This window comes from Saccostrea echinata, unplaced genomic scaffold, assembly GCF_033153115.1.
Source record: "Saccostrea echinata isolate AGI-Se365-2 ecotype Australia unplaced genomic scaffold, CSIRO_AGI_Sech_v1 ptg000009l, whole genome shotgun sequence".
Taxonomy (NCBI): Eukaryota; Metazoa; Mollusca; class Bivalvia; order Ostreida; family Ostreidae; genus Saccostrea; species Saccostrea echinata.
In genome coordinates, this window is record NW_026889758.1 from 46,434,246 (window position 1) to 46,506,334 (window position 72,089).

A 72,089-nucleotide genomic window follows, 5' to 3' on the forward strand; every position below is an offset into this window, starting at 1 on the left:
TATGCAAACATATACAATTCCCTCTATTACTATATAATCAATATAACAAAATTAAAATGTTATGCTTAGGTCACATTTAAGCCGATGGTCGGGCGACCAAATTATTTTTGTATCGTCGGCTAAAAAACATGATCTGGCGACGCAGAGTAGTCATATTAATTCCCAGGAACACCGATACCTTTAAAAGTAAAAATATTTATAAGTTGGTCAACCGTCACCAGATCATCGTTCGCTAGGCCGCAGTTTGATTTTCATCTTCGGCCGACAGTTGTACGAAAACCCAATTCCTAAATGTCGACCGACTGACGACCGACTTTAAAAACTGTATGCCGATGGTCGGCCTATGATCGAAGGTTGGTGGACGGACTATTCAATCAATGAGTGCTTCAATTGAATGGGCCACAGACGCAAAAAAAATAATAACTTGAACCGACTGACAAGCATAAAATTGGTCGCCCGACGAAAAAAAAGAGATAAAATTCGGGCAAGACAACGGCCAATAATATGAAACTTATGTGGAAGCATCCTCAGGTAATCCCCCCCCCCCTTTAATATTTTTAACTTTTAACTTTTGAATACCTAACTGATTTGTGCTATTTCCGAACCAAAGTGCTCAGGTGAGCGATGTGGCCCATGGGCCTCTTGTTTTTGGCGTATTTGTGAATGTAATTGGTGTGTAAATCACATTGACGTATCTCGTATGCTATTTCATGCAGCGTGATTGTGACGGTACATTTTGTCGTCCTGTTCATATTGTCGCCGGCGACAATGTGTACATACACTCACTGAGCATATTGTCGTCCATCAGTACATGTCGCATGACAATGCATGGCAATGTTTCCATATAGATATGACTAATCATTGCTTTGCCGTTGTTGAGAAGAAAAAGTTTAAAGAATTTTCCTATATATTCCTGTGTAAAACTTTGATCGCCCTTAAAAATGTGGCCCCAACCTAGGCCTGGGGTCATGATTAAAAGAAACTTGAATCTACACTACCTGAGGATGCTTCCATATAAACGAGCGGCCTACTTCTTTTCTCAATATTTGATCCAAAAATTTCAGAACGGGGAAAGGGGAGGTGTGGTTCAAATTTTTTTTTTTGACAAACAAAAATTTTTTTTTTTTTTTTTTTTTTTTTTTGACAAACAAAAAAAAAATCGTTTGTGTGTGAAGGAGTGTTACTGTATAAGTTAAATATATTTTATCATGAAATTTTACCTGTGGACAAAATTGAGAGTATATACAGGTTAAAAAAACAGAATTTACAAAAGCAAAGAAAAATGAAAAAAATCAAACGGAGGGGGCAGGGTGGGATAGGGATGGGGGAGGGGGTGGGGTACGCCGGTGCTAGATCCGCCTTTGGTTCTTGAGAAGATTTTTAAAGAGTTTTTGTACACCGTAGATTCTAACGGAAAACTTTTATCACCAATTGTGGTCCCACCATACCTATGGGGGTCATGATTTGAACAAAATTGTTTTTGTTTTTGTTTGTTTGTTTGTTGTTTTAATATTCCTAAAGAGAATTTTTCACTCATAAGGAGACATCACCACTTGCCGGTGGAGGGCCAAAAATTTAGATCTATTCTCGGAACTCAGGGCCATTGAAAAGTGTGGGATCTGATCTTTTTCGTGCCAGAATCTAAAAAAGTAAAAGTACACTTCAAGTATGTACTTTCACGTAAGTATCATCTCTTCTGATCCAGAAGTTCTTGAGAAGAAAATTTTGAAAGAATTATTCTTAAATATTGTATTAAAACTTTGATCGCCTATTGTAGCCCCACCCTTTCCCAAACATGATCTGAATAAAAATGATTCTACACTTTATAATAAAGCTTTCACATAAGTTTTAACTTTTCTGACACAATGGTTCTTGAGAAGATTATTTAAAGATGTCACTAAATTTTCACTAATTCTTAACTATACACGTACTTTCTCGAAAGAGGGCATGACCATTTGATTCCCTTTATCCACGTTTGCTTTCTGGCAATTAACTTTGGTTGAAATTGAAATTGGCCAGTAGTTCCTGAGAAGAAGCTGATAATGTGAAAAGTTTACAGACAGACAGACGGACGACACAAGAAATGTGATCAGAAAAGCTCACTAGAGCTCACTAGAGCTGTCAGCTCAGGTGAGCTAAAAATATGTCAACCCCTATACCAATTATATCGGCACTCGTATGAGAATTAAGCAAAAAAATGAATTCCAGATAACATTTCTACTGAACAAATAACTTTCAATCTCATATCCATGTATATATAACGAGAAAAAAGAATAGACTGATTTTTCAGATATCTCAAGAATTACGGTATTTTGACATATCAAAGTCATGTAAACCAATGCTGGACACAATTTTCTGAGCAACACCATTTCTCCCTACAGTATTGCGAGTAATGCTAAATAAATACAACTTGTTTACTTATTTATCAGCCAAACACTTTGTCTGTCCTTTTGTCTGTCTAGCTCTCTCACTCTCTCTCTCTCTAAATATTCAATACAATACATCGGCGACAAAATGTGCCGATGCTTGACTGTACATTTTGTCTTCCATTACGCAGGAGGAAGAAAAAGGCTTATCTCGGTACAAATTGTCGCCGGCGACAATATGCATGGCCGTAGGAACAGGGGGGGGGGGGGGGGGGCTGCCCCCAATAATTTTGCCGATATATAGATTACTATAGTAAACATAGATACTATATAGATACTATATGTTTGTACCCCCTCAATAAAAACGTCTGATGACCTTTATTTTTTATTTTGCTTGTCGGGAAATTTTTGGTAGTGCTCCTCAACTGTCAACTGAAAAATGTATGGCTGTGCCCCCCCCCCCCCCCCCCACCCCCTAATGAAATTGCTTCCTACAGGCCTGATATGTATCGATGGACGATGATACGTGCAGTCAGGGTACCGGGTAGGTACATTTTGTCGCCGACGACAGTATGTACAAAACGACAGTATGTACCATCACACCTCTAATGGCATGCTTAACGATACCAAAAACAACATAAGATCGTCAGTGTGTACAATACAGTAGTGACAACGGACCGATGACAACGGACTGAATTTTCGTATCTTGTCATGACAACAGACAAAAATTGAAATTAATCAAAATTTTCAGTTTTAATTTGTTCTCAATTTTTCTGTAAAGGCTTACAACATGTCTTGATACTGTCTGCACCAATTAGTGTGTATATTATATTCTATTTACGAAAAATAAAACATCTCAGAAGGAAAATGAATGAAATCCACATGTGTTTTCAACAGGGTTTAATATCACCAACGCAAACTCCTCTTTATACCCGCACTTTCTAAAGAAAGTAAGGGTATATTGTTGTTACTCATGTCTGTCCGTCCGTCCGTCCGTCTGTCACACTCTTATTTCTCAAACTCCTCTTACATTTTACACAGTAGCCTAATCATCTTTTGGGAGGTGTTTGGTGGTGTCATGTAGATGTGCAGTAAAGTTTCGGAATTTTCATGTTCACCCTGGGGGTCAAATGGGGGTCGAAAAATGACGTTTTTTATGCAAAAAGCCCCTGGTTCCCTGAACTCCTCTTACATTTTACACAGTAGCCTAATCATCTTTTGGGAGATGGTTGGTGGTGTCCTGTAGATGTGCAGTAAGGTTTCGGAATTTTCATTTTCACCCTGGGGGTCAAATGGGGGTTGAAAAATGACGTTTTTTATGCAAAAAGCCCCTGGTTCCCTGAACTCCTCTTACATTTTACACAGTAGCCTAATCATCTTTTGGGGGATGGTTAGTGGTGTCCTGCAGATGTGCAGTAAGGTTTCGGAATTTTCATTTTCACCCTGGGGGTCAAATGAGGGTCGAAATATGACGTTTTTTATGCAAAAAACCCCTGGTTCCCAGAACTCCTCTTACATTTTACACAGTAGCCTAATTGTCTTTTGGGAGATGGTTGGTGGTGTCATGTTGATGTGCAGTAAGGTTTCGGAATTTTCATTTTCAAGTTTTTGATGCAGTGGAAGAGCTCTCACTAATTCATATCAGCATATTAGGTTTGATAAAAATATCTTGAATGATTTATTTAAAACTGAGCTTAACACTTATTTGAGAAAAGAGAGGTCAAGGTCAACGGAAAGGTTGAGGTCAAAATGTTGATGCAGTTGAAAAACTTATATCAGTATGTATTTACTATTAGCATAGAAGTTCAACAAAAATATCAGAAATGGTTTATTTAAAATGTAGATAAGGCCAAATAAAAAAAATATGTGTGGTTCGGGTTACCCGACCTTCCCTATTTTATACCCCCTACCCTAAACTTTTTTTTGGCAATTTTCATATTTTTCCGGAATTTCCCCCAATTTCCATCAATGGCTCCAGTTTAAGTTTTAGTTTCAGCAATGACGGCCTCCTTGCAAAACATAGTGCAAGTGTTTAATAGTGTTAAATCCAAAGCAAGCTAGCATGTAGGTGTCCCCTACCAATATTGACTAGTATATTATCACACCACATCTAAATGCCATTTGCAAAGCAGTGATAGGTACTATTTAGAAAAAAAATTAAGAAAATCATTTTGTTAAAAAAAAAAGAAATAAAAAAAAAAAAAATAAAAAATAAAAATCCCTACCTACCTACCCTAATTTTTTTGGAAGTGTAACCGGAACCACACATATTTTTTTGTTTGGCCTAAACACTAATTTAAAAAAGTGAGGTCAAGGTCAAAGGAAAAGTCAAGGTCAAAAAAGTTGATGCAATTGATATCTCTCAGCAGTATAATTATATCAGCATATGAAGTTTGATAAATATATCTTGAATTGTTTATTCAAAACTGATCTAGACACTAATTTAAGAAAAGTAAGGTCAAGGTCAAAGGAAAATTCAAGGTCAAAAATTTTGATGCAGTTGAAAAGCTTACATCACAGGGCTAGACAAATAGCATTGCCCGACGCCCGGGACAACCAATTTTGTTTGGCGGGCAAGTTATTTGATAAGTGGTACCTGCCCGCGGACAAGTGCTTCTCCAGTTAGCAAAAAATCAAATGTTGTTTGTTTTATCGCTGTTGAAATGTAATGAATCACAGTAGAGCACCTGTTTTTCGCTGCTGTTCATCACTACATTGAATACTCGGTCGGAACTCCTCTAGAATTTACCCATTTATGTGTAGTTAAAATACACACAGGACGTAAAACATAGCAGCTATCGATTCCATGTCAAAAAAGTTGAAGAGGATTTTAGACCTTTTTAGGTATTGTAAAAAATAATGTAAAAATTCATGCCGTGAGTACAAACGTGTTATACTGATATTAAAATTGGAGCTGTTGACTGGCGATCACTGAAAGTCACAATCGACATGCAGTGGTGGTTTTCATAATCAAATACTTTATAATATTCAAAAAAAAAAATTTTTCTCTTTCAGTATTTTTGGGATGTTAAAGTAATACAGAGAAAAGTTTAAATTATGCGCACTGCACAAGCTAAGAAATCTCCCTGGAACAAGACTTACCCCTAAATTTTTCCGTGCAAAAAATTAAGCTATTTTATTTCTAGTTTCGTCCCCATGTAGTGTACGTATCAGTTGAGAAATAATTTAATGTTTAACGATAATGCTTTAATTTTATGTTAATTAAGAAAAAAGTAGGACAAGCATATTTTTTGGTAGGACAAGTAATTTTACGATGGTAACCTGTCCGAGGGCAAGTACTGAAAAATTCTATTTGTCTACCCCTGCATCAGTATGTATCAGCATATGACGTTTTATTGAAGTCGGACATGACAAACACTATATGCCTCGGCCATATTCATGGCAGGGCATAAAAAACTTGAATCTACACTATATGAGGATGTTTCCATATCAAAATGACTAACAAGCAAATTCAAAGAATTGTGGTCCCCTGCTTTCCGTGTCCTAGTGGATGGGATGCCATTATTTATGACATATTGTTTCAAATATGCACGCCCTATCATATGTCATTCAAAAGTAATCACCAAAGTTAAAATTTTTGAAAATTAGGTAAAACATCAAGGTCAAGGGGTAAAAAATCATAGCATGCTTGGAAACATCTTGTTACAGGTAATGTACATGTCAAATATAAAAGTCCTATCTCTTCTCAATCAAAAGTTATAAGGAAATATAACATTTTTGAAAAGTAGGTTAAACTTCAAGGTCAATGTCACAGAGTCAAAAGTCATGATATATTTAGAAAGGTCTTGTCACAGGTAATATACATGTATAATATGAACGCCCTATCTTTTCTCTTTCAAAATGATCATTTGAAATAATGTTAAATTTTTTGAAAAGTAGGTCAAACTTCAAGGTCAAGGTCATGGGTTCAAAAATCATGGTATGTTTAGAAAGTTCTTGTAGGTAATGTACATGTGAAATATGAAATCCCTATCTCTTATTATTCAGAAGTTATGACCAAGGTTAAATTTATTGTGACAGACGGACAGACTGACAAACGGACAGACTGACAGACAAATGAGATTTAATGTCCCCTAGGTCCCTTTTGTGAAAACGGACGACAATAATGCCCTTGCTATTCATGAGAAGAAGATTTATGATGGAAAAAATCCCCTGCATTTTTCTATGGATCCCCATATGTGGCCCCATCCTACCCCAATGGGTCATAATTTTAACAAATTTGAAGCTACACTGTCTATGTAAAGAAAGTTTCAACTTTTTGGGCCCAGTCAGTGGTTCTTGATAAGACTTTTTTAAAATGATACCACCAAATTTTCACTAATTCTTGATTATCCCCCCTTGAAAGAGGGTGTGACCCTTCACTTGAACAAACTTGAATCCCCTTTACCCAAAGATGCTTTGTGGCTGGGTTGGTTGAAATTGGCCCGGCGGTTCTAGTGAAGAAGACAAAAATGTGAAAAGTTTACAGACGGACAGATGAATGACAAACAAAATGTGATCAGAAAACCAGAAAAACTCAAGTGAGCTAAAAACTGATGATCACAAGTACTTGGAAAGAGTTACAGTATTTGAAAAGCAGTTTTTTTTTTCATGCATTAATTGTTTTCAGAAGCTGAAAAGGTATTACTTGTATCCATGTTGAAAAAACTTCACATTTCAGAAAACAGTATGATTAAAAAAAGTTAATCAAGGTGCTTTGAGTAGCAAAATAAGCTAAACTGGTATAGCTAATTCAACCACAGAGCTTAGTGAATTTTAAAATGCACAACCTTTTCAACTCTTAATCATTCTTAAAATATTTATATCATCATTTCTGATTCAAGGGAGAACTACCCATGGCAAAGTGGAAGGCAGTTCTTTGGCAGTTTCTAAGCCTTAACAGTTTGAACTTTTTAGCAGTTCTGGAGCAGTTACTTAACCTTCCCTAGACTGCTAATGGATAAATAAATTGCTTTCAATCCTTTTGTAATCTGTAAGCAGTTTTCTTAGCCTTAACAGTTCGTAACCAGTTCGCAAGCAGTTCACAGGCAGTTTCTTAGCAGTTCACAGGCAGTTTCTTAGCAGTTCATAGGCAGTTATTTAGGCAGTTTTTGCTAACTGCTAGTGGACTTCCAGTAAACTATTATATACTGCTTATCCATTTCCCTTTTACAACATATTTAAATATTAATTAGTCAAGAGGACATTTCCTATTATCCAGCCTGAAATAATATGCAATTATAATAGATCTACCTATATCAGAAATGCTTGTTACATTTTAGTTTATTGTATGTTGTACAATTGTCTAACACAGTCAAACAATTAGAGATTGCTAAGATGAATGTTTAAAAAGTATCAAACAATGTTTTAGGCATCTGTTATTATAATCAGTGTAACTAATAATTAATACATGTACCTTATTTACATACAAATGTACAACCATGCAATTATACTCACTGACTAGTAAGAAATCTTATATATCCCAGGGCATATAAATAATGTTCAACAAGATTCAACACTGAAGGAAAAAGTCAAAAGTACAGCAAATATTCACTTCATCCAAAAACCACAAGGCCACAAATTAATAAATATATTGTACTTACCAATTGTTAAATGTCTATATCATTATTTCAATAAATCTAAAGCTTTGTGGCCAGCAGGCTCCCTCTTCATGATGCTTTATAGCCTTTGTCCAACAATACAACATGGCAGCCAAAATTGAATTTTGGCGGTCTGTTGTTCAGGGTTCCTGTTGTTTATATTTGTTGATCATTGAGCCCAACATTAAAATTTCTCTTGAACCCAATCAAATTGTACAAGGAAACTGCTTACGAAACTGCTTAAAAAACTGTCTTCTCCTCAAGCATAGGCGACCAAGATATAACTGCTAGGGAAACTGATTACTGCTTAAAAACTGCTAAGGAAAACTGTTTACTCCAAAGGCACTAGCAGTCACAAAAGAACAGAAAAAGCCAAACTGCCTGAAACTGTTTGAAAACTGCTTAAAATTTGGAAAACTGCTAAAGAACTGCCTAATAACTGCCTATATAGGCAGTTCACTTTTCCATGGGTAGAGATATGATCAGAAGTATATCCATTGACTAATAAACATGTACATGTATATTGTGTTTTTTAAGTCATTAATGTTTGTTTGTTGTTAAATGTCCCTCTTGGGAATTTTTCACTCATACGGAGACACCACCACTTAAAAATAATGAAGACGTACAAGTCGGATTTAAGGTTAACATTCATTTTAGGAATTTTCAACAATTAATTAAGACGTAAAGAGATAACTCCTTTCCCTTGCCCCTTCCCCTTCCCAGACCCCAGTTTGTTCATGTATGCAAACTAGTCTAATACTTTGGTTTGACATAAAAAAAATGTGAATACATACAAATAGTTTAATGGTCCATCTCTTTGAATGATTTTCATTCCTAATTCTAGGTTGACCCAAATTCATGAATGAAATGTCAAGTAATCTTATCATTGATGCACTTCTATTTAATTTGATGTAGTCATATTATGAACAAGAGAGTGGGGATGACCTCAAGGGTTCATAACCTTAAACCATTAGATGTACATAACATAATAACACAAGAAACAAAATTATGTCTAGTCAAATGGAAAAATTTTCTACTATTTAGGAGTCGCATGATCATTTGTCATTTCAGGGACAGGGAGCGGCTAGGGAGATTGGAACCCCCCCCCCCCCCTGGAATTTGCAGAGTTATTTAAATAGGACTATATACTGATTTACAGAAGCAAATAAAAAATGACTTTGGATGCCCTCCCCCTTTAAAAACATGGACCCCACCATCATTGTTTTTATTTTGTTTGTTTGTTTGTTTTTTTTTTATTTTGCTCCTCAGGAAATTCTGGGCTGGAATTTTTTTGGACCGAGGTGTGGACCCCCCTCCCTCCCCCCCCCCCCCGGAAAAAAAATTCCCGGATCTATGCCTGTAACTGAATGTAATGTCGACAACGGGAGATAACTCTTCAGAATGTGAAATTCGTCGATGATCCACTCTCTACGATCGGCTCATACATTCAGTGTCTGAGAGAGAAACGAACGACAACTCTGCATAGGAGATTGCCGATGATCTTTGATCCTTTTTAAACTTTAACCTAACCATTTGCATTTTGGTTTATTTTACCCCAATCTATACTTAAACTTGTACTTACCGACTGTCATAGGTCCTGTCAACTTCATGAAATATAATCCAATTAAAACACAAAATGAATTAATTTCCACTGATATACATGTAACACTGCACCATGTCACATGGCATGTGCAATCTAAAAATGATAATGGTAAAACTAGTACTAGTACTGGTAGGGTGACGCAAGCCCAATGTGATGTAGAAATTTTCAAAAAGGTGTTCACATACATGTACAGTACAAGAACAAATTTTAAATTATCATAACAAACGATGTTTTAACATAACTTCGCCATCTAGGCCTATTTCCAAAAACAGGCAAATTGTGTGTGTGTGTATTGGGGGGGGGGGGGGGGGAACACATATAAATTGATTGGGTATGGCTTTTCAAGGAGGTTTTTGCCTAATCAAATAAAAAAGTTTGCACATTTTGATAAATTCATCAAAAACGCTTTGTACTAAAATAATATTATTTGTTGTTGAGAAGATAAATTTAATTTAAAAAGTTCCAATTATGGGCCAAAAATTTATATCCCCCCCCTTTTTTATTAAAACCTAATTTACAACATTAATTAAATTCTGATATTTCAGACTGGTAATGAATTAAGTATATGAAATGCGTATAAGAGGTTCATGGGTCACATGGTCACCTGAGCATTTTATGCTCGATTTGACGAATACATGTACTGTGTAAATTATAGAATTATTTGGACTTTTTCCTTGGTAAGCCCAATATGAAGGAGTGTGCATTTAGAGGCAAACACCTTAGTGCGGGTATTACTGTCTCATGACAGCATCTAGTTTATTACTTGTTTTTAACGGCTGAAATTCATACAGCACCAAATAGGGTGTCAGCCCGGTTTCCCATTGCAATTTCAGACATTGTTGTAGATAATTTAACTTGAAAAGTGAAAAACTTCTCACAGCCTGACTTCTCAAGTCATGACAACGGACGGATTTTATCATAACCTCACCTGTATGTTCATGACAACGAACCAGTTTTAGTGCTTAACTTTAAAGGTTTCTGACAACGGTACTGTCTAGGAACTTAACATGTTCCTGGCCATGATCTTGTTTTATGTCCCATTCGAGAATTTTTCACTCATATAGAGACATCTATTAATAAAGAACTTAAATATTCTATTTTTTAGGCAATAGTTTTATTTTTTGTTTTATCTATAAGTATTTCTACCAATATCAACAAGTCCTTAAAAAATCATTTGTATGCATGTTTTATGTCTATAATGAGCAAAACACTTCCATTTCTCACCAGAGATTTTCCCAATCCTGTTAAAAGAAATTAAGAAATTAAACGTGGGCTTTAAAATTCAGATATACTTGTAGTTAAATAAATTTTAATTGATATAAAGCACAAGGAATTTCACTTTTATAAGGATACCTACTTCCGCCCCAACCTGGGGTTGAACTCTCGACCTACGGAATCTGTCACCTAGCAGTAAAGGAACAGCGCGCTAAACCGCTCGGCCATCTATAGGCAAGTTAAAAAACGATGGAATTCTCGCGCCGCTGTCCTACACTACACGGTCATTGAGAATGGAAGTGAGGTACAGTTATTTGGACATTAGTTTTATTAGAGGATCGTTACCGATACACATTGTAATGAACTAATTTTAAATATATATATAATAATATATTTTTAAAAACATGTTTTTTTTATATTAGAATCAAGATATTCAAAATCATAATTTTGATTCAAGTCTATTCCCACTTTATGATCTTGGGGCATGGTATATATTTTACATTTTCTCAGCGCTGCAAGAGTATTATCAATGATACGTATTCCTTCATCAGTAAAGTTTTGATCGTATTCTTTGATGATTTGGATGAAAATTACGAAAAATTTCCAGTTTACAATGAATTTTACATACATGTGCATTGCAGTTTCGCTGTCATCTTATTCATAAACAGGGCAAGGATATGAAGATACTCCATTGTATCAGTGGCATATAATACTGACAGTTTAATGATGTGTGATATGGAACGCCATAGCTGCCTTATGTGGTTATTTCATGAGAAGATGGTGCTTTATCATGTTATGCTGTGGTTATTTCATGTGAAGATGGTGCTTTATTATGTTATGCTGTGGATATTTCATGTGAAGGTGGTGCTTTACTATGTTATGCTGTGGATATTTCATGTGAAGGTGGTGCTTTATTATGTTATGCTGTGGTTATTTCATGTGAAGGTGGTGCTTTATTATGTTATGCTGTGGTTATTTCATGTGAAGGTGGTGCTTTATTATGTTATGCTGTGGTTATTTCATGTGAAGATGGTGCTTTATTATGTTATGCTGTGGTTATTTCATGTGAAGGTGGTTTTTTATGTGAAGGTGGTTTTTCATGTGAAGGTGGTTTTTTATGTGATGGTGGTTTTTCATGTGAAGGTGGTTTTTCATGTGAAGGTGGTTTTTTATGTGAAGGTGGTTTTTCATGTGATGGTGAATTTTCATGTGAAGGTGGTTTTTCATGTGAAGACGGTTTTTCAAGTGTTGGTGTTTTTTTTTTTTAATGTGATGGTGGTTTTTTATATTTAATGTGATGGTGGTCACTCGGAACTCTAAATACTTTTGAAGACTGAGTTTAACACTGAGTTTAACTGCTATTATCTTGAAATTTTGAAAGTGAAACAAATAGTCAATGTAATTAAAATCATTTTAATGCACCATTGCTAGTTCCTCTTTTTTCCATCTAGGCACTTGGGTTCAAAATGGTGTATTTTGTGTATTATGAATTTTTTGTAGGTGTGTCTGAATACACTCAAAAACATAAAAATAAAAAAAAAATCACTGAAATTAGCACGTTTAAAAAGTGTCATATTAGTCTATATAGAAAGAGTGTAGGTACAACAGTTGCCATCTTCGGAAAATCTAGGGAAGTCAGAAACCGCGCCAAACTTGTTCTCGTTATTCCGGGACGCCTCTACATTTTACTTGGTTAAAATCGTCACTTCCATTGCTTTCACTTTCAGTTCTAGGTATCAGGACGTTTTTGTTAACTGCATATTTTATACGGCAAGTTCGAACTGGCAGACGATTGAAAGGCGTTATTCAATCATTTTTAAATATAGATTTCATCCGAATTCCTGCCCGAAACTGGTAGGAAAAGTGTAGATATTGATAAATTAAAATCAAGTATGAACTGAGCCGGGCACGACGTAAAATCGAAGATTGCAACATTACCTCCACTCTTTTTTATATAAAGTAATATGACATTTTTAAAACTTGCTAATTTCAGTGATTTTTTTATTCTTAGGTTATCGAGTTAATGCAGACAAAGCTAGGAAAAAACATAATACACAAAATACACCATCCTGAAACCAAGCGCCTATGGAAAAAAGAGGAACTAGCAATGGCGTATTAAAATGATTTAAATTATATTGACTATTTGTTTCACTTTCAAAATTTCAAGATAATAGCAGTTAAACTCAGTGTTAAACTCAGTCTTCAAAAGTATTTAGAGTTCCGAGTGACCACCATCACATTAAATATAAAAAAAAAAACCACCTTCACATAAAAAAACACCATCACATGAAAAACCACCTTCACATGAAAATTCACCATCACATAAAAAACCACTTTCACATGAAAAACCACCATCACATGAAAAACCACCTTCACATAAAAAACCACCATCACATAAAAAACCACCTTCACATGAAAAACCACCTTCACATGAAATAACCACAGCATAACATAATAAAGCACCATCTTCACATGAAATAAACACAGCATAACATAATAAAGCACCATCTTCACATAAAATAACCACAGCATAACATAATAAAGCACCATCTTCACATGAAATAACCACAGCATAACATAATAAAGCACCATCTTCTCATGAAATAACCACATAAAGCAGCTATGGCGTTCCATAGTGTGACATATAATACAGTTTAATGATGGTATCTCAATAAAGTTTCTTTGGGCTTTAGTCTACATTTTGTACTACCGTAAAATTCTGAGTATTATCAGTTGTTCTTGTATAGTTATCACTAATGAAGTTTTGTAAATGAGACTATGAAGGTACACAAAAACTCTCTTGTCAAGAAATAAGGACCATCTATCTGCTCATTTCAAGCAATGAAACCACATGATTCAATCTGTAGAAACGAATCTTTCATTAAGAAGTGTTCATTTTGCAAACTTTATTATATTGAATTATGTAAGTTAAACAAAATACAATTTATCATACATCAAAACGTCAATATATTTAATTTTTTTTATCATATGACAATTTAAAAGAGTATATAATTCAAGAAATTATCTTTCTATTCAATGTACTACAGTATATAAACGTACATTACTTTAGAAAAGAAATACATAACTGGTGGTAGGTAAAGAAGCCGATTGCATTTTTCAAGATATTTTTTAAATCAAAATTTAAAGTAAGAATCTGCAGAAAGAAAAATGTTGATAATCATGAAGATGACTTGTGTTTACGTTGAATGTTTACAAGATCTAAACCTTGATTGAGCTTCCTCTCTTCAGAATGTGGAGAAAAAAAAATTGGCTTTTTGATTGAAATTTTACATTGTCTCAATTCTGGTTTGAAAAGTTTTAATTTGAAAGAAATTTGATAAAATAAATCCCTCCAACATTACATTTTTGTCCACTTGAGTCAATATTTTAAATTTAAGCCAGAAAAGGAATTCGATTCACAAGTTTTCTTACAAAAATACTAGATTTTGAAGAGATCCTGTTTTACTTCATTTTGTTACACTCCTGACATCTGGTATGTTTTTGTTTTAACATCATTTTAAATTATCACACAGAATAACTCATTCATAGTTGGTAAAGTGCTTTGTCGTTGTGATATTTTTTAACATTTACGGCTAGTTTTTCTTATTTTCTTGGCTTCAAAATATGATTATTTGCTTACGTTATATATATATTTAAAATTTATGTTTAATAATGAAAACTTTTCTCTGAATTGACTGTAAAATGACTGTAATTTGTTGACAGACCTGATTTCAAATAAAAATAGTATCAAGCATTTTCTTCAATTTATTTTTTAGTAAAAATAGATGAACTTCACTGATTATTATCAAACAAATTTGCACTCCTCACTGCAGTAAAATTTAGAATTAACGAGGCCGAGTCTAATTCGAATGCGCGTGACTTTGCGCAGCTTTTGAATTTCATGCAGTCGTAGGTACGACAAACACGTTTCCTAGTTTTTGTGATTTTAATACAAAAATAACATTATCTATAACGTCTGTTGGTCTGAAAATGTGCTTTCAAGACTATAATTAGGAATATTTCCATTTCTATTTGTTTTCTCTGTGATAACTCTTTGAAAGTTAGTTGAGTTGATTTCTTGATCATTCTACCGGAATGCAAATTTCGCCAAGCGAAAGGTCAGGAGCTAAGGAGGCCTAATATGCGTAATTCTCGTGCGTCTGTCTTTGTGTTTGACGTCAGTGGGCGAGGACTTTTGAAATTGACATGTGAGGCCTCGTGTAATTTAAATCTATTAGTCTACATTTTTAAAATCTAAATTTACAATTTTATTTCACAATGAAATGGAAATATAAGGAATCACTGTCTAGTTAGTAGAGTATGCCAGGGACGTCAACGATAGTTGGAAACGTGGGATAATTTATGCTTCGCCCGTTATGCAGATTATCCCACGTTTCCAACTATCGTTGATGCCCTGGCATACTCCACTAACTAGACAGTGATTCCTTAAATAAACGCTGAAATGGCTCTAAGGACATCAAGAAAAGATAAAAACAAATCTGGATTCATCAAATTGAAAAAGAGACAAAGGATCATTCTCTATAAGGCCGTTTTGAGGCCCACAATGACTTCAAATTTTCAAATAGTATTTTTTCCCTTAAAAACTGCATGAGTCAGTAGGCTAATGTTCCAATTTAATGATAAATGTTGATTGGTTAATGATACAAAAGTATTTGTTATGATATAGGGTCACAAAGTAAGGTACTACCGGTCCGTATTAGCATTAGGGTAATGGGAAAACTCAAATGGGTTGGTGTGTTAGGTAACTCCTACACATGTCATAACCACCTTTAACCAACACCAAAATTTGCACGTAAACTTCTTATGAACATAAAAAGTGACTACCAAATTATCAACTTGGTTAAAGGTGGTTATGACATGTAAATAAAAACTTTTCGTTTCATTTTTACGATATTTGCAGGAAAAGCTAACTACTCACAATGAAGGATATCAACTTAATATGTAGATTATTTCTTATTATAAACTTTCACTTAGAGTACATGTTTCTATTGATTTACTAAGAATTAATATAAGCCATGCATGTTTACTCAAAAAAGGTAAACTTTTTACTTAAAAAATCTAAAATCAAAGGACTGAAATGACTGGTTGTTATGAAATTACGTGAAGACAAGTCTCATTGAACTATCTGCTAGAAATAAAGAAATTTTTTTATAGACTATAAGGCATGAATATAAGTTACTTATTATAATTATTATTATTTATAAGGATAGTTTAGTTTATCTATGCTAGTTCTTTGTATTTGTATTTCCTTAGGAGGACTGCATATTTGTTATTAGTTCTAGAAATGATAAAAGCTATTTTTGTTGTTGCGGGAAGATGCATTTGCTATTTGTGTTATAAACTTAATTTTTCTATGGGTACACATGTAACTTTTATAGATAGAGAATTATTGATGGGATGGTTTCATAATGGAAATTCTCGCCTCGACCTTTTAGAAGGACACTTTTCCGTATGAGTGACATAGGATCCATGTATTTTGTTAACTGGGTATTGAGAGGACTCAATCTATTCATCACACTTCTTTGGTAGCATCAATATAAGTTATGAGAACAGTAATTCTGTCTTAGAAAATAAAACGCCAAGGAGGTAAGGGGTTCCTAAATGTCACATGATTGATAATTGAATGTTGCTTTACGTCATTTTAGAATTTTTCACCCAGATAAAGAGATCATCCACTTAAGGTGAAGTGTCACAATTTTGATTTATGCATGGTTTCAGTATTGACCAACACCTACCGTGGGACAGGACCTCCTTTTTTAAGATAATATCCAAAAGACCCATGACTTTTACTTTCAATGCTGAGGACTTAGCAAAGGAACGTCACTACCCGTGTTAAACACCTTAGTTCTTGACGCAGCACGGAAAGAGAATTTAATCCTCAGGTTTCAACAGTGCGAAAGGAGTGTCATCTCTTACGGTCCATTCTGTACCTGGGATGTTGTAGAATTCTGTTAGTCCATGGATATACTAAAACTTCTGATATGCGTTGTGGAAGGAACTGTTGAAAATCTACTCCATTTTATGGAGTGCCGTGGGGGGGGGGGGGGACTCGACTGTTATACATACATTTGTGTATTATAGTTTAGATAGCATTTTAAATTAAATATATTGTTTTACTTATGCGTAATTAAATTGAATCAAAGCAACTCTTACGATGTTATTTCATTTTACGTCGATATATATATTTTTAATACAACCGTTCTTAGTTTTATGTACTGACTATAAACATGTACATGTACTTGCATTAATATTTTCATCCTGTAAATTAATGAATTCTTTATTTTTTTTGCAAATGTAGACTATATTTTATAAATTACAACTTAATTTTGATTTAATCACAAACAAAATTCATTCAATGCTTTAAACATTTGATACACAACTTTTATAGTTCTATAGAAACTTAGAAATCTCATTTCTTGCATGGGCATTTTATGCGTAAAATAGGTACCACGTCTATAGAAACAATACACAGTTACAATATAAACATATATGAAACAATACTTTTAATTAAATGCTAATTAAACATTTTTCAACATCATACGAGGTGCATTTTGTAAAGATTTACATTCAAAATATGAAAAATGTGAATGCATCAAAATTCTTGCCATAAAAAAAAATATATTTAGCCTTAAATTAAACAATCTTTGCACTTATTACTTAAGTCTGATATGTTTCCGACATAAATAAACAATGTTTGATCATTTACATCTAGAAACATGCATAGAAACTTGAGGTAAATAGACCTACCCTCAACTTTTCTTTACTTGATGGCCGTTTGTGATCTTTAAATCACGCGACTTAGGTGATCGATGTTGAAAAACAAACATCAAAATCATGAAATACAATGATTAAAGTTACATAAAATCACATTTTTAAGTGATTTTATCGTAGGCCGGAAAATGGCCTTATAGAGAATCATCCTTTCAATCATGAAACTGTCTATAATTCAGTATTAAAATATTCGAATAAATCTTTATTGCTCAAAAAATACTTATTAGTATGAATAGAAGTCATTTCATCATTGAACTTGGATTTTTTAAATAAAATGTGTCGAACTTCTTTATGTTGAAATATGGATCTGAAACACAGACAGATCCTGTAATTGATAGCTTTATTTTGTAAAAATGTTCTTTGTGTCTTTATTTTCCTAAATAGAAAACAAAGAATTATATACTGATAAAAGTGTTTTCCATGTTGGGGAGCAAAACATCAAATGTTGCACTCCTGACATAAAAGGGTATGCACACTTGCTTGACTCTCATTAATGCTTCTTGTGATCGATATATCATTTCTAACTTTTAAAGGGGATATCAGTTGTTTTACATCTTGAAAAATCTTTTTTCACTTAATTGTCATACAGACCTTTAAAATCAATGTTTTTGCATCATTATTTTTTTTCTGTTACACCCCTGACATGGTATAACATTTTTTTTTTCAGCATCAGCCATGACCATAACTTGGTCAAACAAAACTTACTATAGTTTTATAAATTTGAAGCTCAATACATTGAATTCTATCAAGAAAGTCCATTTCCATCACAAAACATTATTATTTTTCTAATAGATCTTCAAAATTATCAAATTTTCAAAAAGTCACAAAAAGGTGTTGCACTCCTGACATTTTTTGCATCATTTTTGGGCATAACTTCTTTTGTGACTTAAGCTGTTAAGATGTCAAAGAGTTAATAGCTTTACTCACATTGGTTGTATTTTTGGTACAGATGGATAAATATGCGTCCAGTCATTTTTTTTAAATTTCAGCCATATACTTTTAAAAGACCCAAGTGAATCAAAGGAATGACAAAGGATCATAGTTTTTTTTTAAATGGCTTGCTAAATATATGTACATGTAGCTCAACAGAGTACGTATACAGATTGGTCTACCGATCGAGTAGCACATACGTTAAGTTCTTAATCATGAGGTTACTCCCGTTTCTCTCTGAGAATATTATTTAACCTCATTTTTCAATTTGCTTTAAGGGAACTGTCGCCCCACCTTTTTCACCCATGCCCATTTCCTGCCATGCTCTTATTTGTGCCTTACAGTTGCCTTTCCAAATAAGTTTCAGTTCGTTAGCAGTTATTCCGTGACTGGTGATTACAATGCTAGACCTATAAAGACAAGGATGTGGGTAAACCTTATAGGAATGAAACGGCATCATGTTATGAACATTAAAACCTAATTGTTGCAAACAAAGAGCAATGTAGATATCCTCCAAGGGGAAAAAAGGAATGTTAGGTGACAGTTTTACGATATCTCTAATGAGATTCATGTGAGTTAGATACCCTGTTCCCGAACAATACGGTGGGTATGTGGACTCAGGGTACATTGAGTATGGCACATAGTATTTGTGGCTCGACTCTCTGAAAGGTCGAGCATTTTTTGAGCAACTTCCAAACAGTTTATTAGTTGATAAGCCCATCGGTGTTGTTACGAATTCCTGCAACGCTTCCAAATTCACCCACATGTCGTCATCTACTTTCATTACATAATTTACATGGCTGCAATAAGAAACTGCCCATTTAAATGCAGATATTGTCTTTAGAGTGAGATTTCTGTAATTTTCGGTAAAATTGATTAAAAGAATGTCATTATACAGTCTTTGTTCATCTGCGATGTTATAATTTAGTTCCGCCATCTCGCTCTTACCAAACACAAATATGTAGGTAATATTTCCCTTTGCTTTTGAAAGCCATGTCCTCCGTAAAGCTTTTCGCTGATTCACATTTTCATGCTTCGAGAAAACCAGCAATAGAATACTAACGTTTTCTTCTGTGTGGTTTCTGTTGCATACATCACTTTGTAAAATGTATTCAAAATCTGTATGAAAACAGTTATCACATATTTTAGGTCTTGTTGCATTTTCCACACGATTACTAGGTCCTGTAACATTTTCCTTACGAGTTGATGACTTTGTCATCTTCTGCGGTATATTTTCACGTCCAACCAAAATAATGTCTCCATCAACCTTAGCGAAGTAAACGTGAATTTGCTTCGGCGACCGCGCCTCCATTATCCAATAAAATGACAGCAGATTCCATATCACTGTAGCACAAATACTGAACAACAAAACACGCACCACTGCTTTCCTTGAAACAGCATACATGATTCACAATATCATAGTTTCAAATAAACCGACACTAAAATAATGTTGACATATTCCACAAACTTCCACTGTACTACCACTGTACAAAATCTCTGTATCAGTTATCAGTCTCTGGGCGTACTGAAAAAGACCATTATCTTTTTATCAAGAGATAAACATTGTTTACAAAGGCACATCCTAACTGAGGCAAATGTTGACCGATTCACAAATTTGAACTGGATCCTCACGTGTTGATACCGAGAGAAGAAAACATTTCACAACAGACTTAATTTTGTATACATTCAAGTTCTACCTCCTTTAAATATGGTACCAGTCAAGAGGAAAATCGAGTCTTTCCTTTTTTTATGCACATTCCATCTATTAAAAAAGTTGAACTTTTGTTCTTTTAGACTTTTTTATTTGACATTTTATACCTATAAGTGGATGTTATATAAAAAAGAAAACAATCACAATTTTTGCCATGGATGACGTCATAAATGTGGTGTTCCATCTCTACACTTTGCAATAAACATTTAAACAACACTCACAGAGCCTCTATGTTTGTCTTATGAAACAAAGACATAGGATAAATAAAACACAATATAACAGCAGACTGTTTAGTAAGAATTCTGTGCATGCAAAATCAAAATCACATGATACTATTGCTTTTATTTATTAAGAACATTTTTTTTTATTTTTTATGCTTTGCTGGAACATAGATAAGTTGCAAATCTGTATTAGTATATTGCCACAAACCAAAATTGTGAAAGTGATTTTTTAAAAACATTGTGGGAAGGGGACAGTGGTAATAGTGGTGGGGGAGGGGGGTTTAAGTAACATATTACTCCAAAACTTAAGAACAGAAGTGTAAAAGGATTAAAAATATGATGCAGCAGCATCCTGAATAATATAAAATTTCTAATTAAAATAGATATGCAACAAGCTACAGAACACTCTGTAAGAAACTTCGTAAAGGTCTCTCTATAACAAAACAATATCATAAATATGTACACACAGCACAAGTTAATGAACGTGTCAACTACTATAGTATCTCTGATGCACTTTTAAGTGTTTGAAACTGACAGACTTCCACACAAAACAAATATGTGTATATAACAATAAACATGAAACATATCACTTACATTTAACAAGTAGAACTCTACCTTTATTATCACTGATCATATGTTGAGGGGAGGGGCAGGGAAATGGAGAGAAATGAGAGAATTAAACTTAGAGAAGATAAATCTTACTCTTTCATCTTTCAAGCAAAATTGGTTTCATTCATTCAAGAGAGAGAGAAAACACCTCTTTAAATGGATAATTCTCTTTTTTTGACACAATTTCTCAATTCTCATGTTGATTCCAACACAATAAAAAAATTTAGTATTTTTTTTTTTTTTACTGACAATCAATAATTTATAAAATAAAGTTACCTTTTATCTTGACCCACTACCTAAACAAATGGTTTTTATAAAAGCACTGAGGCATAATACAGAAACATTTACAAACGTATGTCAAAAATGTGGCGGTCGATTAATAATTGTGTTAAATGTTAACACTTACTAAAAGGCAAGCAAGGTAAAAAATAAAATGGTATGAGGTATTCAGTAACTTATGTACAATTAAGCAAACAAAGCAAAAACAGGCTGCAAACACAGCTTGAAATAATGCCTTCACAAATACATAAATAAAAATGAACTGAAGGTTACTTGGACTTCAGTTATAGGGAGTGTGACCTTTCTGTTATCACCATAGGAAAATATTCCAAAGTACTGTGCAGGTCCATACCCTTGCAAAGTAAAATGTTTCTTAATTTTAAATTTTCAACTAAAAATTAAAACTTTCATAAAAGTAACTTTTTCAGATGTTGTAATGCAATGTCTTTTAGTTATAGTTTTTTTTTATGATGATCAACACATTTCCATTTTTTTTTAAAAAAAAAAAAAAGGAAAAGAAAGAGGAAAGAAATAAATTTTCACCTAGAGCTCAATAAAGTAAAGCTATTGCACAAGCTTCCATCAATTTTAAATCCAAACATGAAGATTTACAATACTTTCATTATTTCAAAAACAGAAAAATTCAAAGTTATGTAAATCATTAAACTTGACTCAAGTTATGAAATTTTAAAGGCCTTTTTTCCAACAAAAAAATTAATAAATCCAGAGATCTTAACACTCCCCCTTTTCCAAATATTCCAGTATATACTCCACATTGACATTATCAACTATACACGAAACTGGCCAGGAATAAGGTGGCATTCTTCTCTCTTTTTTCAAGATAAAACATAAATTTTTTTTTAAATATCCTACATAATGAACTCATAAAAAATAATCTACATGAGTTTTGTGTTATGAACTACTGAGCAAAAAGTAAGTTCAGTTGGTGGTGAATGCTGCATTAAACATGGAAGCACAGTCAGATCAGCTTGTTATGTCTTGATTCAAGGGACTTAAATCGTTCTGTAATCATATTGAAGTAAAAGCAAACAGCAGCAGCACCTTAGACACATTTGTTGAGCATACAAATTTCAGTTGTGGTTTTTTTAAAATCTTTTTTAAAACAATCTAGATATGACAAAACTGGCCTCAGATCATCTCAACCTTTCTCCATCATATGAATGATTTTTTTCCCCTTAACACTGGTACAATCATTGTTTTCCCTAATTATCCAAATCCTTGTTGAATAAAATGAAACTTTGATCATGTTATTAATTGGTGTAAATTAAATGTATATCTTGATTGGAAAAAATTGTCAAATTAAAGACATATAACTTGGTACAAGAAATGTATACAGTAACTGCAGGAATGAACCTTTTTATCACCTGCTGTGAAATGCAGGAATGAAACTTTATATCACCTGCTGTGAAAATATTGTAAATAAATTCAGTTAGAAACTTTGTAAATCTTGTATGATATTAGAGATTAATCTGTGGAGATTCACAACCAGTATATCTTACTTTTTAAGCTATCTAAAAAAAAATGCACAAATTTCAAGTCCAACAGACTGAAAAACCATCTTACTTGACAAGCAAAAAAGATATTTAAAAAAAAATGAACCCTGCTCAAAAAAAAATGCTTAAGACGAGCAGACAGTTTTTTAAACATATGTATCATTCTATTTTCTTCTTTGGTCACAGTCACTTCATAAATAAATAACAAATATATATATATTCAGGTGTGACATACATTGTACATATAGCACACACCACATTAGGAACAACATTGTGAGAGTTTTCACTGACGTGAGCTTTGGCCTCATTTTGGTGGATACAAACACTGACACAGATTTGACACAACTCAGTTGACCCGCAAGGTGTGCGTTTCCATAGGAGCAGCAGAATCATAGAGTGTGTCCGTATCCTGTGTGGGTTCTCCCTGTAACTGACAACAGTTGTTAAGAGTCCCCGCTCCACAGTCACAGAAGAATCTATCATGCCGAATGAATTCCACAACATGTCCAGCATGGCAGTTTTTGATACAGTTCACACAAATGGCATTTCTTTCTGTTGTGTTGCAAGTCTGACACCTGAAATGTATTGGTTTATTTAAATATTTTTATATAGTAGTTAATAATTCTGCAGATAAATTCATATACATTTTCTTTTTACATGTATGTTAGAATACAAGAAAATAATTTTTTATTAGTTTTCTCTAACAGACCCCCAAGGTTTTGTTACATTAATCCCAAATCATCAAATTTTGTAGTCATTAAGTGATTTTACACAAAGTTCCACAGCTATGGGGGGGGGGGGGGGGGTTAATACATACATGTGACATATTCATATATATTCACATTAACTCAATGGGAAAGTTTGGAAAAAATAACTTCTATTTACTAAGAAAAAAAAAACACCTTGTGCTTGGCAGCAATTTTATGAATGAAATCTCGGTAAGTAAACCCTTTACATTTCCAATTTCATTTGCACATTAGCATAACACTTACCTGTAGAAGTCATGCATGGGAAAGCTGGTGTAACTAGAGATTTTGTAGAGACACTGGCCTGTGGACACAGCCTTCTGTACCATGTTATGATTGCCCGTAATAATGTTTTCTACAAGCACAAGTTCCAAAATGCAGGTTATAAATAATTCTGTATTTAATTTGATACTTTATTATGTTATATGGAGAAAATTTAAGACATCAGAGATTTTTTCATAATACTTTAAGTTAATTAATCTTTGCTTTTTCACAGGGAAGTAGTAATAGCTTTCTACATTCCAGTGTACATATCAATCATTAACAATACTTTTCATTTAATATAAATTTTGAAAACACAAGTTATTCTATCAAAAACCTTATGTTTTATAGATTATCTCATATTTTTGGTAAATGCCCAAATATTTAGACTTATGTTCCCTGTAAGAAATCCTTGAAATACAAGGATGTACATGTATCTCCTGAAGCATAAAATGTGACCAGAAAATGTGACAAACTCTGCAATTTTTACATTTGATGTAAAAGAATGTGGTCATTTAAGCCGAAATTAAGGTAAGCAAAGAAAATAATATCTCCAAGCAATCATTACCATCCCAGATCAGACAGACATTACATTTAATCAAAAGCATGTTTTGTAATGCTGTGTGAACTGCACCAAACATTTATTTCTTGAATGCTAAACATCATATCAGGCATTCAAAACTTCAAATGTACCTTTTTGTTTGGGATGAACCCCACTTGCTAAACATAATCCACCAAACTTATTGTTGAAGATCTTGTTCCCCTCTAATGTTGCTGTAGCGTTGTTTGTGATTTCTACTCCTGCTGCGTTTCCATCAAAAATTCTATTGCGTCGTAACATGGGATGACTACTTGTGCTAATAAGTACACCTGCCTGGGCATTCCTGAATATATCATTCTCTTCTAAGATCCCTGTTATCAATACAATCGTGGCAAATTAATATCATTTAAAGATTCAAATGAAAAAAATTCAAAAAAGAACATTAACTATCCAGATAAAGTGTACAATGATGTCCACAAGCATTAACAGTCAGTGCACACCTTCAACAGAAATGTGATCAAAAATGTATTCATTTAAATGCAACAGCAAATTAAAATCTTAAATTTAACCATCAAGCTGAAGGCTAATGGACATTTTTCTGGAGACCTACCCTTTCCCCCACTAAAAATACAAACTCCACCATCACGGCCATCGTGAATTTTATTGCCTCTCAGCAAGGGATTGCTGTCTGTCTTGATCCAGACACCAGCCATTGCGTTGTCAAAGATTTCATTACGTTCAATCATTCCAAGGCCACTGTTGTAAACCAGAATTCCTCCATTCTGGCCTCCCCAGATCTTGTTCCTCCTTATCAAGGGATTACTGCCCGTTCTGGGAGGAAAACAGCATTATAAACTGACAATCACATACTAAGAAATTATGGTTTGATACAAAACAAATTCCAGCTCAGGATAATCATATCATATTATGACTCGAGATAAATTCTGGAAATGAACAGAAATTTCACACTGGTAGAAGGAAAAAAATATTTTAATTTTAATGATCTACTTGTAGTATGTATAATAATTTTTTGACAAAGAAACAGTAGTCAGGACTACTCTACTTACCTAATCTGCACTCCAGAGTACAAATGGTTAAAAATATCATTATCCTCTAGAACTCCATGTCCATTGTCATAAAAGTAAACCCCAACCTAAAACACAGGATGCTGAACTTATAAATATGTTAAAACTTAGCCTTCAACAACTTATGTATGTAGTATTTTATTTTCAAATCATATGCTGATTTTGCTTTAAATGCCCTCACTTCTATACAAACCTGTTTTCCGCTGTGAATGCGGTTTTTGCGTAGCACTGGTGTACTTCCTGTTGTGATCCATACTCCAGCTAATGTGTTTGAGTATACTTCATTCTCTTCTATTAAACCTTGGCCTTTTTCATGCTATTAATTAAATGATTTTGTTATTAGTAAACATCGAAAGATATCATGATAGGCTCAGTTTCCCTGATCTAACTACAATATTTCAGATATACAGTAAATAGGTGGTAAAAATATCATCAATTTCTATGGCATAAACTATGGAAGTATGGATAGAGTATAGAGTATTTTCTAGACTTCTCCCTAATTTGCTGTGAAGGAGAAGTGAGTCTCTTTAACTTTTGAATCTAAGTCAGTCCTGGTATAAAAAAAGATAACTCATAAAATGTGGGATTATTTTTTACTCACCACATATATTCCTCCATGTTGGCCATGGTGAATCTTATTATGTCTTACTATAGGGTTACTATTGGTACGGATCTGGATTCCAGCTAAGGCATTCCCTAAAAAAAATAATGCTCACCAGATTAAATATCAAGGGTAAGTGTTTAGGTGCACCTATTTTATATAAGGAGAAAAAAAGCTTCCATCTCATAATTTTACTTTAACAAAAACAATATTAACCAATATTGAAAATCACAGCCATATCAATTTTTAGACAACTTTAACAATTGATTTATAAATGCTTCTTAAAGAATTACCATATATATTATTATGCTCTATCAAGCCCCTCCCTTCACCAAAGATGTACACCCCTCCTTGATGTCCATTGAAAATTTCATTCTTCCTGAAAAATGAAATCAAGATATACACTGGTAATTAAGTTTTATATACAGGTAAGTTGTATGTATGATTACATTCATATGACATCTTGTTTTACATGTACATGTGAAACACTAACATGATTATGAAAGTATTACCTTATGGTGGGATCACTATTTGATGTTATCCATACTCCAGCAAAATTGTTAGAGTGGATTTTGTTCTCAATAAACTGGCCCCGCCCATTCTCATGGACATACACCCCTCCTGTCTGGCCATGGTGAATTTCACACCTCACAACGGTGGGGTTTGCTCCAGCTTTCACTTCAAATCCTGCTATTCTGTTGTTGTGGATGTCATTTTCCTCAAAGTAACCCTAAAAATAGTTCACATCTTTATAATTTGATCACCATTATTAATTTCAATGTATGTAAATTCTTTTATGAGTATATTTGTATGAAAATTTTGAATTTTTATAAGGATATTTATAATAAGTCTCTGAAAACTTTGCAACTTACAAGGCCATTATCAAATGTGAAGATTCCTACATCTCTACCATGGTGAATATGATTCCGCCTCATTATGGGGTTGGAGTGATTCTTGACCCAAATTCCAGCCAGGGCATTCCCACTTATCTCATTATCTTCATACTGTCCCTACAGAAAAATAGGAAAATAAGTATGATAAAAATGTCTCATTTTTGTTTACAATCATATGTACATTACCAAAAATATATATAGGCTAATAAGATTTTTCTGAATTTGACTTAGAAATTCTATGATTATTTATATCATCAAATACTTTCAGATATTTGCTAGACACTGATTATCATTTGAAAACAACATTATTTAAGAGAGCTTCAAGAGAGACAACTCCATTTAAACATTGATATGAAACAATGACAATCTCATGACAATTTTGGATCCTTTCAAATCTTTTTGTACAAGTTTAATAAACACAACTACAATTTTTCTTGCACATGTGACCTTACTGACCTGATGTTCCAAAAGGGAAACTCTCCAGTTAAATTAAACATGGAGTTTGCCATACTATAAATTTATTAAATATACTCTATTATGGTTAAATATATAATTTTACCCAGTTGAGGACCACTGACACAAAATACAGCTTAACATTCAGTATTTACAAAATCTAATTACCATCCATTGGTTAATATTATAGCTTAAAAACATTAAATTTTCACACTTAAGAGAACTAACACATTACATAATGATACCTAAATTGCACATAGGCTTTCAATAATTTTGATGTGAAGAGTGACTTTATCCATTTGAAGAGGCTGTTTTAGAATTATTTCCAATACTCACTGAGTTTGGAGTGATGAATTCTGATCATTGAAACTGTGATAAATCACATCCTGCCACCCTTACTGAAAACCTGTCATCAAATAATCATCCCAATATCCACTTGTTTGGCATACAATGTGCCATCAATATAACACACTAAAATTGTGTACTACAAACCTGTGCATAATCTGTCACAAAGAGTCCCACATTTTCACAGTCTTTGATCTTGCAGTGTTTTATGATGGGGTCTGCTCCTACTCCTGATACACAAACTGCAGATCCCACTGCAAGCAGAAAAGTCAATATCAAATGGTAAGATCATTTTGAAATGAAATGAATTTCCTATTCTAGATCCAGGGCCAAAAAAAGATGAATTTAAGAGGGAATAGAATGCAAATCTCTAATAAACCACTTTGAATTTAATTATGTCAATATAAATGTACATGTATGTCTTCATTGTAAAAAACAAATGGTAATTTTTTGTGATTTATTTTTTTATACACCCTAGTTTTTTCAGTGAAATGGAACTTATCTGATATAATGAAAACTAGAAATATGTCCATAGGACATGAATGCCCCGCCAAGGGTATATTAGTAATGCAACATGAAAATTTGTATAAGTGTATGAAATTTGATGAGAATATCTTGAATAGTTTCTTTAAAATTGAAATTGAAATCTAAAAAGTTGGATAGAGATGATAAATTCTCACCAAATTATGTATAAGGGCATAAACTTGCATAAATATATCTTAAATGGTTTCTTTAAAATTAAGCAAAATGCAAATCTAAGAAAAGTGAGGTGAAGGTCACAAGAAAGTTCAAGGTCAAATCTTTTTGATGCAGTTGAATACTTCTCACAAATACATATCAACATATTTAAGTTTGATAAAAATATTTTGATTGGTTTATTTAACACTGAGCTAAACACTAATTCAAAATAAATGAAGTTAAGGTCAAAGGAAAGGTCTAGGTCAAAAAATGTTGATGCAGTTGAAAAGGTTACATCAGTATGCATTAGCATATGAAGTTTGATAAAAATATTATGTTTTCTTTAAAACTGAGTTAAACACAAATTGAGAAAAGTGAGGTCAAGGTCAAAGGAAAGGTCAAGGTCAAAAAATATTGATGATATTGAATAGCTTACATAAGTATGTATCAGCATATGAAGTTTGACACTAATCTAAGAAAAGTGAGGTCAAGGTCAAAGGAATGGTCAAGGAAAAAATGTTGATGCAGTTGAATAGCTCTCATCAGTATGTATTAACATATGAAGTTTGATAACACTGTATTGAATGGTATCTTTAAAACTGAGCTAAACACTAATTTAAGAAAAGTGAGGTCAAGGTCAAATGAAAGGTCAAGGTCAAAAAATGTTGATGCAGTTGCATAGCTCTCATCAATATCTATCAGCATATGAAGTTTGATAAAAATGTCTTGGATAGTTTCTTTGAAACTGAGCTTTGAACAGAGCTAAACGCAAAGTATGACAGAAGGACAGACAGAAGGACGGAAGACAGACATGACAAATATTATATGCCCCAGCCATATTCATGGCGGGCATAAAAATTTGCAATAAAATTCAACTTAAATTTTCTAACTTAAAAGGCTCTAACTGCATAAGCAAAGTTAACAGGAGCTTACTGGGTTCATCAATCACAATTGTCTCAACCGCAGCTTCTAAGAGTACTCTGGCCTTACACAGAGCAAATAATTATTTAAAAATTTTGATATATGGTACATTCTGATGCTTCCGATTCTAATATTTAACTAAAAATTACTAAATGTCTTCTTATTTTTAAACAGAATTTCTTGACATTTGTTGAGGAGTTGTTCCATTGATTTCTGAGTATGTTTTAACTTCTCCATCTTGGTCCCTTCGAAGAACATAAAAATGTGTTATGTCAGACTTACCAACAGAGGTACTTTTGATTCTACAGTGATCTATTGTAGGAGAACAATTTTCTGTCACTTCCAAGGCATAATGCTTATGATGCGTCATAGCCATTGTTAAGTCAGGCGTGAACTGAAAAAAAAACCCAGTAAAACAATAACAATATGCTTTAGAACCACAAGTACATGTGAATCATTACAGATAAAGGGTATCAACCTTTTTATCATATACACGTTGAAGTTTAATAAACACACAAAGTTAAGCATGGTTTCTATAAAAAAAATTTCCAATTTACTTTACAGTTAACAAATTTAGGGCAGAAATCTACAACATATTTCTAATAAAATTCTTAAGGTAGTCCAATCCTCAGTTTCTGAAAATCAGCAGTTAAGCAATTGAAAATTCACAAAGTAATGGGTATTTACCCATGGTATTTTACATTTAATCATATTATACAAGGAAAGTTATCAAATCTCTATACATTTTCAGGAAATGAAAATAAAAGCACCAGTTGTTCATTTTCTAATTGAAAATTGATCAACAAGTATATTTTAGGACAAAAACCTTTAGTTATCCAGGCATTTGGAGAAAATTGAATGTTTTTAACACTTAACATATGGCATTTTAGTTCTTATTTAACTTCAATTGTTATATCATATATAGTGCTATCAATACAAGGCATCACAGATCACTTCCAATTTCATATCAAACTAAAAAGCATTGTTATCTAAGGCTAGATAATATACAAGAGGCCCAAGGGCCTTGAATCCCTCTTCTGATAAACTGTACAACCTATCACTTCTATTTGCAGCCTCTAAGTATCCTGTATACATGTATTTAGATAAAGTCTTGAAATTCCAAAGGTAGGTCATCATGACCTACATTTTAGATGAAACACTCTAAGAACCCAAGATGATTCTAAGCCAATTAGTACCTGAGAGTAGGTCATGGTGACCTTCTTATCACTTCTCTGAGGACCCAAAATGCATTAACTAAGTTTGATGATTCTAAGCCAATTAATACCTAAAATATTTTTAAAATTATAGCCATAAAATTTCAAAAGTAGGTCACAGTGACCTACTTTTCAGATGACATACTTTGAGGACCCACGATGCATCGACTGACAAAGTTTGATGATTCTCAGCCAATAAGTACCTGATATATTTAAATAAAGCCAAAAAATTTCAAAAGTAGGTCACAGTGACCTACATTTCAGTCAACTTACTTCGAGGACCCAAGATGCATCAACTGACAAAGTTTGATGATTCTAAGCTAATTAGTACCCGAAATATTTCATTATAGTCATATAAATTGAAAAGTAGGTTACGGTGACCTACTTTTCAGTAGACGTACTCCAAGGACCCAAGATGCATCAACTGACAAAGTCTGATGATTCAAGTCAAATAGTCCCCAAAAAATATTAAATACAGCCATAAATTTCAAAAGTAGGTCATGATGACCTACTTTTCAGTTGTCATACTCCAAGGACCCAAGATGCATCAATTGACAAAGTTTGATGATTCTAAGCCAATTAGTACCTGAAATATTTAATTAAAACCATAAATTTTCAAAAGTAGGTCACAGTGACCTACTATTCAGTTGTTGTACTCCGAGGACCCAAGATGCTTCAACTGATAGAGTTTGATGATTCTAAGCTCATTAGTGCCCAAAATATTTAATTATAGTCATATAAATTGAAAAGTAGGTCACGGTGACCTACTTTTCAGTCGACCTACTCCGAGGACCCAAGATACATAAACTGACAAAATTTGATGACTCTAAGCAAAATAGTACCTGAAAAAAAATTAAATACAGCCATAAATTTCAAAAGTAGGTCAAGGTGACCTACTTTCCAGTTGTCATACTCCAAGGACCCAAGATGCATCAACTGACAAAGTTTGATGATTTTAAGCCAATTAGTACCTGAAATATTTAATTAAAGCCATAAATTTTCAAAAGTAGGTCGCGGTGACCTACTTTTTAGTCGGCTTACTCCGAAGACCCAAGATGCTCAATTGACAAAGTTTGATGATTCTAAGCCAATTAGTACCCGAAATATTTAATCAGAGTCATATAAATTGAAAAGTAGGTCACAGTGACCTACTTTTCAGTCAACCTACTCTAAGACCTAAGATACATCAACTGACAAATTTTGATGATTCTAAGCCAAATAGTATCCTAAATATTTAAATATAGCCATAAAATTTCAAAAGTAGGTCATGGTGACCTACTTTTCAGTTGACGTTTTTTGAGGACCCAAGATGCATCAACTTACAAAGTTTTATAATCATAGGCCTTAAAATGTTCAAGATATGCCTCTAAAACGCTTTGAAAATGAATGCCTGCAAAGTTCAAAAAGTAGGTCACTGTGACCTACTTTTTAATAAATATGTTTTATGGCCCCAAGATGCATCATCTTACAAGATTTAATGATTCTAAAACTCTTAGTATTTGAATTAATGACCTTAGTTGTTTTGAAAAAGATTAGCCATAAAATTCAAAAAGTAGTTCAAGGTGACCTACTCTTTAGTTGACGTACTCCGAGGACCCAAGATGCATCAACTGACAAAGTTTGATGATCATAGGCCTTAAATTGTTCAAAATATGCCTCTGAATCATTTTGAAAAAGAATGGCGGCAAAATTTAAAAAATAGGTCACCATGACCTACTTTTGAGTCAACATGATATGAGATCCTTAGATGCATCAGCTGACAAGATTTGATGATCCTAGTCCTTATAGTAAGCAAAATATCAACATTTTAATAAAATGTAATTTTTGGTGACCTTGAGACCACACCCTTTGCCCCAGGGTGATCCCTTGAACAATTTTAATCTACAACATATCCTCATCCTTTTGTGTAAGTTTGGTGATAATCTGCCCAGTGGTTCTTGAGAAGAAGATTTTTTAGCAACCAGTACTTTTGTTTCTATTTTCCTAATTATCTCCCCTTGTTTAATGGTCACAACCCTAGTTTTAGTATAAATGGGAGCCCTTGGGCCAAAGATACCCTGTGACAAATTTGACAATAATTGGCCAAGGGGTTCTTGAGTTATGGCCCATATTCTAAAAAGTTTATGCACACCGCACAAATGGCCATAGCATTAGCTCTTTGAGCCTTTGGCTCAGAAGAGCTAAAAATGGAAATTTGATTTCCCTAAAAACATATTTATTTTTGTACTTTAAAATGTCAACTTTTTACTGGACCATTTCTAAGACTTCAAAGAGCCTTGAATCATATTGAAGTTGAATGAAATGAAAATTGTTGCACAAAAAGATTTCCATTTCAAACTTCATTTTGAGACCTTTTCAATCAAATTGTAATTTTATGAGTTGTTGTTCCTGGCTGAGGAGCAGATATCCTTAAATATCTAATTCTAAGTAAGTTTACCTTAAGTGTAACATATCCTAGATATGCCTCCTTGGCTCCCTCCACGAATGTAATGGTGGACTCTGTCCCCCGTTCTACAATCACATTGTCTATCACATTACCAGGGGCAGCACCAATCATGGTCACATTAGTGTCCACAAACAAATACTCTGTTAAGTACATTCCAGAGTGAATAAATATAATTGCATTGTCCATTTCCTCTGAATCCACAAAACTGTAGGCTCTCTCAATGGAGTCAAAATACTGCAAACAGAAAATGAAAGAGTTAATTTTCAAACATATGACATAAAACTTAAAAAGTCTGTCGAATTTTCAACATAGCTTTATATTACTTGCTACATGAAGTAATTTTCAAATCATTTTGAATGTTTTTTTCTCTTCCTCTCTGTTCTGCTAAGGAAAAATAACTAAATGCATTCCTGTTTATCATTTATGTTGTGATGTATGACTTCTTGAGTTATAATTTACAGCTAAATCAGGGTATTATCTAGATTGACTACACACTTACAATTATGTCCCTTCCTCTAAGTCTTCTATACTTAGAATTGTAAGTATCTTCAAATCCAGGCCTAACATGGATTCCTTTGTGCTATTGGGTAAGTGAAAAAAAAATGAACTTACGTAAAAATAAGAAACACAATTTGCTGAGAATCATAAAAGCTGTGTCAGTGTAAATTAAACATGATACAATAACTATGAGTTTACATGGCTTATTTTTTCTTTTTAATTTTTTGTTGTTGTTGCAAATGTAACTATGATCATTTTGCTGCCAAAGGAAAATACAGCAAGTTGGATTTTGACAACATACCAGTTGTTTGAAGCTCTCCTTCCATTGATTTTCATACTCATTTTCATCGGGTTGTATGAACTGAAAAACTCTGGGCTCTGGATTCATTAATGGGTAATCATATTCAAACACATCTTGGTAGATCCTCTTCCTAAAAAGCATCAAGTCCAAATATTTAGATTTTCAAGAAGGTTTCAATACTAAAGCATGGATGCAATACAATTAAAAATCTGCATTCTCCCTATAAAGCATCCCCAGGTTCTTAAATAATGATAAGGGAGTGGGGCAGTGTCACTAGGTAGTTCACATTTATGATCTAGCCCTAACCATTAAACAATTATTAATACAATATGTTCCATATTCTATCAAACTGACTCGCACCAGTCACAACACCGATGACATGGTCAATTTCATCAGACATTTCAATTCTTTATCGGTTTTGAAGGTGGTACTTGTGGGAAAAAAACTATTTAATATATCTACCACAGAAAAGAAAAGGAGCAAAAGAATAAGACATACCATAGCCCAGGATCATCAGCAATGGCCTTAAACCTCTTACATACACATGCTGCTCTGCATAAATCATACTCATATAGATAGCTAAAAATCTTTATTAAAACTTCATCTGGCATTTCCTCTTGCAAGTACTGGGCACCAATTGGACATCCTGAGAGAATTAAAGAATCAGTATTATTAAAAATACACAGGAAAAGGGTCATTAAAGGTGGATAGTCAAACATTTCAATGACCAGTATGTACACAATAGGTTTTTCTAGGAAATTCATTTTATGTATGTAACTATTTCTATAAGTACCCCTTCCTTCATATGATATAATAAAGATGAGGACAATATTCCTTGGTATAATGTTATTATCAAATTGCAAGATCATATAAATAGGTTATATATTGTTCACATTCTCAGCACCTCTGCATGATGATGATTTGGAGGGCGACTTCCTCCTTCTTTTGGAATGATTTTCTTCATGTGATGACCCATAATCTGTTTGGCGTTTTCTAAGATAATATCTTGTGCTATAGCTGCTTTCCCCTTGTTCTTCATCACTACTCCTTGAACTTGTGCTCTCTACAACCAGTAAGTTACATTAGAAATCATTCCTAGCAATTGTAAAGGCAAATATAACATTTTTTGCAATCATTATTGCCTCCTTCTTGTCAGTAGTTTTATCTAATCGATGACTTTTTATGCCAGACTATATCCGGTCAATATTTTCCCGACAAATGTTTTTGCGAACACTTTTGTCGCTATGCACGATTCTCTGTCTGCATCCATGCAAACGTATAGTCCGAACAAAAAAATCTTTATTTCATCGTACAATAATACACTATCATTTGTCTACAACTATAACTTAACAGCTATTATCATTTATCCTTCACCCCTTATGCACAGTGTGCACATTCCACACAATGACCCAGCCACTCACCACTATTGTGTCGTCCTGAATCGGTATGTTTCAAATTTGATCGCTTTCGTAACTTTCTGGTACTACTTCTGGTAGACCGGCTTGTATAGCTAGGCATCATGGGTTAATTAAAACCAAAAACTTGCCCTAAAATACTAACTATCAAATATAAACATAATTTGCGCAGCCATGTTGAATTTTATTCCAGTCTGAATGGCTGTTAATTACATTTGTCACGTGACGAGATTGACCAATCACAGTTTACTTCCGCGATAACGGGATCCAAACAAGCCAATGTGACTAGACAAGACTTGCATATAATTTTGTCTTTGAAAATGCCGCGACAACCAATTATACGTCTTGTATGGAAATGAGTGCTTCCACGGGATTCCACCTTGGTTCGTACGGGTATAGTAAAATAAAGAGGACAATAACAAAGGAAGAAAAACATCTACTCTCAGTTGTAAGATATACATATGACATGTCATAGAACATGATTGATTGTAAATATTTGCCTTCAAGGGAAATGATAATCGGTTTTGTAAAATACCCTGTCGGTAGCTTTAAGTGTTATTTACCCTACAGGTTTTCCATGAAGCTGATGAAGGAAACAAAGGATTTCTGACCAGAGAGGATGTCAAGGTGGCAGTAGCTGAACTGTTTGGGTACAAACCTTCCAAGGTAAAATTTACACCAATGCAATTTGACCTCAGTGTAAATGGAAGGCTAAGAAAGATTAGTGCGAATAAACTTTATGAGAGCATTTAATGCTGCTGAGAAATGCATAAAGCTGGTACTGTAATGTGATGAGTTACACTAATGATGCATGTATTTATACATGTATAATAATGACCGTACTGTTATAATTTTGATAAGGTATGCCGAAACAGTAGTAATGGTTTGACACACTTGTATGTGCCAGAGGCAGGTGCACTAAGTGTCAAACCCTGACTACCATTTTGGCATAGTACATCAAAATCATGTAACACTATTATAATTATTATGCTAACCGTTGTTTGTATGTGACAATTTAATAGACGTTAATAGAAATGAAAATTTTCCTGAACATTCTTTAATCAAGCCGTGGAGTGTTATACCAAAAAGTGTTTTCATGTCTCTGAAGTACTAGTTCATTTAACATTGGTTATTTGGTTAATTCGAGTATTTAAAAATTCAGAGAATTTTTCTGTAAGATCTTTGTCAATGATAACAATATTTTGAAATGATATGAAATTAATTAAATATAATTCTTGTTTTGTGTCAAAACTAAGATATAACATTATGTTTATATTCTTAAAATACAAAGGTTTGTTTCTGTGGCACATTGGACTGACATTCTCAGGATCATGAGTTCGATCCCTAGCATGGGCACTGACATATTTTCTCTAGAAAAAGAAGGAGTCATGAGTGCAATATTTCAGCATACTAGTAGTACGCTTACGGCTTACGTTGCATCAGTTCTTTGTATACTATGCAAAAATAGTTTGCAATTCATTATTTAGAAACAAACTTACAGAAAGCACAATAATCCTTATTATTTTAACAATATGACAATTTACTATACAAAAAAAATTTTTAAAGAAGAAAATTATTGAAATTCATTCAGATATTAAATAATGGCTCTTTAATTTTCTAATAAAATGAAAATTCATTGGTATTAGACTTGAATCACCTAGAATTAGCATTTATTGAGATGAGTTACATAATTTTTTTAAACTCTGGACCTGTTTTTATTAAAGTATGAAGTTGATCAAGTCATGAACAACTATGGAAGCACATGCAGTAATGTTATTGGTAAGTACATGAATGTAATAACAACAACTCATATTGAAATGTATACTAATGAAATTAGACATTAAAGAAAAAACAATGTAGGAATCTTTTAATTACTTGTTAATTGATGATTATTCTCATTTTTTACACAGGGCTTTCACTGGAAAACTACATGATTATAATGTCAGACAAAATAGTGTCAGCAGACGAAGATGAAATCATCCGACACACTTTTATGGCCTTTGACACACAATGTAAGAATAGAGTATATGAAAATTCTAGGAATAATATTATTGTACTTTCATCTTATTATGACAGAATTGAAACATAATTCTATGTGATAAACTAGATGGTCTCCAAATATTTTAAAGATAGTATTAATCAAGCCACAATTAGTGAGTTTCATCATAGAGTTATCTCCCTCTAAATGTGCTGAACAATGGTTGGAATTAAAAGGATAATGCAGCCTTTAGTCAAGTGATTGTCTATTGTGTCTTTTTTTTCAGAATTCTGATCATTTTACAAGCAGGAGTTTAAATGATTGCAACATTATTTAAAAGTTGAATACCTAAAAACAGCTTACAGTAATCATATTTTAACTTCTGTTTAGGTAGAGGATTTCTAGGAGTAGAAGATTTACAAAGAGCATTCAGCCAGGTAGCACCACACATTCCAAACCACACAATACAGTCATGTTTCAGGTATATATCCCCACTTCTTTTGTAATACATATTCAATTGTTAAATTGTCTCTTTTTGGGGGCCACATGAAAAAAAAAATCTTGGTATTACTGGGTATACTTATATAAAATAATAGCCCAGGCATATTAGGTACATTCTCATTTCTATAAATAAATTCTACAGTTGATTTCCGTTTTGATACAAACCACAGGTCTGCATTTCAATTTTCTTGCGTATCAATGGATATGATAAACTGTTTGAGAATATAAATTGTCAAAATGCTATGAAATCACTTATTTTCTTGGGCGTTTAATTTTTGTTGTTTTCATCACAGGAAATTGAGACAATCTTAGCAAAATCGGGTATATACCCGATTTTGCTAAGATTGTCTCAAGTCCCTATGGTTTTCATAGTATGAAGGGACTCACAAATTCATGTTCTCCACCAAATGTTCAAACTTTTAACTACAGAACTATGTTCTTCAGTCATGAAATCAAATCCCCACAAACCAATATATTTTTTTTCTTAAACCACAAAAATTGGACCCCATGAAAATAAGTGGTTTTACAGTAGCTTTTACAATATCAACTGGAGGCAAATAAGTGGTTTTACAGTAGCTTTTACAATATCAACTGGAGGCAATGTAAGTTTGAGTTAATGGTTATATTAATTTTAAAAGTTCTTAAGCACCCTAAGTCTCACAGGCCTAGGTTTGCATATAATTTTTTCCTAATCTTAAAACGAACATTATTCATTTCACATGCAAACCAGTATGATTTACAACAAAATATAATCATTTTGTCTGTCAATGAAAGTTTTTATTCCTATTTACAGAGAGCTTGACCGTGATGGAGATGGCCGTATAAGTTATAAAGACTTTGACTTTATGATGAAATATGACACAAAATCTCATATCTGAGATGTAAAATATAAAACAAATTCTAGTGCGTGTATAACACTAGAATGCAGTGTTTTTTCAAAAGTGAATTTACAATATCTAAAAGAAGTGCTAGTTTTATATCGATGATTTATTTATTCATTGCAGATCTAATAATAAATAAATATCTCCAACCAATTCCACTTAGATTTATCTTTAACATGGATATACATTGAATTGGATGTAAAAAATATATTATGTAATATCAAATGTCCAAGTTACACATTGTTTTGTTACTTCAGAACATAAACAATGATGAAAAGATGACATTTCTTATTCCCATATATGTAGAGAGATTGCTGAAGGAATTGCAAAGGAATTTTTGCTCACAAGTCACAAACCAGCTCAATTTTTCATTAGTAATTGGATGAGATGTTTTCTCTTTTCATGACATTCTCAAGTTGCACCACAGCAGAACACATCTGGGTTGATGATAAGTGAAAATTTCTTCTAAATTCACAGATCAGATCCTGTTTAATTTTGTCACAATGAGAACTCTAACAGTCTGGTCAAAAGCTGTACACACACACAGCCCCTCCTTGTCTGGGCTCCAATCAAAGGAGCTTATGGGCTGAGTGGACAATGTGACATTCTGTAACAGACTGAGGGTACCAGCTACACCCATTTCCTGTTTATTCTCATCCTGTTTAACTCTCTGTGAGGGATAGTTACTAAAATGAAAGATTAATGGTAAATTCAACAAAAATTACTGGTAAATTCAACATTTTCAATAGAAAACAGAATTCCCTCTCTTTGCACTTTGCACAAAGACTGGTCAGTGATAATGAAAAGATCATAAATTGTACACACACAAGTCAGTGTACTTTTTAAGTGACAACTTACTATTTCCAGAGGCACAGTGAACCATTTCCTCCCATTGTCATGAAAACATCCCTATTCTGGGGTAAATGGCGGGCTCCCCAAACTGTAGTTGCTTTGTGGGCCTGTGATACAAAAATGAAAAATTTTATCATTTAAAAACTGAAAATAGCTTTAGTTGAGTTGAACAAATATACCGGTATACAGCAACAAATCTTAAAAAAAAAAAAACAAACAAAAAAACAACAACAACAACAACAACAACTGATGCCTCAATTTATTCGACATTACTATGGCCATACCTTTTCAGAAACTGAAGCAAATCCTTTTGTGGGATGTTGAGTTCTCATGTCAAAACAATGGAATTTTGCTTCTAGTGATGTAGCAACTAGTTTATTCATACTGATGTCTTTTCTGTCAAATTCCAATCCACACACCTACACAAGGAAAATAAAATTAATTTATGTCACTACACTAATTTTCAATGAATAGTAAAAATAATCTTTGTAAAGATCTCACAATTTTCTCTATAAATATAAAATGACTTACTCCATTCTTAATGTTGGTTTCCCATCGTAGAGACATACTTCTCAGATCAAACAATTTAATATCGCCATTGTCATAACCAGCAGCTACACATCTATCGTGTTTGTTGAAGGCATGACCTACAAAGATGAACAGAAGGCCTATGAGCCACAATGCTCACCTGAGTCATTATGGTCCTGCTATTCTTTTTCCTTAGGTACATGTATATTCCTATGTAAAACATTGATCAAATATTGTGGCCTCCTCCTTCCCTAGGGTAGGGGGTGTCAAATTTGAACAAATTTGAATCTATACTACCTGAGGATGCTTCCATATAAAAAATGACTAATCATGTTTTTGCTGTTCTTCAGAAAAAGTTTTTTCCTATGTATTCCTATTTAAAACTTTGATGATAACCCATTGTTGCCCCACACTACCCCCTGGGGGTCCTGATTAGAACAAATTTAAATCTACAATACCTGAGAATGATTCCATATAAATATGATTAAACATTACTCTGCTATTTTTGAGAAGAAAGATTTTTATTTTTCCTGTATATTCATATACCCATTGTGGCTCCACCTTATCTCCCTACCCCCGGGGGTGGTAATTTGAACAGATTTGAATTTACACTACTTGAGGATGCTCCCATATAAATATGACTGAGCATGACTTTGCAGTTCTTGAGAAGATTTTGAAAGTTTTTCCCTATATATTCCTATGTAAAACTTTGATGGCCCATTGTGGCCCAACCCTACCCCTGGTGGTCATGATTTGAACAAATTGAAACTACATTATGTAATGAAGCTTTCACATAAGTTTCAACTTTGATGGCCCAGTGGTTCTTAAGAGTTTTCAGGATGTCAGTAAATTTTTACTAATTCTCAATTATCTCCTCTTGAAAGAGGGTGTGACCCTTCAAACTTGAATCCCCTTCACCAAGGGATGCTTTGTGGCAAGTTTGGTTGACTTTGGCCCACTGGTTCTTGAGAAGATGAAATGTGAAAAGTTTACAGATGGACAATGGACAAAATGTGATCAGAAAAGCTCACTTGAGCTTTCAGCTCAGGTGAGCTAAAAATATATCTGAGAAGAAGATAGTTAAATTCTTGTCAGACATACAGCAGTAAAATGAATGTATTACGTGAATAAAATACATAAATGAGCTTTCTCTTCAACTTTTCCAATATGACTAACCAAATGCTACAGCCCAACAGTCCCGCTTGGTTTCTCCTTCACTTGGCTCCATTGTGGCAACAGGGTCATTCTTTTGACGAGGGTCCCATACCTTCACTGCCCCTAAAAAATTAAACACAGAGTTAATGTCACACTGACTTTCCTATTTTCCTTTCATTAAAAAAATATTCAGATCTGATTTCACTTTTGATAACAGATACAAAGTCCAAACTGTTTTTTGAAGATGATTTTACCATCTCTACTTCCTGTGACGATTTCTGGAGCACCTTCTCCAATTCCAAGGCCCCCAACTCCATCAATACAGTTTATGATTTCTTTGTGGCCTTTCACTGAATACACTGGTAGCTCTGGTGTCTCCAGGTTCCTTTAAATCATATATAATGTTATACAGTAAAAGGCTAACAATCTGCTATAAAAAGTTTGATTTCAAATCAAAGTAAAAATGTTTTACCATATTTGCATTTTGCCCTCAAAATCTCCAGTGGCAAGATATCTTTGCTGCATACTAGATGCACCAAATGTCCCACATTTCAGTGCCTTTGATTTCTCTATCTTTGAAAAAATAATCTTTAAAGTTTTAGTACAGTCTTTTTTAGTCGACAATGGACAGATTGGGGATATAAATAGTACATGTTGTTCATTTAGTGTGCTCTCTATAACTTAACAAGAGGCCCATGGGCCACAACACTCACAAAACATGTAGTTGTTTATGAGTATCATAGGTATTTTTAACTGAATAAGAATTTCTTTTTTTTTTCATCCATCTGTATTCTAAAATGAAAACACCTGTGTTTGTTGAAATAACTTCAAAGGAAAGCCTTTTCAATAACAAAATAAATTTTACAAAGTGATTTGGACCTGGTTATGTTCCAGAGTCTATAACCAAAGTCTGTATATATGTATAGATGTGCAGAACTAGACGTTCATCAAAAAACATCAAAAATCTATAAAAAAAAAAAAAAAAGGATTTACAGAGATAAATTTGTTTTATTATTTTTGCAAAGCATAGTTTACTTTATTACAATGCCAGTCCATTCTATTATCTTACAGTTAAAAAAGGATATTGAAATTATGTTCACAAAATTATTATTTGAAGGAAAAAGAAAATGGTTGATGAGGAAATTAATCTGAAAACAATATACTAAAAAGCTTTTTTTTTACCTCTTTTACGCAATTTAGTTGTCCATGTGACAACTCATAAATTTGTAAAGCACCGGTTCCCCTAGCATAATTACCCAACACAACAAACTTTGCACTACAGGGTATCCATTTGGTATCAAACAGTGTATAATCCAAAGACTTTTCTATATGGGCAATTATCTGTGGTTTGTCCATTTTTCTTCAAATAATTTTTAGCTTAACAACGTGAATAAACAAGCAACGAGATGCTTCTGGAACATGGCCGGAAGTTAACACTCTTTTTACTTTTTAAAATAGGAGAGTGAAAAAACAAGGGAGTTAAAAGGTTAAATGTCTTTTTTTCATTTTCCGGACGTTTATGGGTTCTTTTAAATCTCTAAACAAAGAAATATCATTTTATCACTATATTACTTTGAACATAATCGTCGTCTTAACCGTAAAGATAAAAGATAAAAAGTGATATTGAGAATTATATGGCGCAGAGTTTTCCGGATTCCTTATTAACTAAAATTAGTTTCCCACATCAATATCCTGTTTTGACTTTTCAAGGGAAAACAAACACACGCTTTTTTGGCTATCACTTCTGTCACGTTTTGAAATGGAAAAGGGTAATCTTTTGCCGGAATTTCACGAGAAAAGAGTACATAATAAAAAACAATGCAAAAAGAGGAAATTAAGAAGTAAAGATCACGAAAAGGTAAAGAAAACAAAATTACAAAAATCTGCAGAGTTGGGGGAGGAATTCTTGGAGAAAACTGAAGAATCACTGTCAGAGGATAATATACAAAGTGGAACAAACGGGACAGACAGTGAGGAAGAAGAGGCAGATGAGTTTGTGAGTAATGTTCAAATTTCAACATTGGATAACAAATTCTCTAGAATACATAGCATTTTAGTCTGAGAATTTCCAAAATGCCCATTTATTATTAATTTTATTTAGCATTCATTCTCACAAGTTTCTTTTCTTAGGATAGAGAGTCTTTAATCAGAGACATAAAACACATGTTTTATGTCTTTGCTGTATAAACAAACTAAATTAACCATCATCACCTCGTGGCCATCTTTTCTGTTTTTGTGACCTTCACCTGTGCACCCAGATCCCAATATTTTTAAAATTTGCCTCACAGCCAATTTTTTCAAATGGTCATTTGGACTGCCTTTTTCTTGAAAGTTATCAGTCCAGACAAATTTTTACCGCCCTTGCTAGCAAGACCGATTCTTTTTAACAAGTCTGCTTATGAACTTAAAAATGGAATATGTAAACATATGCAATTTTCGGACTTTACAACAAAAAAAGGGTCAGTGCATAAATTAGGTTCAGTTTGGTAATCGAAAACAAACATGTATTTTTTTTTTCATAAGCCTTATTGTGATATCTTTACATACACTATTGCATAAAATAAATCTTATTTTAAAATTTCATATATTTGATATTTTAACAGGCTGCAATCAAGAAAGGTGAGCTCTTTTAATTTAATGTTAAACTAGTAATAATTTTAAACAGCTGCATTTAAATTCATGAAGTGCAGATATTACATTTCTTGGGGAACCATATTCTTATGGTTTGTAAGCAGTAGTATTATATCTCTTCTGATTTTCTGATGTATTTTTGAAATGTAGTAATAAAGATCTACACATAAAAAAAAAAAAAAAAAAAAAAAAACCACTGCATGATAACACATATCTAAGCCCTCTGTAACTTTATTCATGTTCCAGAGCTGTCAAGCTTGTCCTTTGAAGAATTGAAGAAATTAAAGGAAAAATTAGGACTCAAAGTGTGAGTTTATTTTTTATGATTTTGAACACAGATTATAACTCACGGTTGTAACTGAGGTTTGGAAATCACTTCAGTTCTCTTGTGTCTATTATCATAAATGTTGACCAAGTAAATAAGGCAAATGAAAATCTTGCATATGTGTACAGATTTTGATACTTAGTAATTATTTCGTGTATATCACAACTTTTAAATGTATCTTCTACACAGATTTAATCGAGTTTTACATGGAGACAGGGGTGGAGAAACAACTGAAAAGAAGGTGTTTAAAAGAGCAAACAAAAATAGGTATGTAAAGCAAAAAGAAAACATCTATAGTTTTTCAGGCACCACTACATTGGGTCAAACACAGCTGAACTGAACAGTTTTATTCACCAAAAAAGATAATAAAAGTTAATCCCCTTTTCATCCATATATTTAGAAAAAAACATATTTCTATTAGATATGCAATAAATTGCTTGTTATTACACTTTGTTCTCAAGAAGCTCATAAAAAGTTTTTAATAAGTTTCTTGAGTATCAATTAATACAAGAGATTCACATGTTATCATCATTTGTTTGAAAAAGGAGTCATAACTTTTGCATTAAAAAAACTGCCTTTCACATTTAATTTTGAAATTTTTGGCCTGAGAAACTTAAGATTTATTTTTGGACTCACCCAAGGATCTTTCATGTTAATTTGTTATTTCTATGTAAAAAATAATATGGAGGGAAAAAAAGATAGTTACTTTATAAAGTAAGAATTCATTCATAAAGAACATGAAAACTTAATATTAAACACTTGGCTATTGTAAAGTACAGTTTATTCCCTGAGAAAAATAAACCAGTTTTGTTAAAGAAATGTTTTAAATTGAATTTTGGCTGTTCATTGTTTGCAAAGTCAAATTTTGTTGTATTGAAAGTTAAATTATAGAATAATGGTCTTGAAACCAAAAAAATATTGATTTTGTGAAACATTTTTACCAAGTATATGATAAAAGTAACATTTTGTGAAGAAAAAAAAACTTTATTAGATGATATGAATGTTTCCATTTGACAATAGTCAAGTTGTATAATACTGAATTATTAAAATTCCTATTAATTTAAGACCAATGGAAATCACATCAAAGAGACCTGTTCCACGGTTTAAGACCACAGTTCCTGTAAAGAAAAAGGTAAGATTCTCATTTTAGACAGATTGTCTCTCTTTCTGTTTACATGCACATATATAGCTTGTACAAAATGTTATCAGATTTGTAAATGTTGTGAACTGTCTGTAAAAAAGGAAATTCAAAACAGCTTTGACCACCCCCCCCCTCCCTTTTCCCACCCGGGCCCAAGAGTTATAATGTACATTGTACATGTATGTATTATGTCTAAGAAATAAGTGTCTTGTCATGACAAAATACTGTCCCATTAGACAAGTGTTATATAAGCTCAAATCCTATGTGTTTCATTTTAGCATACAATTTACAATTCAGATGTTTTCTTTCTTCTTTACAAATGGTTTGAGTTATCTTTCTTGCAAGGTTCAGGGATATGTTGTAGTGTTGAGTTTAAAAGCAATGCATCCCTCTATCTATATATATGCTAAATTTGATTTTTTTATGCCCCCGTAATCGAAGATTCGGGGGCATATAGTTTTTGCCCTGTCCATCCGCTGTCTGTCTCTCTATCTGTCTGTCTGTCTGTTTCTCTGCAAAAACTTTAACCTTGCCCATAACTTTTGATTGGTTGAAGATATGGCTTTCATATTTCACATGTGTATTCCTTGTGACAAGACCTCTCTTTTGGGAACCATCATATTTGACCTTGACCTTGGAGTTTGACCCACTTTTGCAAAATTTTATGAGACTTTACCCTTGGCCATAACTTTTGAACACTTGGAGCTTGGGCTTTCAAACTTCACAAGTGTATTTCTTGTGAGAAGGCTTTTCTTTGGATACCAACTTCTTTGACCCTTTGACCTTGACCTTGGAGTTTGACCTATTGTTGAAAAAATTTAACCTTGGCCATAACTTTTGAACAGTTTGAGCTAGGTCTTTCATTGTTCGCATGTATACTCCTTGTCACAGGACCTTTCTTTGCATACCAACAACTTTGACCTTTTGACCTTGACCTTTGAGTTTGACCTACTTCAATTTTGAAAAATTTTAACCTTGACCATAACTTTTGAACAGTTAGTGCTAGGGTTTTCATACTTCACATATGCATTCCTTCCTTTAGGTACCAACAACTCTGACCCTTTAACCTTGATCTTGAAGTTTGACCTACTTTTGAAAAACTTTAATCTTGGCCATAACTTTTGAACAGTTGTGTTAGGGCTTTCATACTTCACATGTATATTCCTTGTGACAAGACCTTCCTTTGGATACCAACAATTTTGGCATTTACCTTGACCTTGGAATTTGACCTACTTTTAAAAATTTTTAACATTGGCCATAACATTTGAACGTTTGGTTCTAGAGCTTTCACAATCATGTGTATCACTTGTGAAAAGAACTTCCCTTGGGCACCATTTGACCTTGATCTTGCCGTTTCACTTACTTTGGAAAAACTTTAACCTTCGTCATTTCTTTTCAACGGTTTGTACTAGGGCTTTCATATTTCACAGGTATATTCCTCAAGATAAGACCATTCTTTGGGTACCAACATTTTTGATTTCTTGACCTGGAGTTTGACGTGCATTTAAGAAACTGTAACCTTCGCCATAAACTGCCATACAGGGGCATCAGTGTTTCACAAACACATCTTGTTTTTTTTTTTTTGAGTTTTTTCTGAGTTCTTCTTTAGGTAAAAGGGATAAGAAATAGAGTAGTAAAGATAAAATGTGAGCTAGACTTTTGAAGACACCCCTCCCCCTCTTTGTATCATACTGAACAAGGAAAGAAAAAATATCTACTAGCAGAGATTTTTTTTAAAAAAAATTTCTCACTTTTTTTAAAGTAATTTTGAAGAGTTATGTGAATATGTGTCTTTATATAAATGAGTGTCTAGATTTAAGTTACAGCAGTTTCAGTTTGCAATTTTATTTTCTAATAAATCTTGTTTTACCATTATTTTTCATGCATCAGCATTAAGTTATTTCAGCATATAGATATAGGTATCTCAAGCTTTGATATCTTGATTACCATGGAAATGTCAAAGTGAGTTGTTTAGCTTGCCTGAGCCAAAGATTCAAGTGAACTTTTCTGATCGCAATTTGTTCATGTCTGTTGTTGTCATTGTTGTTATAAACTTTTCACAATTTCAGCTTCTTCTCCAAAACCACTGGGTCAATTCAAACCAAACTTGCCACTAAGCACAAAACATCCTTGGGTAAAGGGGATTCAAGTTTGTTCAAATGAAGGACCACACCCTCTTCAAAGGAAGATAATCAAAGTGAAATTCAAGTCTGTTCAAATTGTGACCCCCTGGGGTAGGATGGGGCCTCATTAGAAGATCAAAGTTTTACATTTTGTATATATAGGAAGAAATCTTTTAAAGGTATTAATAAAAAAGCATCCTCAAATAGTGTAGATTCAAGTTTGTTCAAATCATGGCCCCTGAGGGTAGGGTGGGGCCACATTAGGCAACCAAAGTTTAAGAAAGGAAAAGATAGAAAAAATCTTTAAAAACCATGATTACCAGTAGTCATATTAATATGGAAGCATCCTCATGTAGTGTAGATTCAAATCATGACCCCCAGGGGTAGTATGGAGCCACTATAGGAGATCAAAGTTAAACATGGGAGTATATCGGAAAAATCTTCCTCTAATTGACAAAAAAGCAATCATTACCCATATTGATAAGGATGTATCCTCAGATAGTTTAAGGTTTGTTCAGATCAGGGCCTCTGGGAATAGATTGAGACTACAATAGGGTATCAGAGTTTTACAAAGGAATATGTAAGGCCATCATTAAAAATATCTTTGTTTCCCCTAACCCGACCTTAAAATTTCAAGTTGAGTAGGTAGGTAGGTAAATAATTTTTTTTTTCTGACAGCAGTTTTGAAAATACATTCTGAAAATTGAATAATATCTCTATAAATAAGAAAGAACAAAAGAAACCGATTTTTAAACCGAATATCAAACAAATGAAATTTAAAAGCAACATGTATGGTAAATTAATTCACATATATTAATATTCATTTGAACTTGAAATATCTCAGGCCAGCATAAATTTATTGAAATTGATTTTTTACAAAAAGACAAGATTCGCAAATACTCAACCATCAGCCCTCCGAGTATATTTTTATCAAACCTACTATCATCTTCGAGTGCCTACACAGATAAAATGTCAAGGACCTTGCGTGGCGCAGTAATTCTAGTGTTTCGTGTTGGAGTCACGACGTAATTCAGAAGCTTATTCTAAGTAACAGGTCCCGACGTGGGACGTGGAGACTGGTCAGTCGAATGAGACCGTAAAAAACGTAGGGCCATGTAGTGTCACAGTATACATGTACATGTAGATGTTGGCACAAAAAAGATCCCTTACTGATGCTTTATGATCAATGGCCATAAGTGCCGAGAAAAAGTCTAAATTAGGAGCCCTCTACCAGGCAGATGTTCAGCAATTTTTAAAGGTATTTTAAAGCAAAGAAACAACCTATTTTCAAGGGCCCAACTAAAGAAAAGAAAAATACACTGGACGTCTCAGGAAGCCGTACCATAAGCCAAATTTAAAGATTTCAACACTATTTGAAAAGTGAATTCCTGTATAAACAATATTTAATTCAACCAAACCATATCTAAAATGATTAAAGTTTCATTTATCTAATGTTTTAGTCACGAAGTTTACCCCATAAATAAAAGGAATGAAGAAAGGACATCCGAACTATATTTATCAAGATGAAATAATTATACTAAGATATATTTACAACTTCTATGGTCCTATATAGTAAAAATAGAATCATACATGAAGTGTTTTTTTTTGAGATCGAAACGAATGAAATGCAGTGAAATTTATTGATATGCATACACAAAGTGGGCCCGTCATCTGCTCATGAGGCAGGCTTTGTCATGCTTACTACGTACGTTAATTTTAGAAGACACATTTGTAAATGCCATCTTAACACTCCTTAGTCATGGTATATTTAATTCACGAAATGTTTCAAGAGTGTAGGATTCTAGTTAAAGATGTATATTAAGATTGATACTTCGCCGTTGTTTTATAACACTAAATAATCCTCTGTGGCCACATGTTGTGGGCGCCAACTGAGAGTAAAACAAAAGCCGCTGTTTAAAAGCGAATTTTGATGAAATTGTATTTTATAAAGTTGATAAACAATAAAAATAAATATTTGAATAATCTTGTTAAAAAAACTTCTCAGTCGGCACAATTTAAGTGGGTCGGTCGCGTTAGGGGAAACAAACCTATTTTTTATTTTGGCCTAAGAAGAAATCTTTTCAAAAGCAGCAAGATTACAGTAAATTATTTCATAAGCAAAACATTCCTAAGTTGTGTGGATACTTTTTTTTTTTTTAATTATGAACCCTGTTGTTAGAGTTGGGCTAAAATAAGATATCCAAGTTCTACATAATGCCTATTTATAGGGAAAAATCTCCAGAACAGCAGGGCCATGTAAGTCATATTGATGCATCCCAATGTTGTGTAGATTCAACTTTGAATAAATCTTAGCCTCTTTGGTTTACAATATGGAGACAAAATTTTTATGAACATAAAGATGGAAATTAAAAAAAATCTGGTGATGAAGAACAGCAGGGCCATAGTGACTCAGGGGAGCATTGTGACCCATGGGCCTCTTGTTCTTTATGTATTTAAACCTCAGTATCTTGAATCCTCACTTCCTCAGACTTGTCAAAATTTTATCAGACCCATAGAGTTCAAGATCATGATGCTTGACTGTATTACCATTTAAAAAAAAAACACATGTACATGTATATGTGTACTTGTATGTATCTGCATTAGGTATTCAATCTTCAGAAATTTCATGTATTGTATATAGGTTACAAGAGACCCAAGATTTGACGATCTCTCTGGCCAGTTTAATGAAGAACTCTTCAGTAGAAGTTATGGATTTCTCGATGATATTAAACACAGAGAAAGAGAGGTAATTCATTCTGATAGCAATTAAATGCGTATGACTGAAGTTAATGGAGACAGCTCTCATTGCAATTTATTTTAATTTTGATTGTTCAGTTTGCTATTTTGTTTTTTCCTATAAGCTAGTTGATAGACATTATATTTTGTGATTTTATCTTTAATGTTTTAAATTCTTTATAGAAAGTTCAGAAAGCACTTGGAAAAGAAAAGGATCCTGACAAGAAAAAAGAACTACAGTTCTTGTTAAACAGAATGGTAAGACCTAAGATCCCCCCCCCCCATTTAGCATGCCATTGCATATTTTGATTATCATACTGTAAAACACATCAACGTCAATTATAATTGGAATTAAACAAGATAGGACAAGGAAATTCATCCCAATCTGATTCATCTACCTAAATACCATCTTTGTATTTCTATGATATTTTCTATGATACATTTAAAGGCTGAATAATTTGTGTATTGTAATTCACAGAAACAACAAGAGCTCACAGCCAGCAGAAAAGATCAACAGAAAACAATAGAAAAAGACTGGAAAAAGAAAGAACAGACTCGAGTCAAGGCAGGCAAAACCCCATTCTACCTGAAGAAGTGTAAGTCATTTTATAATTATCATTTTTATATATAAATACTATATTACAGATAAGTTCTATGACTGGAAATATATGGAATTTATATCTTTAAAAAACATTCAAATGTTGACTTATTTTATTTTCTGCAATTCCATGTTAATGATTATTCTAAAAACTAGCATTTTGAGTGTTTTGCATTACCGGTAATATTTTAATGCAAATTAAGCTACAATTTTCAAAAAATTATACAATCTTAGACGTTTTTTTTTAAGAGATCAGAATTTATAAAACCAGAGTATGCACAGAAAGTATATAATCATGTATGATTTATTACTGTTATTTTTACATATGTAATCATTATTCTATTGTTTCTGTAGCTGAGAAAAGAAAATTGGAGTTGGCTGAAAAGTACAAGGAACTGCAGAAATCGGGAAAAGTAGAGAAATATCTTGGAAAGAAGAGAAAAAAGACTGCCCAGAAAGAGAAGAAAAAGTTACCTGTTCAAGCACATTAATAAAAGTTGTTATATTTTTGTTACTCTAGTGTTTCAAGTGTCTTTTTCTGAAAAGAAGTGCTCAAAATATGTCTTGCAAATCTCTCTTGAACTGAGCTCCAGGGAAACTTCTGAATATGTTACTGTCGTCTGTTGTATGAAGTTAATAGTTGAAATAGATGACTGCTTCTTTCAGGACTAATTTAGAAGAATAAATTAGTGTATTGCATGACTCACCTCTTAAATTGATGGAGTCTGGACTGGGAACTTAAAAAAGATATATCACTTGGTTCCAATCAGTTTATGTATACATTTATACATGTTCAATAAGTTGTATCAATGAACTCATACGCAAAGCTCTTTGTGACCCAAAAATAACTGGAGAAATGAAGATGGAAGACTAGTGAGATGCTGGATGAATGAAAAGGTACAGGAATGATGAGATGTAGGACTGGTGATATGCTAGAGAAATGAAAAGATTGAGGACTTTTGAGATGCGAGAGAAATGAACAGATATTTTAAAGTCAAGGGGAATGAAGACCACATTGCTGTAAGCATCAATTCAGTATAAGCATGTTCGCTATGAGCTTGTTCTGTAATTATGCAAAATGTAATAAAAGATGATTATTAAGTTTTTAGCTCTACTGGTCAGAGACCAGAAGAGCTTATGCGATAGTAAGGTGTCAGTCGTCCGTCCGTCTGGCTGTCTGTATGTCCATCCGTCTGTAAACATTTTTTCAAAATGCTACTCCTCCTACAGTTTTGATCTGATTTCATTATAACTTGGCACACAAGTAGACTATACTAAGATACATTATTCTGTATGTTGGTTTTTAATTTCAATGAACGGTGTTGCAATGGTTACTAAAAATAGAAATTTCTGTGAAAAACATTCAAAACGCTACTCCTCCTACAGTTTTGATCTCTTTTCAATATTACTTGGCACACAAGTAGACTACACAAAGATACATAATTCTTTGTATCTGTTTTTGATTTTGATGAATGGTGTTGCCATGGTTACTAAAAATAGAAATTTCCTTGAAATACTTTCAAAATGCTACTCCTCCAACAGTTTTGATCTCATTTCAGTATAGCTTGGCACACAAGTAGACTACACAAAGATACACAATTCTATGCATTCATTTATGATTTCGATGAACGGTATTGCCATGGTTACCAAAAATAGAAATTTCCTTGAAATACTTTCAAAATGCTACTCCTCCTACAGTTTTGGTCTGATTTTAGTATAACTTTACACACAAGTAGACTACACTGAGATACATAATTCTCTGTACCAGTTTTTGATTTTGATGAACGGTGTTGCCATGGTTACCAAAAATAGAAATTTTTTGAAATACTTTCAAAACGCTACTCCTCCTACATGTTTTGTCTGATTTCAGTATAACTTGGCGTACAAGTAGACTACACTGAGATACATAATTGTCATTATTGCTTTTTGATTTTGTTGAATGATGTTGCCATGGTTACTTAAATCAAAATTTCTGTAAAATTATTTCAAAAGGCTACTCCTCCTACAGTTTTTTCTGATTGCAATAAATCTTGCCACAAAAAGAGACTAAACCAAGGATCATTATTCTATTTATTGCTGTTGCACAGTTCAAGTCCAAGTGCTACTTTTATCTTCCTTTGTAAGTACAACCAGTAGAGCTACAGTCTCATCAGAGACTTCTGGTTTTTAATTACATTAATTTTACTTCAATCAAATGAGAGATTGAAAAATGCAGCAATGTTAGACTGGTTTGAAGCTGAAGAAGTCTGATGTAGGACTGGTAAGAGACTGGAGAACTCTATAAGAAAAGCCACGGCTAGTAAAATGGACTTCAAACTTGAAGTGGCAGCCTACAGAATCTAAAAATAAATTGTTTCTCTGACGGAAACCAGACTCAAAGAAAGAAAACATTTTTTTTTAAATCGGAATAAATTAAATTTTAATGAAAAAATGAAGAAAAAAACTTATGAGGTAATATAAAGTATACGATGTGGAATGGCTTTGAAGATATTGGTTTACTATATTGAAGAAGATTCAATGTAATTTAAATGGAAAAGGACTTAAAGCTTTAGAATGAAGAAGGTGAAGATAACAAACAGTGATCTATCTCAAAAAAATATTTTAAACAAAACATATCTGTGATAAGGCATAAAACACAGACCCCTGGACATTCCAGAGGTGGGATCAGGTGCCTAGGAGGAGTAAGCATCCCCTGTTGACAGGTCACACCTGCTGTGACTCCTATGTATTGATCAGGTAGACGGAACATTCCATAGTCAAATTCGATATAAACACGAAGGCTTAACAATTGGTATGAAATAAGTCAGCCAAAATACTTATTTTTTCTAAGAGATACTTTTTTATATGGGTTAGAAGGGAAAAAAGGGTAGATACTCAGTAGTTAACCTAAAGGAGAGGGACCCCAATTTTGTAAGAAAAGACGGAAAACTTGCTGAAAATACGGGGGTAACAATTTTAAACTTCGACAACAACCAACAAAAATTCAAGAAAAAGAAAGAAAGATGGAGATAGTTCTGCAACTGCGCCCAAATTGGACATGTTTTTATCACGTATAAGTCTTTGGTAATTGAAAAACAAATGTGGTTAATGTAAAGGGAAAGAGTGACTGAATACCCTTCACCGATTGTCTCTATACGGGAAACATAAAAGAGAAGATGTGGTGTTGATGTTTGTTAATGAAGAAGATACAGAGAATTTTTAAAAGAAAATGATGAAATAGGTTTGATTAAATCATACTGGTTCCATAACAGGCTATTGATTTTCATCTCTCTTTAATCTCTTGTTAGAGTGGAAAGAGTGACTGAATACCCTTCACCGGTTGTCTCTATACGGGAAACATAAAAGAGAAGATGTGGTGTTGATGTTTATTAATGAAGAAGATACAGAGAATTTTTAAAAGAAAATGATGAAATAGGTTTGATTAAATCATACTGGTTCCATAACAGGCTATTGATTTTCATCTCTCTTTAATCTCTTGTTATTTTAGAAAGTGTACTTTTAAAGTATATTTAATTCTTGCTACATACAAAGTGTTTTGGTGAAAAATCAATATTAACCCTTTGAAGATATAATTTTAATGCTTCCTGAGGAAGTGTAGATTATAAATTATTCAATTCATGACCACAAGGGGTAAGATGGGTCACAGTAAGGGATCAAAGTTGTTTTACATTGAAATACAGGTGACTCTCGATGGCTCGAACTCCGATCTCTCGAAGTTCTCGATCTCTCGAAGTGAACCTCCGGTCCCGTTTTTTTCCTCTATATAACTAAGCAAATTTACTTCCGATCTCTCGAACTTCCAATCTCTCGAAGTTCTCTATCTCTCGAACCAAGACCTGGGTCCCGTTACACACATTTCATTGTTTTTTACTCTCTATCTCTCGAAGTTTTTATTGCGCTTTGTACACGCCAATCAAGCATGAAATTAATGCAGCTTGGACTTACCTGGATAACAGTGAACGCCTGGGGCTGGCATGGAGGTGTTAATTGGGTGTTTACATAGATGACACTATACCTGTGAGCATCTGAGTGTTGATATAAATAATTGGTTATAATTGGTAAATTATAAACGAATTGCTTCACAACTTATTTTTGACTTGACAGCGCGACGAAAATTTTTAGAAAATAATTTAAGAGGCGTGTCAATAATTTTCCATAGATTATGAAGTTTTTATTAGAAAGTACATAATCTCAGTATGACAAACATTGCACAAGAAATCCTATCTCAAGAATTAAATACCGATTTAATACGAGAAATCTGTTAAAGTACCCGATCAGGCCCGTGGGTTAGCCACACCGACGATTGATATTCAGATTTTATGTAATCATGAAATGGGAACAAATAAATATTGAAATTTAAAGAGATCGTTTTATTTATTCAAAATACGATCATTGTTGTTGAAATCAAGTGAATTATCTGTAAACTACGAATGAAAACGTGCAATGCTATTATCAACATATATTTCCGGTATTTATAATAGTAGAACAATGATGATCGGAACTGAAAATTCCGGATTTTATTCACTTTCTATCTCTCGAACCCCTCGATCTCTCGAACTTTTCTTGCGGTCCCTTGAACTTCGAGAGATCGAGAGTCACCTGTATATAAGAAAAATCTTTAAAAATCTTTTCAAGAACAGCAAGACCATGATAAGTCATATTTGTATGGAATCATTCTCAGGTAGTGTAGATTAAAATTTATTCAAATCATGACCCCCAGTGGTAGAGTAGGGTCACAAAATGTTAACAAAGTTTTACATAGGAATGAACAGCGGGGCCACAGTGACTCAGGTGAGCGTTGTGGCCCATGGGTCTCTTGTTTTATTCCTTGGTGTATGCAGACTAATTTATAGAACATTGAACATTTTTTATAGCAAGTATACATTTATGCTAACCGATCCATTGGAGAAAATGTGGTTGATGTTTAATATTTCACTGCTTATTAGTTCATAAAAGAGTATATTTTTATTGGCTTATTTGCAAATATATGTTTTTAGGTAGAAGAAATCATAGCATATCTACGTGCACTTATTCCTAAGGAAAGAAGTATGGGCCCTGGACGAAATCTGAATTCCTATATAGGTCTGTCTGTTTGTCAAGACAGGTTTTTAGGCAGTCACTAGCAAATAACAAGAAATAGGGCTGTATTTGCATTATTATATTGATTTGTTAAATTTAATGGTTATGTATTAACATTTTTATTCGGTGTTGGGGTATGGTCACACATGTTCATGTTACATGTTATCTATTAATCTTACAAATTAAAAGGTCATGCAATTTCAAAATACCCACCATGCATTGCTGTGGATTTCACATTGTTTCCTCCAATGTAATAATTAACAAGCTTCTATTCTAGAATATTTGCTATGCTTCAAAGCAAATGTATTGATGTTTCTTGTTTTCCTAATAGGAATCCCTTGTTCATTATTCTCTTATGTTGCTTATGCCTTTGTTTTACAGACTCAAGGCGAATGTCGATCACATTCAAAGACGAGAATTAAAGTCGCTTCAAATCAATGAAAAAATGGAAAACGAGGACTAGACAGTACATGTAAGTTCAGTGAACTTGAAAATTCTTCCAATGAAAACTGATCATTGTTTTAATCCCTCAAAATTACAATGAATGCGAAACAATATTGTGATCAAAATTGAAAGGGATATTAATAATTAATAAGGGAATGTAATAACGAAAGGGCGCATTCAACTGTGGAATTATTCATAATCCTTCGGTTGTGGAAGAAAATCATAAATCTCATTGTTCAAAAGAATATTTTTTATTTGCAGTATGATGAAAAACCATTGTCGTAAGGAGAGTGAATTGATTTTTCTCTCTGCTATTAGCTTCAGCATGTAATACAGTAAAGAAAACAAAGGGTAACAACAACTATTTAACATTAATTGATTTTGTATATTTCACAATATCGAAATTTGACATAAAAATACGATTCCTTGTTATAGTTATTGCAATGATTGTTCAGTACTTTAAGAGATGATAAACCTATATGCAATAAGCTTTGTTGCATATATTGAACATTTGAAAAATGTAATCTGTAAAATTTGTTAAATACACCTTCCCAAAACTGTTATTTCAATCAAGTTTTACCTTAAACAATTATACTTTTTAGATGGTGAATATGGTTTGATAAATTGATATTGATTTTAAAAAAGCGATATTGACCGAAACGAATCCTTTTATCGTAAAAATGTATGCTAATAGATAATAGATTAAATTTTTGAATACAGTAAAAGATCAACAATAAAACTAATTCATTAGGAAATCGCGCACAAATTCAAAGGAAGTAGTCACAATTTACTTTTGTGTTTTTGTCCCCTGATAGAAGAAGCTGTGTATTAAAAATCTGGTATTTAGCTTTTTTAATGAAAAAGGAACTCGAAATTTTCTTGTCTTCGTCACCTACAAAATCACTTTGTTGTAAATATTCTGATTCTACACATAAGTTCTCTAAAGTTGATATTAAGAGGATGCTAGAGTTTCTCAATGACAATATCTACAGTGTATGTAGTCTTTGGATACTAGGTCTTCCAACAATCTGTTGGGTATTAATTCTGCCCCTTTATTAAACGACCTGTTTTTGAATTCTTATCGAAACCTTCTACATGAGAAGAAAACTTGCTTTGGCCTTCAATGCGACATTTAGATAAGATATAGTGTATCGACGACCTCTTATCATTAATTATCAATTATAGTTAATAATGAAATCAACAATAGTTATTTTCATTCGTATGTCGACTCGATATATCTCAGTAAACCGATGTAAAAGACATCACAGAGTCTGCCACGTCTGTTTCATATTCGGATGTTTTACTGACGTAAGATCAATGGTCAACTAAAAATTGAAATATATGACGAATGGGAAGATTCAGATTTTTTAATTGTCATCTTCCCTTATCTATGTAGTAACCTTCTATCAAGTGCATATTGTGCTTATGTCTCTCAGCTGATTTGGTCCGCAAGAGTATGCTCTGCGAACGATCAGTTTTTAAACTGAGGCAAGCTACTGACAGATAAGTTGATGTTGCAGGACTTTCAACAATCTCATTTAAACTAGCATTTCAAAAATTCTATGGTTGTTATTATGATTTTGTTTGCAAATACAACTAATCGAATGTTCATATTTTGACCGACATGTTACATTGTTTTTATACCAATCTTGACCAGGGATTACTCCATTTTATTTTACCTGATCAATACAGAGGACTCTCGGCGAATTTGATCGGTCGACAGAGGGGTGTTTTCTCTTCCTAATCCCACTTCTGTTTTTTCCAAGGCTCCATTTTTGCCCTTTTCACAATTTGTAAAAGATGCTTGTGTTTCTGATTGACAATATGTATGTGGTTTTTATAGATCAGGTCTCCCAACAATCTGTTGGAATTCCCATGGGTAACCCATTCCGCCCCGTTATTAGCAGACCTATTTTTGTATTCATATGAAGCAGACTTTATTCAAAATCTTATACATGAGAAAACAAAACTCTTGTTGTGGCTTTTAACTCGATATTTAGATATATCGACGACGTATTATCAATTAACAATAGTTATTTCCATTCATATTCGACACGATATATCCCTGTGAGCTTGAAATAAAAGATACCACAGAATCTGACACATCTGTTTCATATTTGTATATTTTACTAGTAAAAGACCTAAATGGTAATCTAACAACCAAGTTTTATGATAAACGGGATAACTTTAACTTTTCTATCGTCAATTTCTCTTACTTATGCAGCAATATACTCTCATCACCTGCTTATGGGGTTTATATCTCTTAGTTGATTCGATATGCAAGAGCATGCTCTACGTATGAACCATTTCTAAAACGAGGTAAGTTATTTACAAACAATTTGATGAAACAAGAATATCAACATTCTCATTTAAAGTCGTCATTTTGTAAGTTCTATGGTCGATACAATGACCTTGTCAGCAAATACAATCCATCATTAAGTCAAATGCTGACTGACGTTTTTCATACTAATTGTTTGGCCATTATTTACACACTGAATATTGACGGATTTTTCTGTTATTTCCCGATCATGACAAAAAGCACACGGCGGGTGTGACCGGATGGCAGGGGATGTTCACTCCTCCATGGTACTTGATCCCACCTTTGATGTTTTAGAGGTCCTTGTTGACTTTTGAGCTTGAACACTGTTCGTTATCTCCATATGTTTTATTAAATGATTTATGAAAACGATCACTGTTTATTATCCTCACCGTTTTTCATCCACATAATGTATACATGTATATATGCCGTCAGATTATATTAAAATTTTCAGTATCCCCAGATTCAAACATTTTCAAAACGAGGAAAACAGAGATGGATTTACCATGTTCTTTCTATACCATGTTAAGCATATCAACTTCAAAAAAATGCACAAATCAGTGGAAACTTTCAAATTATATTTCCAAATGCATAAAAGCTAAATATATTTTACAGTTAAAAATAAATGGTAAATATAAGTTAAAGTAACAAATAACAAACATTAGACCAACTCTGTCCCAGTGACAGAGAGGTCTGTTGGATCTTCCTATCATACACTAAGATATATCTTTGTTAAACTTCTCACAAAATCAACTACATTGAATATTGAGCAATTGTATTTTTAAATATGACAAGAATAAAAGATTTGGGGGGGGGGGGGTAATTCCATATATATGTATGCATCATCACTTACGCCTGAATATTCCTACATTGTGATATATCATATTCAGACAGTTTTCTAGGGGTAAAAAACGCATTAAAATCGTGCTCTTCTATGGAAAATATAAACACAAAATTTACTTAGTCCATATCGACTTGATTGACGCCTAGCTTATAATTACATTGCACTTTTATTGTATTATTGTACTTTTCCTTAGGAAAATAATAAGCTTGGTTGTATGTTATTTTTCTTTACAATTAAATGTAAAAAGCAGACAAGCAGAGTCTATTATGGAATTGTCAGAACTGTTGTGTGAATCATTACTTCATATTTATAGTGCTTGTGAAATGTGGTAGTGTCTCGTTAATTGCATAATATTTTTCATTTGTATTGTATACTTTCTTTATGAAATGTGTATCTTCCTATATTTTATGCCATTTCAGATTTTAATATATTCTTTCTTTCTGCTTTACTTTTTCACTTGAGAAATATATTTTATATATTCTCCATTTCCATTTGTAATTGTATTCCATAATTTTCAATTTGTATTAATATGTGTATTCTTTTGCATGAAATAAGGAGAAAACAACAGTAATCATGCTAAAAAGTCTATCGAAAAATACAAATCGGGAGCAGAGCAAACACGGATCTCTAAAAGCATCAGAAGTGGGATCGGGTACCATGGAGTAGTAAGAATGCCCTGTCGACCGGTCACACCCACTGTGTGCTCCTTGTTTTGATCAGCTAACAATTAGTATGAAAAATGTCAGTCAGCGTTCGACTTAAAAGTAGATTGTATTTGCTGACAAGGTCATTGGATCGACCATAGAACTTGCGAAATATTGACTTCAAACGAGACTAGTACTGTTGATATCCTTGTTTCATCACACATTTAATCACAGTCAAATCTTAATAGGCATGGTTATATAGGAATGGTAAGGTGTATAACTGGGGAAAGAAGAGTTGTCTGATTTTGTCCAAAAAGGAAAACAGAAATCGGGTTTATAAATACATTGTATTTCAAATTTGCAAATTTTCTTTTACATTTTATGTCTCCCAAAACAAGTAGGCAACAGCAATCAGCCTCCTCCGTCATTGTGTGAAGTATGACAAAATAGTCTTTTGTAGCTCATTTTTAAACACTTCTCTATATCTTTAGTGTAGACATTTTTAACTTATGGTTGAGTTTGAAAGTCTCATAGGGAATGTTTCGATCACCAATATTAGGATTAGAGCATGTTCAAGAATTGGGAAACATTTAATTTTGAGTTTTGCGATCTAGAATGTAATAAGATCTTTTTTGTATGGCATGAAGTATGTTTCCTTGTTTTGGTGATGTTTGATATTCAGCTTACAATTAAATTCAAAATATTGTAAATTGTGAAAAACAAATAAAACAAAGAATATGCTCTAGTTTGACTTTATTAGCATGAAAGAAATTTAAACAATACAACTATAAAATAAAATAAAAGCAAATTTTAAAAAATATGTAAAATATAGTATTAATTATGAAATGTAAGTGAAAAACATTCTATGCAAAATACAAATTGAAAAATATACAAAAAAAAACTACAAATGAGTAATTACATGTATAAAAGAAGCAAGTTTATTCAAAATGTTTCATGTATCAGCGTGAACATGAAAATTGATTTACTTGTAAATCATAACTGAATAAAAATAAGATTTAATCAAACTTTTTAATATACTCATGCAGATGTACCATTTTACAACGTTATCTCATTTCATTTTTATTCGTACCAACAAAAAATGATAGTGATCAATTAATTTAAAAGAGACACTTTTAAATAGGAAGTTTACTTGATAATTGTTGATGCAGACTGATGATTTGGTACTTTAGCATATGCTGATGGTGTATTTCCTGATGCGTTTCAATCTACACTTTATAAAACCATACCTCACGATTAATTAAAAAACTATGTTTTTTGGTATGACAGACAACTGCTTCTACAATAAAACTGGAGCTCGGAAATTTTCATATCTTATTATTGGTCATTAACAAAATTATTTTGTTAAAATCACTCTGATTCTACACACAAGTACTCTGAAGTTGATATTAAAATGATGCTTGTGTTCCTCATTGACAACATGTAGTCTTTGAAGACCAAGTGTTCCAACAAACTGTTGGGATTTCGGTGGGAACTAATTACGCTCCTTTATTGGCCGGCCTGTTTTTATATTCCTATGAAGCAAAATTTATTCAAAAACCTCTACATGAGAAGAAGTCTTTTCTATTGTAGCCTTCAACTCGACATTCAGATATATTGACGACGTTTTATCAATTAACAATAATTACTTCCATTCATATATCGACTCTGTATATTCCGGTGAACTCGAAATAAAAGACACCAGAGTCTGCCACAAGTGTTTCATATATGGATGTTTTACTGACTGTAGACGATAAGGACCAACTAACAACTAAATTGTATGACAAACGAGATGACTTCAGCTTTTCATTGTCAACTTTCCTTATATTTCAGCTGTGACCTGCACGTGGTGTTTACGTCTCCAAACTTATTCGATACTCAAGAGCATGTTCTGAGTACGATCAATTTTTAAACAGAGGAAGGCTACTTAAATTACAGATAAGTTGATGTTACAGGGATTTAGAGTCAGTATTTCGAAAATTGTTTTGTGTTATAATGATCTTGTTAGCAAATGTAAGCTATCATTATGTCGCATTTTCACTGACATATTTTATACTAATTGTTAGTTTTTTTAATGCCTTTTTTTTTTTTTACTACGGAATGTTCCGTCTATCTGATCAGTACATAGTACTTACGGCGGATGTGACCGGTCGACTGGGGTCTGGGGATGCTTACTCCTCCTAGACACCTGATCCCACCCCTGGAATTTCCGGGGTCCGTGTCTTATGCCCTGTATACAGATTTGTATTGTTTGTACTTTTTTTTGAGATCGATCATTGTTCGTTATCATCTTTTTCATTTAATATTTATTTATGGCAATTTATCCTTCTTAGTTTTTTTTTTTAAATATGTTTCAATTTATAATGGTATCATTTGAATTGACATAAAAATCCCAAAATTGTCAGAATGGAAAAACCCTCAGTTTACCATTGAAAAATATGTAATTTGACGTATGGATTGAAATGTAAAAATAAAATTGCTAATGCAGTAAATTCAAATCGATTGACACAAAATTAAGAGTAGTTCAGACACGTAGCCCTGTTAACACAGGAGATGGGATATGGCGCCAAAGGGGAAAAAGCATCCGCTGTCGAAGTTGGACATGGAAAAGTAACGGTTATTGGATGCTGTTCGGTAAATGGTGTCTGTCTGCATGTATCCATACTTCATCACTTAGAATTTTCTATAATAAAATACACTTTGCTTAATATAACTCTCAATGACGATAAATATATATCTGTAAAAGAAACATGTGCGTTTTTTTAAATTCAACTTTTACATTGGTTATATATTTGTTCATTTTCTTTCCATCTTTCTGTCAATTTTGAGTATCACTTTTTCTTTTTTTCGGAGGGGGGGGGGGGGGTGAAGTTAATCAGAAATGCAGAGCAACAATCAGAAATGGCTTTACATAGTGTCTTCTGACTGAATGTCAAACCATATTTTTTTCAAGACAGGAGAGGTGGGAATTAGATAGGTTGCAAATTCCTTGCTTGTCAATAAAGTCTGAAGTCAAAATACTTCGGTTACAAAGAAGTTGACGTATCCTTTGATCATGTTTTGAAGAATATCTTAAAATGTCCATACCGTACAATGTAAGTGGAATTTTAGCGAGACGCAAATTTAGCGATTTGTCCTTAAGAATCAGTATTTAATTTTAGCGAGAAGTAAATTTAACGATTTTATGGTGAACAGAAAGATAATAGTAATTCTAATGCAGAATAAATTGTAAGCGATATTTAATTTTAGCGATCTTAACACCCTCGCTAAAATGCCAAAATTGAATCCTCGCTTAAATTTCTGCTTATACGGTATGAATAACGTATACATGTATACCAAAATATTTATAGAGATCAGAAAGTAGATCAGTGAATTTATTTTTTTTTCTTCAGACCTTTTATTACACAAACAATAAGAAATCGTAAACAGAGAAAAACAAGAGGTGATATCAGGTGCCGAGAAGGAGTAAGCATCCCCTGTCGACCAGTTACACCCGCCGTGAGTTCTCTATATTGATCAAGTAAACAGAGTAATCCATACTCAAAATTAGGATTCAAAAAATAGCTGAACAATTTGGTAAGGAACATGTCAGTTCAAATACGAACGAACAGTAGGTTGTATTTGCAACCATGGTCATTATAACGACCATAGAATTTGCGAAATGCTGACTTAAAACGGGATTGTTGAAAGCTCTTTAACATCTACTTATTTGTCAGTAGCATTCCTTTATCTGATAATTTACTCAAGACATGCTCGTTTGTATCGGATTAGTTGGGAGACATAAAGACCATATGCAGGAGACATTGGAATATAGATCATAATGGGGATTGTAAAGTCGAAGTCATTCCGTTTTTATATGGTTCAGTTGTTGTTGGTCATTATTGTCTAAAGTCAGTAAAAATTCAAACATGAAACAGATATGTTAAACTCTGTGGTGTCTTTTATTTTGAGTTTACTGCAGTATATTGAGTCGGCATATGAATGAAATTAACTAGAGTTAATAGATAAAACGTTGTCGTTATATTAAAATGTCAGACGGGAGGTCACAGCAAGACTTTTCTTCTTATGTAGAAGTGTTTGAAAATATTCTACTTCATATAAAAATAAAGACAATTCAGCTAATAAAGGAGCACGATTTCTTCCCACTCGAATTCCAACAGACTATTGATAGACCTGGTCTCCAAATACTATAATCAAGAGGAACCCCAGCAGCTTTTAATATTAACTTCAGAGTACTTATATGTATAATCAGGCTGGATTTTAATGAAGTAATTTTGTAGAAGACCAATCATAAGATATATGAAAATTTCAAAGTTCCTTTACAATTGAAGAGGCAGTTGTCTATGCCCATCGGAATTCCAGCAGTTTGTTTGAAGACCTGTGGTCCTTTCTACAAAAGGACTATACAACTAAGATCAAAATAAATTTTTGAAAATGATTTTCTTCTTTTTATTAACTTGAAAAGATTTATAATTTTATTTATAATAATTAAGAAAGACGTTTTTAGATGAGCTATTTTAAAGAAAGTTATGAGTTAAGTTAGATTTGAAAAAAAGAAGCTATATATAATTAATTTTTAATATCAACTTCAAAGTACTTGTGTGTAAAATCAGAATGACTTTAACAAAGTAATTTTATAGATGACCAATCACAAGATATGAAAATCTTCGAGTTCCAGTTTTAATGAAGAAGCAATTGCCTCTGATTCCACAGCAAAAGATACAGCTAAGGTACCTTACGTGTGTATTAATATTGGTATTGGTTGGGGGTAAATTTAGTGCTAGTATTAAGCATTTGTATTAATTGTTGCAGTTTTTTAAAAGGAGCCTTAATTTATGAATCAAATTTGTGGACATGATGACCTTGGAATTGGCATTTGCCTATTCTTGAAAAAGTAAATCTGATAATATTTTCGTTTGTGGGTGATATGGTTTGACGTCGAAATTTTCAGAAGCTTTTTCAACACAAAAGATATATTGACAACTTCATGTCCTTGAACTTCAATCTTGTTTTTTTTTAAATAATGAAAATTCTCCATAGTTCAATACTTTCAACAAGCGCTGAGAATTTTTAAAATTGAGCTATAAAACTTTGCCTGCCAGTTGATAGTTCTATGATACTATGACATATATACAAGTAGACATTGCATTCTACTTCGCAATCAACTCAAAACACATTAATTTCTTCATGACATCCTATCCTATAAAGGATGTATTTGCCTGCTACACGTGTGTTTCTTGAAAAAAATCTAGTTCTCTATCAATAAATAAATGTTTAATGACAGTCAGTATGTTAGAATGTTTCCTGTAAGAGAAAAAAACCCAGAGTAATGTACAAGTATATAGTAGATAAAGCGGAAATTATGAAACATAACGAAGTAATCCAATACTGAAATTACAAAGGTTACATGCTGGCAGAACAAATATAGGTAATAATATTTATCGCAACCCATACGTATCTGGTCGTAATTTATTTCCCAACTGAACTAGATCTTGCTTGATGTTACATTATTTCGCCTCGGTTAACACAACTGGAATACACAAAATGTATTGGTCAGTCATCTGTACCGTATAGCAAAGTTACATTATGTGGCGATAACATCAAAGGTATTTCTCTTATTTACCTAACAGGGACGGACACGTCCTACATATGACCTAAATTTCGCTGACGGGCATAAATCTTGTCCACGCAACGATAACAAAATGGACACACTCGCACCTGAAACCTTGTGTCACTTGCGCCATTAAAACTCTGGCGTTCATTAAGAGGTCATTTTTATGATAATTTTATCCGGTCTTTTTTTCTTACAAATACTGTATAATAACAGATTTTTTTTAAAATAAATGTATGTTTAAATGAACCTTCAGCAGCTATTTATTTGTTTATTATTGATCTTAATATATTATCCGTCCAAGTAAAAATGTCAGAATAAATTGCATAACCTATTTACAATTTTGGTGAACTGCATTTGACCCCTTGGATGGATTTTAATTTGATCCACCGAAGAAAGATATTAAAACATAAAAGTAAATAAATTGTATAAATTCTTTCATCTGTTCCACCAGAATTATTATTTGTTAGATGTAATTACCACAACAATCTTTTAGACGAGAAACAGAGTACTTTACATGCATTAATAAAAATCAATATATATATTTCATGTATTAATAAAAAATCAATATATTTTCTAATAATGTGTCTTAAAATATTAACAAATATAGATCTTAATATTTTCTTGAGAATATATTAGCTAACTGTGTAATGTGTTGGTACATGTTAGGTTTTCGAATTGAAATATTTCATAATTCCTGCTTTTGTTCGATTTTAGTTCTTATTCGATTTTCAGTCCTTTTATCGTTTTTAAATTATTTCTGTGTTTAGAAAGATGCAATATTAAGGGTAATATCTTTGATGTCAGAAAAGGGACTTAGAACTATGGGCTAGGTAAAATGATCTAGTCAATGGCAAAATCAGCAGGATTGTTTGGAAAAAAGGTCAACAGTGAGTTATTTCGAATTCTAAACATACATGTATGTGCTCTCTCACGATTTAGTTTTCCATCAATGCCATCATAATTTTTAAGGCAGTTCACCATCCATTGGTTAGGTATCAGTATTTTATCAAGATTCGCATATAAAAGTAATGATGCAAAACCTTTATATGGAAATGTTATGTATTTGCTGTTCACAAATGGATAACTAGAATAAAATATAAAATTGGAAAGTTTACACATGAATGATTTAATTAAGGAACGTGTCAGCATAATTCTAATTTAAGTCTTTAGACCAAATATTTTTAAAATGAGCTTCTTCGAAAAAAAAAAATCGCAACAAATAGAAAAACATTGAAATTTTGGGTAGGGTTCCGAACATATTGACGTACCATCATGAGTGGTCACTAAACTTATCTAGAATATGTTCTCGTTATATATAATATCAGATAATGTTTTAACTTACTACCGGATGTTTTATCTGAAATATGGTCCAATCTTTCTTTTTCACCCTAACTCATAAATAATAAATGTGTATTTATTGATATCTAAACTAAATGCATATGATGGAACTCTCCTGACATTTTATTCGGTACATTGAAAGCTGATGCTTGGTTTTATTAAATTTAAATACGGTACAAACGAATCACATTTAAATAGAAATTATATTTCTGTATTCAAAGGATAGTACACCATATGTTACAAAATTTTACGAGCTACGTATTGGCATTTCGCTATTAATGCACATATAGCAAATTAGAAATACATAGTTGCATATAGATCAATACAAGCTTAATAAAAAGGGGGGGGGGGATAAAACCGTTAAAAAATTGCAACAAAAATATTTTCAGTTCAGTGCTTTTACTAATGCAATAATCATGCTTTAAGATGGGTAGAAATTCAGCATCCGCGCAGTTAGCGTTAGGGTGTATAAATTGTTTCAGCAAAAAAATTTAATTCTACTTTTTTTTTAATGAAATCAATCTACCGAGATTTCTGATTGAACGTGAATAAGATAACATCGGAGAAGTTTATTTCTTAAAAATCAATTATTTTGCTCTCATACCCTTTCCATAAATTGATAAATTTTGAAAGTACACATTTAACCTCTGCTTTTAGACAATACATGATCATTCTTGTAGATAAGTTCTAACTTACAATCTATCGATTTTAAAACAGATTTGCATTTTTTTTTTACACTTGTTTGCCTGTAACATGTGTAATCCTGAGGTTAAACGGCCGAGATCGATCAACAACTGGACGGATGCCAAGCTTTGCACTCCATTTGTATAAATTTTCTTCCCTGTGTGTGCTCTAGGATTATGCATCTGCAAAACCGCTTAGTATTCTCTACAGGCGCAAGGTAACTCCGCCAGGTCGCACTGGCTCAATTTTAGCTTAAATGAAAAAAGCAGATCTTTGGAAGTGTTGGTGGGTCATATGCTGGGCAAAGAGGTGGTTTGAAAGGTTGACCTCTTGACATGACTGAGCCGGTTAATTACAATGATCGTCTGCAACTTAGCTACCTATGGCTTTCAAAATCCATAGTGTTCGGACGAGTGCTCCGTGACCTTTGTGGAACAATTTACACAGGCATTTCAGTCAATGAGATAAGGCAAAGTTCATGAACTTTTTGCAAATAAAACGGGAAAAATTACTGCTGCAATGCTATATTCGTGTGCAAATAATAAAAACTTAAAAGTTCAACAAAACTTTATTCCAAAATATACCAAATTATTGACAAGAAAAAAATAAGACTTGTTAATAAAGGGAATTTTTTTTATCTCTGGTTTCTTTGATCACTAAGAGAGGATTTAAGCATGGCTTATATATGTTGTAATGCAAATAGATTCGTTGGTATCATAAACATTTGATATAAATTTGTGTCCATCAACATATACAAAGGAAAAATATTTATTTAAAAGAGTAAAGAGTATTTGAACATTATGTAACAAAAATACTAAGAGGAAAGATACACATTTATGACGATCTATATAAGGCAAAAATCATGAGGTAGACAGTATAGCTGGGTAGAATTAAGGAATTCTAACGAGAGTTTTAAATCCTGGCGACGTATATCAAAAATATATTTATCTACACCTCTTTTTTTCTAAAAATATATCGTAAATAAGAAAACTCGCTTTTTTTCCTTTTTACAGAATTGTCAGCGTAAAAATTAATTGTCCAGAAAATTGTATGCACTATACAAAAACCCATTGCAAGGGTATATTTGAAACCCACAGGAAACATGACTAAAAGATATTTAAAGTTCACGGAGGGGTTGTAATTAACGAGAAAGTTTTCATGTCATGACTATTAAACCAGATAGAAGGCCATTAACATATATTTGATAAAATTCGATATCAACATTATCAATGCACCACATACACACATAAAATGAAAAAATATTACATTATATAAGATAAGAAATAATGAATAAAATTGATTTGTTGTCGTGAACTCCCTGAGTTAAGTCATACAAAAAGAGAAGAAAGAATGCAAATTATGTTCCCTTACTTTCATGACGCATGGCGATGAAAAAAGTGAATACATAACTTTTGTTACATTACATCGAGAAACATTCTGACAATAAAATGTGACACACACAGAAACATACATACATTAAAACAGTCCATTCAACTTTTGTTTCAAACAGTAAATAATAATATATTTACAAAAACGACTGTCACATTTTCGATGACATTTTGCGAGTATACATGTTTCTTTCGTGGTAAGTCCAACTTAGTAGCCTAAGCATTGAAGGGCCACAAAAAGGTGTAATTTAAAGAAATAGCACTAAAAAAAAATTAATTTCGCTACTGTGTCAACAGTTTTAGCCTGTAAATCTTTTAAAATTTCAATGAGGTCCCATTGGTTGTTTGTTCTTCATTGATTACGATTAGCTGCCATGACACGTCGACCTAGCAAGAAATGATTGATGATTCCTATAAAATATCACTTGATAACAAACATTGCATACGAGCATACCTGAGAGAAGAAAAAGGATTTTTATCTAGGAAAAAACGTGGACAAGTAACTCTAACAAAAATAACGAAGAAAACTGACCTATTTATGACAAAAGTCTATGTGTTATATAACATACATCGAAGCTTGGCCGTTTCTGTTTTTAAAGCCGCAACTTCAACCCGTAATTTCATGTTTTCTTGCTCTAACAAAGCAGCTCGTATAGCTATCTCATCCTCTTTTGCTCTCCTCGCATCTCTAGATCTTTTTGCAGCTTCGTTGTTTTTTCTCCTCCTCTCCCAGTACGCTTCATCCTTTTGTTCGTCTGGAAAGGTTCTAGCTCGTCGTCTGCTACTTGAGTGAGTTGACGCCTGTCCGGAGCTGGTGCTAGGGATTGATGGGGTTTGGGCACGATTGAAAGATGAACTTGTTGGAGTATTGGGAGCGCTATGGTGCTGTGGATTATAGGAAGCTGAGGTACCCGTATGTGAACTTGTAGCTGAAGCACTTGACAATGTGCTTGGTTTCATGAGACTTCTATGAGATTCCGACTGCTGCTCTTGTAGACTTCTTAGCTGATGCTTATATAGCTGCATAATGTCTTCACTACTTAGGTTTAATCCCTGTAACATACTCGATTCTATTGTCTGATATGGATTCATTCCGAAGCATCCAAATGGTACAGAAAGCGGTTCCTTCGGGTAAGCTTTAAATGGACGCGATGGTTTGTTGGATGCTTGGGATGCTATTCTAGGGTCCATAAGAGCAGCAATAGAAGGAAAGGTTCCACACATACTTGCTGCTGCTACGGATGGAATAGCTCCAGACTGAATCGCTTGAACGACACTTGCTATTCCAGGATTAAATGTTTGGTTTGAAGAGGGCATTCTATTTTCATAGTCCCTCTTATGATTATTATGATATGAATTCCCATTGAAGGATGATCCATCCTCGTTGTCAGAAAACTTTTTGTCCTCTCCATAGCTGCCTGAACCCCCTTGCGTAGATCCTGGAGAATTTGGGGAACCTGTACTAGAAGCCTCTATTTCACAATGTCTGCGTTTGAAGGAAAAATCCAGAGGGGAATCGACAGATTCCTCGGAACAATAGCTGCTGGTTTCATCTTTTATAATTCTGTGCTCAATCGAACCGTTTCCGTTGCACATGCCTGTTTGATCGTCAGGGGTTAAACCAACGTTGTGTAATAATTCTCCTTGAATGTCTTTAGATCCATTATTAGCCATCGCATGTGACAATCCCTCTGAACACGTTAGATTTCCTTCCACAGAAAACTCCTTTGATTTTATTATTCATTAGAGCTATAAAGAAAAAAGGAAAATATATATTTAATTTCCTAATACCCTGTCCATCGTCGTAGATATAAACTCCTTTTACAATATCTATAAAAACCTACACAGTTGAAAACACATGCTTTCCCAATAGTTGTGATGACTCATTTGACAATCCCTGCATTTTTTTTTTTACTAAAGCACATTACTAAGATCATTTATTTTTTAAAAAGCTGAAATAATATGTTATGCATAAGTAATTACTCGGTTGTTTAATCAATACCAAAAAATAAAGGTAATTACAATATGGATGTGTACAACTGAGCCAATTGATACTGAACAACCTACCGTTTGTTTTCTGTTATTCACAATAGATCACGTTTGACAATGTATATCCATGGTTTATGTACAATTAACAAGCTTAACACGCCCTTGAACTGCAAACGTTTTACGTTCAAACATGCTCGTTGTTGCTTAACATATCCTAATGTTTATGTTATTAAACTTGACGCTACTGAGAATCCCCATATGCATTAGGCATATCACGTAATCCTAACTTAGCTATCCAATCGCCATCTCGATGGACAAGAGGGCATGTCCATCGCCTCACTCATGCCTCGCATTGCTAGTAAATCCCGCCCCTATTGGTCAGTTTGCAAAAAAAAGAAGGTTGCGTAAGATGCAAAGCCAATATGTTAAAGCCTCGTTTCCATTCCTATGTAAACTGTCATAAAATGTAATCTTTTGAAAAAGAATAACATCGCGTGTCACTAGTTTGAACACGTTTAGAGGTTTTGCCTATACTATCTTTTTAAGTGATGCGAATCAATAATCCAGTGTTTCTCATCATCTGCACTTTTAACATAAACTTCAATCATCACCAATGTTTAAAAAAATCAAAGAGAGGGGGAAAGCTATGCACAGAGAGATCGCCTAACCATAAAAAGCAAATGACCCGTGTCATGCATTAAATCTTTTTCACGACCGCCTCTGTGAACATAGAGGTATTTGGACATTTCAGCGGTTCAGTTTGGGTCAGGTCAGGGGTGTATATTTTTAGCAAGCCTGTCATATCGCAATACTTTATCAGTTTGAAGAAAAGCGGCTACCTTGTTACTCGCAGCAATAACTGACCAGGTTTGTGTACTAAAAACATTCTTTCAGAATGAAATATAGTTCAATCTTTACCCAGATAGTTTATTATCAGTCAGCATTAGGTAAAACATTTGAATTCATTTTAATTTTGATAAGAATAAGCCCATCTGAAAAAAATAAACTTATGGGCGCATAATAAAACAAATCAATCCAAATAAAAAAAAAAAAAAAAAGATCTA

The 72,089-nt window shown here is 33.1% G+C and overlaps 6 protein-coding genes across 8 annotated transcripts in view; 2 read left to right on the plus strand and 4 right to left on the minus strand.

The window, feature by feature from the left end:
• Positions 1-18,642: 18,642 nt before the first annotated feature.
• Positions 18,643-19,932, minus strand: LOC133183826 (beta-1,3-galactosyltransferase 1-like). The gene has a single exon (XM_061318728.1). The coding sequence runs from the start codon at positions 19,909-19,911 to the stop codon at positions 18,763-18,765; it is 1,149 nt and encodes a 382-aa protein (XP_061174712.1). The 5' UTR covers positions 19,912-19,932; the 3' UTR covers positions 18,643-18,762.
• Positions 19,933-20,286: 354 nt separating this feature from the next.
• On the minus strand, positions 20,287-35,443 carry LOC133182909 (F-box only protein 11-like). Its single transcript, XM_061317761.1, has 18 exons — positions 35,245-35,443; positions 34,728-34,886; positions 34,322-34,469; positions 33,824-33,953; positions 33,524-33,604; positions 33,016-33,258; positions 29,647-29,758; positions 27,913-28,019; positions 26,947-27,084; positions 26,587-26,804; positions 26,368-26,453; positions 26,075-26,169; positions 25,667-25,789; positions 25,456-25,541; positions 24,999-25,219; positions 24,541-24,759; positions 23,833-23,941; positions 20,287-23,415 (listed from the first exon to the last, which is right to left on the minus strand). Exons 1-18 carry the CDS (start codon positions 35,342-35,344, stop codon positions 23,187-23,189), a joined length of 2,604 nt encoding a protein of 867 aa, XP_061173745.1. The 5' UTR covers positions 35,345-35,443; the 3' UTR covers positions 20,287-23,186.
• A 29-nt stretch (positions 35,444-35,472) lies between these two features.
• Positions 35,473-38,740, plus strand: LOC133182911 (EF-hand calcium-binding domain-containing protein 11-like). The gene is made up of 6 exons (XM_061317763.1): positions 35,473-35,686; positions 35,809-35,904; positions 36,963-37,017; positions 37,149-37,250; positions 37,607-37,697; positions 38,511-38,740. The coding sequence occupies exons 1-6, from the start codon at positions 35,588-35,590 to the stop codon at positions 38,593-38,595; spliced, it is 528 nt and encodes a 175-aa protein (XP_061173747.1). The 5' UTR covers positions 35,473-35,587; the 3' UTR covers positions 38,596-38,740.
• Positions 38,718-42,567, minus strand: LOC133182910 (dynein axonemal assembly factor 10-like). The gene is made up of 8 exons (XM_061317762.1): positions 42,316-42,567; positions 41,606-41,706; positions 41,388-41,518; positions 41,155-41,256; positions 39,982-40,097; positions 39,735-39,869; positions 39,457-39,557; positions 38,718-39,284 (listed from the first exon to the last, which is right to left on the minus strand). Exons 1-8 carry the CDS (start codon positions 42,487-42,489, stop codon positions 39,077-39,079), a joined length of 1,068 nt encoding a protein of 355 aa, XP_061173746.1. The 5' UTR covers positions 42,490-42,567; the 3' UTR covers positions 38,718-39,076.
• A 296-nt stretch (positions 42,568-42,863) lies between these two features.
• Positions 42,864-51,389, plus strand: LOC133183827 (ribosomal RNA processing protein 36 homolog). Its single transcript, XM_061318729.1, has 9 exons — positions 42,864-43,129; positions 43,737-43,752; positions 44,011-44,071; positions 44,279-44,356; positions 45,155-45,221; positions 49,995-50,099; positions 50,273-50,347; positions 50,568-50,685; positions 51,042-51,389. The coding sequence occupies exons 1-9, from the start codon at positions 42,893-42,895 to the stop codon at positions 51,176-51,178; spliced, it is 894 nt and encodes a 297-aa protein (XP_061174713.1). The 5' UTR covers positions 42,864-42,892; the 3' UTR covers positions 51,179-51,389.
• A 16,808-nt stretch (positions 51,390-68,197) lies between these two features.
• LOC133182912 (protein giant-like) overlaps positions 68,198-72,089 on the minus strand; it is a 16,203-nt gene continuing 12,311 nt past the window's right edge. For 2 of the 3 annotated variants that reach the window (XM_061317764.1, XM_061317766.1), the window contains exon 2: positions 68,198-70,785. In XM_061317764.1, coding sequence (XP_061173748.1) covers positions 69,586-70,710 — 1,125 coding nt within the window. In that variant the 5' untranslated portion in view covers positions 70,711-70,785 and the 3' untranslated portion in view covers positions 68,198-69,585. Of the gene's footprint in view, positions 70,786-71,103; positions 71,360-72,089 lie in introns of those variants that run through there. The other variant, XM_061317765.1, reaches the window with a different exon arrangement.

What these genes read in the sequence shown, in the direction of transcription:
- LOC133183827 (XM_061318729.1), top strand. Translation starts at nt 42,893, where the DNA reads ATGGAAAAGGGTAATCTTTTGCCGGAATTTCACGAGAAAAGAGTACAT. An exon ending in AAAAGAGCAAACAAAAATAG is followed by an intron (nt 44,357 to 45,154) that starts GTATGTAAAGCA and finishes TATTAATTTAAG; the next exon opens with ACCAATGGAAATCACATCAA. An exon ending in CCCATTCTACCTGAAGAAGT is followed by an intron (nt 50,686 to 51,041) that starts GTAAGTCATTTT and finishes TTGTTTCTGTAG; the next exon opens with CTGAGAAAAGAAAATTGGAG.
- LOC133182909 (XM_061317761.1), bottom strand. Translation starts at nt 35,344, where the DNA reads ATGATGCCTAGCTATACAAGCCGGTCTACCAGAAGTAGTACCAGAAAG. An exon ending in TTCAGGACGACACAATAGTG is followed by an intron (nt 34,887 to 35,244) that starts GTGAGTGGCTGG and finishes TACTGGTTGTAG; the next exon opens with AGAGCACAAGTTCAAGGAGT. An exon ending in AACATGGAGGAATATATGTG is followed by an intron (nt 25,790 to 26,074) that starts GTGAGTAAAAAA and finishes TTTAATTAATAG; the next exon opens with CATGAAAAAGGCCAAGGTTT.
- LOC133182910 (XM_061317762.1), bottom strand. Translation starts at nt 42,489, where the DNA reads ATGGACAAACCACAGATAATTGCCCATATAGAAAAGTCTTTGGATTAT. An exon ending in CGTCACAGGAAGTAGAGATG is followed by an intron (nt 41,257 to 41,387) that starts GTAAAATCATCT and finishes TTAATTTTTTAG; the next exon opens with GGGCAGTGAAGGTATGGGAC. An exon ending in TTGCTTCAGTTTCTGAAAAG is followed by an intron (nt 39,558 to 39,734) that starts GTATGGCCATAG and finishes TTTGTATCACAG; the next exon opens with GCCCACAAAGCAACTACAGT.
- LOC133183826 (XM_061318728.1), bottom strand. Translation starts at nt 19,911, where the DNA reads ATGTATGCTGTTTCAAGGAAAGCAGTGGTGCGTGTTTTGTTGTTCAGT.
- LOC133182911 (XM_061317763.1), top strand. Translation starts at nt 35,588, where the DNA reads ATGGAAATGAGTGCTTCCACGGGATTCCACCTTGGTTCGTACGGGTAT. An exon ending in AAAAACATCTACTCTCAGTT is followed by an intron (nt 35,687 to 35,808) that starts GTAAGATATACA and finishes TTTACCCTACAG; the next exon opens with GTTTTCCATGAAGCTGATGA. An exon ending in ACAATACAGTCATGTTTCAG is followed by an intron (nt 37,698 to 38,510) that starts GTATATATCCCC and finishes TCCTATTTACAG; the next exon opens with AGAGCTTGACCGTGATGGAG.